This window comes from Amphiura filiformis, chromosome 13 (assembly GCF_039555335.1).
Source record: "Amphiura filiformis chromosome 13, Afil_fr2py, whole genome shotgun sequence".
Taxonomy (NCBI): Eukaryota; Metazoa; Echinodermata; class Ophiuroidea; order Amphilepidida; family Amphiuridae; genus Amphiura; species Amphiura filiformis.
This window is the reverse complement of record NC_092640.1, coordinates 29585907-29657995: the sequence shown is the minus strand read 5'-3', so window position 1 is coordinate 29657995 and position 72089 is coordinate 29585907. Positions and strand designations below refer to the sequence as shown.

The 72089-nt window shown below is 37.7% G+C and overlaps 3 protein-coding genes across 3 annotated transcripts; all 3 read left to right on the top strand.

The window, feature by feature from the left end:
* Positions 1-18160: 18160 nt before the first annotated feature.
* Positions 18161-51067, top strand: LOC140167562 (BLOC-2 complex member HPS3-like). Its single transcript, XM_072190863.1, has 11 exons — positions 18161-18222; positions 19509-19758; positions 20834-20982; positions 22002-22176; positions 24993-25091; positions 25480-25581; positions 26691-26783; positions 26922-26985; positions 27615-27778; positions 29884-30190; positions 50658-51067. Exons 1-11 carry the CDS (start codon positions 18161-18163, stop codon positions 50834-50836), a joined length of 1644 nt encoding a protein of 547 aa, XP_072046964.1. The 3' UTR covers positions 50837-51067.
* On the top strand, positions 37498-39275 carry LOC140168216 (uncharacterized). The gene is made up of 3 exons (XM_072191554.1): positions 37498-37754; positions 38004-38141; positions 38769-39275. Exons 1-3 carry the CDS (start codon positions 37527-37529, stop codon positions 39273-39275), a joined length of 873 nt encoding a protein of 290 aa, XP_072047655.1. The 5' UTR covers positions 37498-37526.
* Positions 40621-42793, top strand: LOC140168716 (uncharacterized). Its single transcript, XM_072192125.1, has 3 exons — positions 40621-40727; positions 40954-41052; positions 41581-42793. Exons 1-3 carry the CDS (start codon positions 40621-40623, stop codon positions 42170-42172), a joined length of 798 nt encoding a protein of 265 aa, XP_072048226.1. The 3' UTR covers positions 42173-42793.
* Positions 51068-72089: the final 21022 nt, after the last annotated feature.

Below are 72089 nucleotides of genomic sequence, written 5' to 3'. Positions count from 1 at the left end.
AACCAAGTAGGAGCTACATTATAACATACCACATCCAATAAGTTCTCCAACCCATTACCCGGGCCCATTACCCCCGCCACTTTACCTCTCATTAGGGGTGCCAGATTGTAAACCTACAAGACAAATGATGCAGACAATAGTAAACCAACAAGACAAGAAAGTATGCTTGGTAGTGAACATTGTACAGATATCCACCACAGTACACACTACCAACCCTATCCGGTTTACCACTCCTTAGGGGTGTTGGATTGTAAACCTACAAGACAGTTGATGACAGTAGTAAACCTACAAGACAAGATAAGGATGCTTGGTAGTGAACTTTATACAGATATCCACCACTGTACACACTACCAACCCTATTTGATTTGATTTGATTTGATTTGATACTATAAGAATCACATACAAATACAAATTAAAATACACTTACAGAACTATTTTTTACAAAATAAAATAAATTGCACATCAAGATTGCAGAATCAACACATCCGCAAAAGCCTTGGGGAAAGCTTATTTCCATTGGGGTCCTTTACAAGCAAGAGAAAACATAGGAACAAAATGCCATATAAAAACAAGAACAGAGACAACAATGCATGAAGGATGCACTTTACCCCTCCTTAGAAGTTTTGGATAGTAAACTTACAAGGCAATTGATGACAATAGTAAGACAAGACAAGGATGCTTGGTAGTGAACTTTGTAGAGAGATCTGTCACAGAACACACTACCAACCCTATCCCCTTTATCCTTCCTTATAGACATAGGATAGTGAACCTACAAGACAAGACAAGGGTACTTGTATTAATGAACTTTGTACAGAGATGGGCGTTCTTGCAAAATGTCACCAAACACAGTACTTTCTATATCAGTTTTGTTTTATTCAAAATGCCTTTCTATATCAGTTGTGTTTCATTCATTCTTTATTTCAGCACAGTAACAAACAAGCATCATGTTTGCATCATGATATTTACTTTTACTTTATTGAATTGTTTCATTTTGTAAATCAATGGAGGAAAGATGTGATTTTCTATACAAGGAAAGAATTGAAAGTGATGTGGTACATTGTCTTTAATACTTTGCAGGGAGGGGTAGCCCTGCATTTAGGCCAGGGTCCCGTGTATGAATGCAGGACTGCGTAAATGATTAAAAGTACAATCTCTTCATAACCTGTGGAAAGTTAAGAAATTGGGAATCTTTTTAACATCCTTAGATTGTATGTTGGGATTAATATACCCATTTTTATCCCAGTTACGGTCAATTTCAGCACCCCTTTTATAAGCATGGGAATCCAACCTCAGTAGTTACCTATTTTGTTTATATGGTTTATTGTTTTTAATGTTTGTTCCTGATAATTTTTTATCCATTATATTTTGATCTCATTACATTGTCTTATTTATATGTTTTTAATCTCATTGTAATTTGTACCATGGCACTATTGAAAACAACTTAGGTTGATATAATGTAGGTTTATATTTCTTAACCAAGTATAAAGTTCCCAGCAATATCAAGTGACTCCCCCGGGAATATTATTAAACACATTAACGTGATGAACTTTTCCGCCTACATAATTTGGATACTTTCTATATGCTGGGCGTTTGTACAAAAGTCTCCAACTTCCTCGATGTAGTGGTCATTTCATTTTAAAGAAGCTATGTGGAGAGACTAGTCGTGACTTGCTAGACCAGCCAGCCAAACAGAGAAGTTAGTTACAGAATCTTAAAACATACAGTGTTAATGAAGGTTTTTTTACTCTGTTTGACTTTATATTTTCTAAGGGTAAAATAGTTCATCATGCTGTCCTCCTGATTTGGATGCTTGTGGTTCTACCTTTCACTGTGGCAACATCATCTGTTAACTTTCATCTATCCTAAGGGTTTACAGTGTAAGGTATCAATAGTTAGACTGTAGCAACAGGAAACTTACTTTGTGTCACTCCATCGTCACTGATCTAGTGGTCATTTATTTAAAACAATATATGTAGAGGACTAGTCACATATGCATATAAGACTAGATGACTTGTAAGAGCATCCAGCCAAACAGGGAAGAAAATTACATACTCTTCAACATTCAGTGTTCTTGAAGCGTTTACTGTTTTTGCTTTGACTTAATTGAGTGCATCATGATATACTCTCTGATCTGGATGTGTGTGTTTCTTGGTTCCACTGCTGCATCATCTACTAACTTCACCTACCCAAAGGGCTTACCATGTAAGGTATATAACAACACTGAGTTAGACTATAGCAATCGGGAACTAACAAGTATTCCACCTATAGAAGATCCCCAAATCAAGAGTTTAGATTTGAGTTATAATCAACTTGAAACTGTCAGCAGAAAGAGTTTTATTCACCTCACTTCACTCCAGAAATTAGATCTCAGCTTCAACAAGAACCTCAATATCAGCAATGACACATTTACAGGACTGACCAAGCTGGAAACTCTAGATCTTAGCTATCAAAGCCACGGTCTTACACTCCCTGGAAGCCTGTTTTACTCTACTGTGTCCTTGAAGAAGTTGTATATTGGAGGGAGAGGGAAGTTCAGTCTATCGCCATTATTATTCAATGGATTACATGAGCTGCAAACACTTATAATGGTTGGTAATGGTCAGTTGGAACCATTTCCTTGTTCTGTTTTCCACGATCTGACTAATCTTATTCACATGAAAGCAGTACATCTAGGTAAATGGATTTCATCTGTTATGTTCAAATATCTCATCAGTCTGAAATACTTTGATATATCTTGGAATGACATATCAAGTTTACCAGAGACATTGTTTGCAAATCTTATCAATCTTGAATATTTAGATCTATCTTCCAATTATATATCAAGCTTACCAGAGACATTGTTTGTTAATCTTACACATCTATTCTATTTAGACATTTCCTATAATCAGCTCACCTCTACTCCTTGCAAAGCAATAGAAGGCCTACCAATTTTATCAACACTAGATATGACTATCAATAGGTTTGACTATGTAACTTGTTCTATTGAGAATATGACTAGTCTTAAGGAGTTGATTGCATCATACAATTTTGAAAATGATTTTGAAGATTATACTGAATATTGGAATGTCGCCAAATGGTCAGAACTAATCACAAAGTTACCAGCTTCGCTATCTACTCTAATCCTGGAACTACATAGAATTGGTAATAATGTATTTCAATCAGTAATGCCTGGATCATTATTTAATGTATCTCTGTCATCTTTGACAATTTCAGGTTGCAAGAGACTATCTTTTTTAACAATTGAAGATGATGCATTTCGTATTTTTCCACACTTGCATATTTTGATTATACATAAACGTTGTGTTAGTAGTGATATGAAAGGGGAGTCTGCATCTCTAGCGAGATATTTCTTTCGAGGGTTATTGCGGCTTAAATCGTTGCATATCATTGGAATGGGTCTTACTGAATTCCCTTATGAAGCACTGGGAGTGCTTCCAGACTCACTAGAACACTTGGATCTGACCAATAATAACATAAAAGACATATACAATGATGGGGAGTATATGAGCTATTTTTATGAACTACCAGGCATATCCAATGATGGGGAGTATATGAACTTAGGATTGAAATCCCTGGATATCTCACGGAATCCCATTGAAAAAGTGGACCTTGGATTATTTAGCAAACTCACCATGTGTATGCAAATTGTCTTAACACTTACAGTAGTATTAAGTTGTATGTTTCCCTCAATGTGGCCCTCAGATCTATTTACATTTCACAGGTCCAAATTAGATCAGTTTCATATGGATTTCCTTTACCGTTGTGTAATTTTGAATAACCTTCAGTAAACTTGCATTCATTAAGGGCTGGGGTATGAGCGTTTGGACAGTATTTATTGTGGGACATTAGAGCACATCAGACATATCAAATTGCATTCTGAATACGAAGAATGTCATTCTGATATCAAATAATTTTGATTTTTGAAATTCGCAATTTAATACACATTTTATGGCAAATCATTAAAATTGATATTTTTGATATTTAACAGTACTTGAAGTAAACTTTATAAATCTGATGATTTATACTTAAAGTGTATGTAGGTGGGATGAAAAGCCGACGATCAATTGAAAATTTTGACCTTTCAGTATTGAAGATATGGATTTTTTACCAAAACACCAAAAAAAATTAGGTCTTTTTGGGAAAAAATCCATATCTTCAATATGAAAGGTCAAAATTTTCAATTGACCGTCGGCTTTTCCTCCCTGCTACATACACTTTAAGAATATGTCATTAGATTTATATAATTTACTTCGAGGACTGTTATATATCAAAATTTGAAAAATATCAAATTTTTATAATTTGTCATAAAATTTGTATTATATTGTGATTTTCAAAAATGAAAATTATTTGATATCAGAAAGACATGCTTCAGATTCAGAATGCAATTCGATAGGTCTGAGGTGCTCTCATGTCCCACAAAAAATACTGTCTAAACGCATAATAAACGCTTCATTTTAGATCCCTTAAGGAAAGAAAGCCATTTAAATTGGGTAATTGTTCACATCTCAAGTCACTTTTCATATCTGATACGGAAGGAGTTGATTTGATTTTCGATAAAGAAATTGACAGTTTTCCTTACATAGAAAAACTATCGTTAACGAACTGCAAATTGTCATCAATTAATCAATTTCTTCTTGACATTCGTAGTCTACAATATTTAAATATAAGTTACAATAACATTGTCAATATTATTGATAATGACTTTTCTTCACTGGAAAACCTCAAACACTTGGATCTGAGACATAATGAAATAGAAAGGTTGCCTAAAAATCAGTTTCATTACATGTCAAACCTCACTTACCTTGACCTGACTGGAAACAAACTTGGCAATTTGCGATATACAACCTCTGCAACATTGGATACTGACAGATACAAAAACATACATAGATCCACAGCCTCCATACAAGTGCAAATCTCCTGCAATCAGAGAGAATCTTGGTATCACAGAATTTAGTTTAGACTGCAGTCTGCATCTAGAAAACTACCTTGTACCAAGTTTGTTATGCCTGCTCATAGTTTGTATAATAGCGCCTATCATTTACAAATATCGGTGGTGCATACATTATAAATTATGGATTTTATTTTATCAGAGAAGGTATCAGGGATATGCAGACAATAGGCGTGTTTCTATTGGGACCGTTTACCGGTAAAAAGACGGTAAAGGGATTATTTCTGCTCAATAAAAACTGACCTTCCCCGCTATTTACCGGTAAACAGAGGCGCTTTTTTTGACCGGTAACGTTTTCCTTCTTGAGGAAGGAAAATAGCAGGGACGCTTAACGGTAAACGTCAATAGATCCTCAGTCCGTTCCGATTTAATGCGCATACAGGGAAGAAAACGGAAGTTGAGTCGCGAAATTGACCTCTGCATCAATGAGTTATATCTTGTTTATGTATTATACCATTCCGTTCGCAAAAATTAGTAGGCCTAATCACATACAAATATTTGACTCACTTGCTATAAATAAAGTAAATGGAAGAAATATTCATAATGCATTATCCCTGCATTATATATATTATGCTAAATATTTAACATGAATTATGATTTATGACCCTAGTAAAAGCTAGTACAAGGAACTTATACGATGTCCTCATTCACAAACTGATACTATCTGTCCATCTGCGAGGGGTCCGAATTTTGAGCCATACAAGTTTACGTGGTGAACTAAGTAAAAGCCATGAAATAAAACAACACTTTCACAACAACAACAGCGGATGAATCCAGCTGTGCATGTGAAATAAATAGAAATCAACTCGGATCCGCGGCGGTGTGCTTCAGAAGATTAGAAAGATTTCGTGAATTTAATATTATGTTGTTGATGTTAAATTACTATTTGCTAAAAAGAATATTAACTGAAATTAAACTATGAAAGATTAAATTCTAAGACCTATTTTTTTTGCGCGCAACAATTATACTGAGTACTCACGTCGATATCAGTCACTGAGGGGATTCCCCAATGACGTAATTTGATGTACGAGAACGAATGAAAACGCTAATAAAAAACATTATTCTTCAGTCTTCTTTTCTCGTGTTTGCTACCTCATTTTTAGCCAAACAATTAAGAAAATACTACAATATTAAAATCCACAATGCTTTGCGATTGACCCCAGTGCACGACCTTTCGCCGCAAACTTTTAAGATGTGTCAATTGACGCTGTTCATCGAAAGTGTTTACCGGTAAACAACGTGCAATGGAAACTGACCGTTATCCGCCTTTCGCCGCTATTTGACGGCGAACAGTTTTACCGGTAAAATGCAGGGGACTCAATAGAAACACGCTAAATGATAATGATGATGATATCATGAATGGTGAGGAGGAGCATAATGTTGATGCCCCATATGAAGCGCCGATTATGAGGCGCAGATATCATGCTTATGTTGCCTACCACAGAGACAATGAAGAATGGGTAAATGATCAACTCATTGCAAACATTGAAGATGTACCAGAACAGTTTCAGCTGTGTCTTAAAGAAAGAGGTGACATTCCAGCAGGGCATTATATTCTCAATGCCATATGTCATGGTATTAAACAAAGCCGCAAAACTATCGCAGTCTTATCAGAGAATTTCATGGATGATGGATGGTGTCATTATCAGCTACATTTTGCACGAATGCGAATGGTAATGGACAATGTTGATGTACTCATTCTTGTGCAGATTGGGGAAATTGCTGATCGTAAAAAGACGTTATTGCTTCGTCAGTTATTATGTTACAAGGAAGTGTTGAAGTGGCCTGAAGATCCCAATGGACAAGAGTTGTTCTGGAATCAGTTGAAGATGAAACTACGTAAACCAGCAAGAGTTGATCATAGATTTCAACAAATTTGAAGCAAAATTGTTTGGAAACATATCTTACCACATTGGTTGCTTGAACCTTTTTAATATTAATAATAAGTCTATTTTGATATGGATTGAATAACTCAATGAAGCTTGGGCAAACTAATAAATTAGGATAGCAAACAAATCGGGACTCAGCGGAGACTGAACCCCTGTCACACTATTACCCGAGAACCAGATGTGATCTCAGGTGACACGGTGGTAAAACTCTTGACTAGTCATTGTGACAAGGGTTTCAATCCCCACTGAGTCCTGATATCAGTCTGTCCAAGCTTCATAGTCATTTAAATCATAATTTCTTAGCTATTTCTTGGGCTTGTATATATGTTTCTGATCCTTGTATATAATAATATTTAATAGTTTTATTGATATGGATTAGAGAAATTAATCCTGTACTGAAGTAAATATGCATTGCATCTAGATGTTATTAAACATGAACTAAAACATGGTTAACCCTTTATTTATTTTACTTGTCTGTGTGTGTGGGGGGGGGGGGTGTTTAATTTCATTATACAGAACGATATGCAAAAGATGTGATTGCAATGTTTCCTCTCCAATCATTATATCCTTTAGTTGGGTCTAACTGGCAGTAAAAGTGCAATTTTAAAATTTGACAACTTTTTGCATATTAGAATGTGGATGAGTCTTTATTTTCACAGTATACAAAAAACATCCTAAGAAGACATCACTCTTTTAAAATGACACAACACAATATTAAAATCTAGACTCTAATTGCCAGGTATTTATTGCTTAATTAACTTTTTTATCATTATAATAAATAGCTAGAGTTTAAAAATTAAACTTTATACTGTTTCTTGAGTGAAGGCCAATAATATAATTTTCCCCTCCTGATAAAAGTCATGCACATGGGATCTCCTTTATAGAACCCAAACTAATCATCTTGTGTGTCAGCTTTATTTGTCTCAATATTTGAGTGCAAACTCCACTAGAACATCACTGAACATGCTCCATTCCAACTAGCCGCAGTCTGTGGCCCTCAAGGACTTAGTAAGCGCGTAGCGTGAGAATCCGAGCGCGTATCGCGAGGCGTTCAACCAAAGCGCTTTAGCGCGAGGCCTCTCTGGATAGTATATAAAAGCAACAGAGCCCGAAAGTAGTGCTATATTCCAACCTGCCCTAAACCCAAGGATAAGATTTGGGGTCAAAATAAATGGCACTAATACGAAAGATGTAGGGTTGAACAATAAGATTACAAATCATTGAAACAAAATAACAATGCAGGAGACCAATGAAATATAAAAACTTTAAGCTTGAGATGGATACTATGGAGAGCACTAGAATGGTTTATGAGGGGCATTTCATATGGGGTAAGTGACAAGTATGCAGGGAGTATGTGTTTCCTGAGATCTTTTGTTAATATCCTGGGTAGTTAATGCATAATTTACCAAGATGGTAGAAACCCATTGATGGTTCCTAACCAAATCATAATGAAAGTGTTCTATACTGTTTTTAAACCTGATATGCACTTGATTTTTATGTAGATTTTTATTATTGTTATTTTAGTTTATTTGCCTTGTACTTAGCACTTACTGACTCTGTTTTAAGTCTCATTCTAGTGTCATTGTAATCAAAATAATGAAGATCAAATGCATAGGGCTATTGCAGTTGAAATTCATACACCTTCTATGGTAGACATGACCTTAATCTCCCATACAGGGGGTGTAGATTTAAATCACCTATTCAGGTATTCGCCTATTCAGTTCGCCTATTCAGGTAACCATGAGTTGCCAAGTCTTTCAAAAAATCAAAAAAACACCTTTGCAATGATTTTTCATTAATCCCTCTTTTCATGCAAAATTGAGGACAAAATTTGGCCCAAAATTAGTGGTTTTCAATGACTAGAATTTCAAACACCCCTCAATGACACTAAATATTAACATAAAATTACCAGATTTTCCCAAGTACCCCTTTTATTTAAATTTTGCAGACAGTGCAAATTAAATACCCCCTATTTTGCTGATTACACAGTCACATTTCGTGGACAGTGCAAATTAAATACCCTCTATTTTGCTGATTTCGCGGTCCTCGCCACTGGTAAAAAATTACCCCTTTTCTGCGCTATTTGGTAATTCCCATGGTTACCAACATTTTTGTTGAGTTGGGGGCCGGGAATTCACACTCTCTGTGCGGAATATTTAAGGGTATGTCTGCCATAGGGGTGTATGTATTTCAACTGGAATATCTCAATATAGGCTTATCTCAATATAACAGGATGCTTGGGAGATTGTGACGTTTGTACAGAAAATGAGTTTCATGCAAAATTGCTTTCCACTAGTTTCGTTTCATTCAAGATTACTTTCTATAACAGTTTTGTTTTACTCATTCTTTTATCTGATCAGCACTAAACAAGCACTATGTTTGCATCTTAAATATACTGTTACATTGAGTTTCATTTTCTTGTATTCATTAGAAGGAAGCTAGCACGCAAGAAAAGAAGTGAAAGTGATTGGACAATCTCTGAAGATATTGGTTGAAATATAATCACTAAATGGGTTGATCCATTTTATTGCAAGGGTTTCCTAAGGGAACAACCCAAAAGTTCGATGAAGCCCTATAAACGAAAGTCCTTTCGTTAGAAGGCTAACCCCCTCCCCCCTCCACTCTAACGTAAGTGTCAAATATCGAAAATTCCAACCTGTATATTCAAAGGATACAAGGCCGTCGCTATGGTGGATAGGGTTGTGGAGGGGGTGCAACAATACTAGGATATCAGTGGCGTATCTAGAAGGCCCTTACCCGGGGGGCTGAGATGGTTTGTGCCGCCCTGGAGAAAAGATACAGGATGGCGCCCTCCCCCCCCCCCCCGACACACACCACCCGATCATTTGGGAAGTCTGAGGGGAATGTTATCTCCTAAGAATTTGGGAAAAAATCGCAAAATGAAAGCCCGATTGAAGCCATTTGGTGGACGATTTTGACACTATTATAATGTAAAATTATACTTAGAAAAAGTGAAAATGAAGCAATTCGTGGACCAAAACTGATTTTGTGTTCAAAAGAGAAGAGAAAACGGGCACTTGTTTATCTATAAACCTTTTTCTCAGACGTCACCAATCAATCGATATTGGGGTCCAGCATTCGAGTCATCAGCACCCAAACGCAAATACCGCGCCGGCGCGTGCGATCAACTTTGCGCCCCGCTATGCGTCCTGCGCTGAATTGCAAGCTCGCAGTACACGTTTAGTTCTTCACGGTGTAAAAAGTAAACAAAAATGTGAAACAAAACAAAGATTAATTTTCAAATAGCATGGCGGTTTTTCCGTATCTTTTGTATTTTGTGGTATCAAAACAAGCTGAAACAAAGATAACCAGTATACAGTTCCATTTAAAAAATTATTTTAAGGAAGCTAATGTGAAACATGACAAAACAGAGGAGAAAATACGCAGTATTTGGTGTTTTCACATTGTGGGCATGTGGGAAACGCACATGTTGTTTGTTTACATCTGAGACCCCAATATCGATTAGGTGACGTCATCAGAAAAAGGTCTATACGTAGGAGGGTGTCTACTCAGAAGTTTGAAAGTTTTGGTAAATGATGGTCCAAATTGAAGCCATTTTGTGGATCATTTTTCACTTGTTTATCCATACGCATGGGGTATCTGAGAGATGCATGTCCGCCCCCCCCTCGTAAAATATTGCCAAATGAAGGTCTAAATTGAAACCGTTTGGTGCATCAATTTCTACTTGTTTCTCCATAAGCTGGAGGGGGTGTCTGAGGGGCATATTCTCCCTCCTCAGTTCCAAATCGTCCCACTGATTTCCTATGCCTACTAAAAGAACATCACCGGGACAACTGCGCGCGAAGCGTGCGAAAAATTGCAATTTCAATGCTAAAATGAACAATTGTGCTAAAGGAAGATGTATAGGCCTTTTACAACATATGGTTAATTTAGTCCCGGTACTTTGATCAAGCTCATGAGTTTTATGCTTATTCTAGGCACCAGAGGAGCTGCCTACAGCACTCATATTTATGATTTACATAATAGAAATGATGGAATTATGACTCTCGTTTTTGAGATTCGTGATTGTGTTCAAGTTTGAGATGAAAAAAAAATGGAATTTCCAATGGGGCGTCTCACAGATCTACTCACAGAATGGGTTTGCCGAGATAAATACGCGCGAAGCGCGCTGCAATCTGGCATTTTAATACTAATGTTCCAAAATGGGCTTAATTTGGGTTTAAAATAGACCAAAAGGATAATGCAAATCGTAAATTTCTCTCGACTAAACAGGGAGGGTTCTGACTTGCCACCCTGCCCTATGGACAGTGGCGTAGATTTCTTTTTAACATGGATGGGTTGGAAATTTTCTTGAAGTACAGTGAATCCAGAGCCTTTCAGTGATAAAATCAGTTTACGGTACAAATGCGCTCGAAGTGCCAGAAAAATTGACCATGATTGAAGCTAAACTGGCGAAGTATGGTATAAAAGTGGAATAAATTCGCGCGAAACGCGCACAAATTGGCACTCTATAAGGTTAATTTGGTCAGAAATCCACATACAGGTGTCAACATGGGGGGTGATTGTATGAATCACCCCCTATCAATATATGGGGATTTAACCCCATTCCCCCTGGGATTTACGCCTATAGATGCCCATGGCTAATCTCCATGATGAAGGCCGCGGTGCGGAAGGGTGATGGGATGCGCACATTATTTTGTCGATCTTGCAAAATCATTAGTTCTTCGTCCACATCTCGCCTTTGCGAAAATTTGCACAAATAGGACCTATCACTCATTAATTTTGGTTAGGCCTATATAATCATGATAATGAAGTTGAATATCGTAAATTGATCTTTCAAATGAATTTGAGCATAAATGCGCGCGAAGCGCGCGTAATTTTTGACTTTCATCGCTAGGAGGGGCGCAGAATCGATGTTGAATTGGTCAATTCGGCGCCCCAAGGGTGGCGCCCAGGGAACGTGCCCCTCTCTGCCCACGGTCGTTACACCACTGTTGAAAACCACCATATAAATATATGCGGTTTTCTCTCCTTCATCTGCTTTATTCCTGGTAATAAGCCATCTTCATTGTATGTGCCGTCCCATAAGCCGCCTTAGTTTTATGTAGTGCCGCCCACAAGCCACCTTCCTTCTATGTGTCACAATGTAGGCCCATAGTTACACAGCGTGATATACTGTTTCCACTCCCTCTTTTCACCTGGTTAAGAATCATGATGTGCCGCCATTTATATGTGACTGACAAGCGTTTTTCTCTCCTCCCTCCCTGTACCTTTGTCCTGGTTACAAGTCACCCTCCTTGTATGTGTCGCCTCACAAGCCGCCTCCTTCACCTATATTTATAACGCCTGTTTCTCTTGGTTACAAGCCAACAAGTGCGGCCCTTATACAAATGGGTGGCTGACAAGCGTTTTTCTCTCCATTTTACTTTTTTTTCTTGTTACAAGCCGCCTTCTTTGTATGTGCCGCCCCTAAATCCCCCATACTTCTGTGTGCTGCCTATAGCCACCTCTCCTTGCAGGCCCATATAGTAAAAAAGTGTGAAGTTCAACTAACTTTTCACCCTCTCTTTTCCCCTGGTTACAAGTCACGATGTGCCGCTGCCTCTACAGATGACCAACAAGCGTTTTCTCTCCTCCTCCCTCTACTTTTGTCCTGGTTTAAACCGCCTTCCTTGTATGTGCCGCCCGTCACAGGCCGCGCCCTTGTGATAGGTCACCCTGTAGGCATATTAGACTTGTTGTACATTTCCACCCCTCTTTTATCTTGGTTACAAGTTGACCATGTGCCGCCCTCGCAAGCCACCGCTCCCCTTGTATGTGTCGCCCCATAAGCCGCCCTCCTTGTATATGCCACCCTGTAGGCATCATTATAGTTCTCTCTCTCCCCCTAATTATTGCCTGATTACACGCCACCCTACTAAAATGTGCCGCCCTTTCTCTACTTTTGTCCCGGTTACAAACCGCCTTCCTTGTATATGCCGCCCGTCACAAGCCGCCCCCTTGTGATAGGCCTAGGTCACAAGCGTTTTTCTCTCCATTCTACCTTTTTTCCTTGTTACAAGCCGCCTTCCTTGTATGTGCCGCCCCAAATCCCCCATACTTCTGTGTGCTGCCCCACTAGCCACCCCTCCTTGCAGGCCCATATAGTCAAAAAGTGTGAACTAACTTTTCATCCTCTCTTTTCCCCTGGTTACAAGTCACGATGTGCCGCCCTAGCCTACAGATGACCAACAAGCGTTTTTCTCTCCTCCCTCCCTCTACTTTTGTCCTGGTTACAAACCGCCTTCCTCAGTGTATGTGCCGCCCGTCACAAGCCGCCCCCCCTTGTGATAGCTCACCCTGTAGGCATAGACTTGTTGTACATTTCCACCCCCTCTTTTATCTTGGTTACAAGTTGACCATGTGCAGCCCTCACAAGCCACCGCTCCCCTTGTATGTGTCGCCCCATAAGCCGCCCTCCTTGTGTGCACCATGTAGGCATAATAGTGCTCCCCCCTAATTATTGCCTGATTACACGCCACCCTACTAAAATGTGCCGCCCTTATAGGTGATAAGCGTAATTTTCTTTATCTATGCCCGTGGAACGGTGGCATAGATATTGTATTTGTTCTGTTTAGTCTTCTCCATCTCCTTCTTCTTCTTCTCAAGATCACTTTTTGCACTCCTCTAGCTCAAGAACCAAAGTAGCCTCGGGGCCCAAACTTGGTATAGTGATGGCCCGTGACCCCTAGCATCATCCTAGGGTACCCCGACCCCAGAGGTCAAAGGTCGTGGGCTACAGGGGGCAATATGTGTAAAATTTCAAACGGCTCTAGCTCAAGAACTATAGCGCCCTCAGGGTTCATACTTAGTATAATGATGGCCCATGACCCCTAAATGTAACGTAATGTAGCCTCGACCCCAGAGGTCAAAGGTCACAGGCTACAGGGGCAATATGTGTAAATTTTAAAACTGCTCTAGCTCAAGAACTATAGCGCCCTCAGGGTTCATGCTTGGTACAATGATGACCCATGACCCTTAGATATTTCCTGCGGTAACATCGACCCCAGAGGTCAAAGGTCATGGGCTACAGTGAGCAATATGTGTAAAATTTCAAACAGCTGTAGCTCAAGAACTACAGCGCCCTCAGGGTTCATATTTGGTACAATGATGACCCATGACCCTTGATGTATTCTATATTAGCCGCATCCCCCAGAGGTCAAAGTCTAAAGACTTTAAAAAGCAAAATTGGTACGACATATTAACACAGTGTTGCGCAATAGGTAGTATTTTGTTAGCTACCTGTGTTTGCAATGATAACGGTCTGAATCATACGTCAAGAAAACTGATCACTTGACAAAAACTCCCTTAAAAGGGAATGTGTAGGCATTTTGGTTTTGATTCCTTGGACCACTTCAAAAGGTTTTCATGATGGGACAAGGGGGGTGCTTGGTTAAGGGGTGGGGTCACGGGCATAGATATTCGTGTTTGGTTAAACACAACTGTGGTTTCTAGTTCTTCTTCTTCTCAAGATCACTTTTTGCACCCCTCTAGCTCAAGAACCAAAGCAGCCTCTGGGCCCAAACTTGGTATACTGATGGCCCATGGCCCTTAGCATCATCCTAGAGTACCTCGACCCCAGAGGTCAAAGGTCATGGGCTACAGGGGGCAATATGTAAAATTTCAAACAGCTCTAGCTCAAGAACTACAGCGCCCTCAGGGTTCATACTTAGTATAATGATGGCCCATGACCTCTAGAAGTAACTTATGGTAGCCACGACCCCAGAGGTCAAAGGTCACAGGCTACAGGGAGCAATATGTGTAATTTTTAAAACCGCTTTAGCTAAAGAACTATAGCACCCTCAGGGTTCATGCTTGGTACAATGATGGCCCATGACCCTTAGATATTTCCTGAATTAACATCGACCCCAGAGGTCAAATGTCATGGGCTACAGGGAGCAATATGTGTAAAATTTCAAACAGCTCTAGCTCAAGAACTACAGCGCCCTCAGGGTTCATACTTGGTACAATGATGGCCCATGACCCTAGATGTATTCTATGGTAGCCACAACCCCAGAGGTCAAAGTTCAAAGGCTTTAAAAAGCAAACTAGGTACAACCTATTAACACAGTGTAACGCAATAGGTAGCGTTTTGTTAGCTACCTGTGTTTGCAATGATAACGGCCCGAATCGCACGTCAAGGAAATTGATCACTTAACAAAATATCCTTAAAAGGGAATGTGTAGGCATTTTGATATTGGTGCCTTGGACCACCTCAAAAGGCTGTCATTGTGGGACATGGAGTATGGTTGGTTAATGGGTGTTAGGAGGGTTAAGGGTTGTCACGGTTTGTAAGGGGGTGACCAAGGGGGTGGTCACCAGTTTTTTTAGATTTGGCGACCAATTGGGCGCTTTTTAAAATATTTTAAGTGCTATGAGGATGATTCTTATATCAATTAAAGCTTACAAAAAGGGCTTCCATATAATGGTCACCAACTTTTGGATTTGGCGCCCAATTGGGCGCTTTTATATTTAAGGTGCTATGGGGATAATACTTATATCATTAAAGTTTATAACAAGGGCTTCCACATGGTGGTCACCAACTTTTGATTTGGCGCCCAATTGGGCGCTTTTTTAATTTTAGGTGCTATGAGGATGATTGATACTTATATCAATTAAAGTTTATAACAAGGGCTTTCACATGTTGGTCAGTAACTTTTGCATGGGGAGTGCTTGGTTAAGGGGTGGGGTCACGGGCATAGATATTCGTGTTTGCTCAAACACAAGTGGTTTCTAGTTCTTCTTTCTGTTTTTTTCTTTCCTTCTTTTTCTTTTTCTCTTTTTTTCTTTCCTTCTTTTTTCCTTTTCTCTTTTCTTTTCTTTTTTTTTTTTTTTTTTTTTTTTTTCTTTTCTTTTCTTTTTTTTTTTTTTTGCCGCCTTTTTTTTCGGGCTGGCGCCCAAAGCCCCCCCAAAATACGCGTTTATGGAGGAAATTCTAAAATGCTGGATTTTCAAATAAAAAAACAAAATGCGGTACAGCTGCTTTAAAAATGAACTTACAAGTTGCAGGTTGCGAGTACTGCACTCTATATTGATTTGAAATCATTTTGAAGCAACCACTGTGAAATGTCATCGTACTTCAGAAAAAAATGTAAAAAAAATGTATATATTAAATCCTTTAAAAAAGATAAACTTTGACCGATGTTTTAACTACTTTTTTACAAACGTAATCGGACTTTTTGACCCCCTCCCTCCTTAACGAAAGGACTTTCGTTTATAGGGCTTCATCGAACTTTTGGGTTGTTCCCTAAGATATTTGTATTTTCCTTAAAATTGTCATTGGACCCAAATCATTTCACCTAGAAATGGACATTAAAAGTTAAAAATTGTGACATTTTGTGTTTTTATCCAAGCTCACAGGACTCCCTCACATTTCATTGAGTAAATCCACAGCATGTTGAAAAGTTTGATCGAAATTCATTCAACTTGATATTTAAATCGACGAACGAACTTAGAAAAGCAAAACCTCACATTTTGTCAGCTAAAATAGAGGGATTCAACCACAAGATACCAGTGAATTATAGGTTGCGCCGCACATGCAGATAACCATCGCGTAGGCATAACATATAGCATGTCTGCACATTAAAAAATTGCACAACTACACAACACAATGTGTTTTGCGTGTGTGTACCCCACTAATTCAACAAAGATTTTAATTCCTTTTAAATTGCAAACATGAGTGAAATAGTGAAATAAAATCTATCAAAAAGCTGAATTCCTCACTAAGAAACAACTTAATAGAGTGCACAGCCATGTTAAGGTGGGTGGGGTTTCAACACCACAGTGGCTTTCCATAGGTTTCTGTCTTAAAGTCTGCTACTTCCAGTCCTATACCTTTCTTGAGGATGTGAGTGTAAGTAAGGGCGGGTATCCTTGGTTTCTTTCTCCTATGTTTCAGGATTCAGTGGATCAGTTTGGATGCTGGCTCTTCACTCCTGGAACAATGTCCTGTATATAGTATATATATCTGGCTCTTCTCTCCATAATATTAATAGTTGTGGGAGATTACCAAATTCAGCATTTATAATGTGCTGCTTGAGCCTGCTTGCAATGCTGCTTATTTGTAATGCTCCCATAGTACCACAAGCATTCGGCTATTTCAATTGAAATCCATACACCCTCTAGCCCCTATAGACATGACCTTAATCTCCCACATGGGAGGTGTAGATTTCCCATGGTGTCACCCATTCAGGTAAGCCCATTTGAAATTCATACTGCCTCTGCGGAAGATTAAAGAAGGTTGTCTTTCATAGGGGCAGTGTTGTAGGTCTCGAGACCAGGTCTCGGTCTCGAGACCATCTCGAGACCTGGTTTTGCAGTGTCTCGGTCTCGGATGTCAAGGTCTTGGTCTCGGAACTCAAAAGTCTCGGTCACGGACCTCAAAAGTGTCGGTCTCGAACGTTTTTTTGGTCGAGACCTGTCGAGACCTGAAGAAAAAGATATGATTTTCTATTGTTGTTCAATATTTTTATTCCTTACCCTAAATTTCAATGAATGTTGAAGAAATTGTTAAGAATAAAGATATAGAAATCATTTTATAAAGTTATAAAAAGTTATAAATGAATCATATAAGTGAGCATGTTCATATAGCTTCCAATTCATGATTAAACATAGGTGGGCAGATGGCGGAAGCGAGGATCCCACTAAGGGGAATATTCCCCACAAAAGTGTTTTGGGCCCAAATATGGTAAAATTGCTCAATTGCTTCACGCACTTGCCCTTTACACACTAGCCTAATTTTGCCTCCACTGTAGCCAACATTTATGAAATTTTCTCAAAATTTGGAGGAAAAATTGTAAAAATTAAGACAAATAGTGTTAAACTGAGGGTCCAAATTTCTTGAAAAGTTGGTACAATGATGGGTTCTCTTTCAAATTCTCAGCGGCACACCAGTACCCCTACCCAAACCAAACTTGAGTATCCCCCGGGATTAAACCAAGGTCTCGGTCTTGGTCTCGGAACTTAGAGGTCTCGGTCTCGGAAGGGGTGGTCTTGGTCTCGGAACGTTTGGTCTCGGTCTCGGTCTCGATCTCGGACGGGCAGGTCTTGGTCTCGGTCTCGGACATAGAGGTCTTGACTACAACACTGCATAGGGGTATAAGAATACTAACTAGAATAGCCCATTTGTTACATCATGTAGAAGAAGTTATATCCAAGGGCTTCATGTACTGCACCCATAATAAGTAGGCATTCCTATTCTTGAACATCGATAGGAGAAGCCTCACACTTTTCAAACTTGTTTCTTCTTTTTTTACTCCCAGATTTCTCAAGTCTGCTAGACCGTAACCATTTCAACTCAACCATGTCATCACTGCAGCAGTTGTTCTTGAAAACATGTGCATTACTAGCTCAGTACTACTCTAGGTAAGAGATCTTAAATGTTGTGTAGTTTCACTGGAAGTCATTGTCATCTATTATTTACAATTGTAATTGTCATCATCATCAGTTCTTCTCAACTTCACTTTCAAAGAGGTATAAAAGTGGTTTGATGAGACAGGTGTCCTGTTCAATTCTTAGCAAATCAATGCTGTATTGATTGCAGATTTATTTACTCCATTGCATTTACACCTACAAATCTCCTCTGCCTGGCTCTTCTGACACTGATTGGAATTTGTCCAGTGTGACGTCATGAGGTGTCACCTTATATCGGAAACATATTATTACTCCTATTATACCTGTAGACCAGTTTGCACCACCAGAAACGAACTCTGTGCAATATTTAGTCATAACTTTTTTAAAGAAACTATGTATTACATATTGGACACCAGTTTTGATATATGTTGTTACTCAGTTAATGAAAGGCACCAAAAGCTTGATCTGGAGTCAATTTGAATTTCATTCCACTGGGGTCTATCCTTGTTGTAAGCATACATGAAATGAGCCTATTGTCAAGACTTAATTGAGGGATAACAAAGCTTTATTACTGTTTATTTTGTATTAGTCGTGTTCACATTGTCGGACGTACGCCCGGCGGAACTTGGTCGGCGCAAGTTGCTAGGAGTAGTGGTAGGCGCTGCCAGGAGTAGGTGCAGTGTGAACGATGGTCAGCGTAAGTTCCGCCAGGCGTACGTCCGACGATTTACTCCTGACAAAAGTCAGAAGTAGGTGTAACCTCCGCCAGACGTAAGTTGCAATGTAAACGCAGATTACTCCTGGCACCCGGAGTAAGTTTGACCTTTAGTTGGTCGGAACTAAGAAATTACATATCGCGTGGTTGATAAAGGTCACAGAAACACCGGAAGTGGTAGCCAATGTTTACGCCAACCAGAAGTGAATGCTTGTTGGAACTAGTAGGCGTAGTGCTAGGAGTAGGCTAGGTGTGGACACGCGGTAGGAGTAAGGAAAATATTTGTGGAATTTTGATCAATGTTAGCGTAAGTTTACGCCGGGTGTAACTCAAAATGTGAACACGACTATTAGCAGTATAATCTGTCTTGATACTAGGCTAACCCTAAGCTTGCTTACATGAAAGTAATATCTGATTTACGGTTTAAGGTTCTTAATGTGCGATATATTAAACATAAGATCAACTATAAGTCCTTGTGAAATGGAGCTCCTCTACATCTACACTATAAGCAGACAATAATTTACCCCTTCAGCATTACTCACAAGTATCTAGCTCACACATCTGTCTATATTCCATTCAACAGACCCGATGTAGAAGATGGCCACCTTGCCACACCCTACTTCAAAATGTCTCAACTCTCCTTGCAACAAGTCCTACAAATGTTTACTCATGAAGATGATGCAATGACAACTGATCCAGCTCCTAGTCTGGATGTAGATGGTTTAGATGAGGATAACATTCCTGTTGTGGTACCCCCTGGTCCTGGACTTATCAGTTACCTAAATAGGGTGTTGTTTGGTGCAGAGAAGCCCCTAGATTTCGATGTTGATGAGGTAAGTGGTAAAGAAGCCAAATTTTTATCAGGTGTAGCACCCCCATGTTACAATGTTACCACTCCTATTCCAAGTCTGGATGTAGATGGTCGTTTAGATGAGGGTAACATTCATGTTGTGGTACCCCTTGTCCTGGACTTATCAATTACCAAAATGGAGTGTTCTTTGGTGCAGAGAAGCCCCTAGATTTGGATGTTGATGAGTTAGTGGTAAAGGAGCCAAACTTGTATAATGTTACCACTCCTGTTCCAACTTCAAGACTTCAACTTCTTGATTTTGTATTTGGTGAAACACCCTGACCAATACATATTTCTCATTTGTTACTACACTGCCGGGGGGTTTTGGTTGGAGGTGACCTTTGTGTTTCCCATGCCTGCACTGCTGAAGGGGAGGTATGCTAGTTTGTGGTATTGGTATTTACTGGTGTTAAGGTTAACAATACAACAAGTTTTGTCTTTACCCTGCACATGCATGACATATGCATACTGTGTCTGGATACAGCATGAAGGATCCAAACATATTGTGTGGCGACCCCGTGGGGTAACTTGGTATACTAGTCCAGTAACCATAATCCAAAAAATGTGAGACTAGCTGCAATCCCGAGACTCTCAATAGGTATCAAAAGCACAACATGACTTTAAAGGACTCTTATTGGGTCTCAAATTCAGCCAGCGAGTCTCAGATAGTGCTTCTGCAAAGATCGCAGGGTATCCTTGCAATTGTGGGGTACCCATTCAATACTGCAAGGTCTCACATGGGGTATCTTTTTTAAACAGAGGTGATCACATATAGGGTATTATTTTACCAGTTGCTGGTCTTGTTTGGGTCACCTTAGAGCCCTGAAACTCAGTCAATTACCAGGGCACTTGTACAAGTTACCCCTAAGCTTTGTTGTGATGAGAAAAACTTTTAAATGCTGATACTCTTTTTTTTCAATGGCATGATTCAGGGTATTAAATATTAAATGTCAGTCAACCAATAATGCTTATGTCTAATAAATGTAAGGATGTTATAATGTCCAATCTATTGTGCTAACTACATATCTCAATGGTCTGTTCTTTCTAATCCCATCCAGAAATTGTGCAATAGAATACTAGACATCTATAGGGAAGTGGCACCCAGTAAATTGTCTCAACTCATATTACTGTCAACGCTTAAAGACAGCCTGTCACCTGCCAAAGCTATGGAATCATTACAAAAGTTGAACTTATTAGCAGGATACAAGTAAGTAAATTTAAATTTAAAAAAACATTCTTAGTTAAAAGCTGTGTATTACTCGTTGAGAGAAAAGTTGGACGAATCATTGCATGCACTTAGTATAGATGTTGATGTGTCTAATGTACATGTCCCGATTAGGCAGCATCAACATTCAGAACAAGTATATAATTTCTTCATCAAGTAATATGCAGTTTAACTTTGTTAGTACATTGTACAATAAGCAAACAAAAAAGAAAATATTTCGCCATTTTTGCTATTTTTGGAGTAAAAATTGTCGCTACAAAAGGGGAATATACTAGCATTAGTTTGGTTATTACTTTTATTGTACTGAGGCTACAAACAATACACCAAAAAATAAACAACACATGTAAGCCCAAGAACCAGCTTAGGTGCCTGATTTTCTTATGACAATTGTGAACATGTGATATACATGTACAGTAGGGCTCTCTGTACACAGGACTGACAGTTTGACATCCCCTACAAAGGACAGAGCTCCCTCATGGTTCATTCACTCAATTCTAAATGCACCGTGGGGAAAGCAGACGTCTGAATTCATTTGCAGATGTTGCCAACTAAATTCAGATATATTTCCCAACCCAATACTCCAGCAAGTTGCCACCGGAAATTGATATGGGACCTTGAGCAACAGAGGCAGTATCATAACCACTGCACCACAATTTAACACAGTATAATTTTATTTCACCTAGTGAGAATCCATTTTGATTCTGTATAGCATTTTACAAGCGTCTTTAGATTCTCCCCCATTTACTTTGTGTGTACATGTAGATTCAAAAATAAATGCAGAAATCTCTTTAGATTCATGCAAATTGGTTTAGGAGAATCTCTGTAGAAAGGATTCTCGCTGAATTTCTAGATTTCTTGATAAATGTTCTCCAGAAATTTATGTTTGCTGTGAAAAAAATGGTAAAACATTTTAGGTAATAGGATGCAAAGACATATTTTGTTCATAATATTCAGTAATAACAAAATAAAACAATAACTCATTCTGTATGTGTCACTTCCAGGCAGAGCACTACTGATATCTTGACTTCCGTCTGGCTGTATATTCAACTAGGGGATCTAGAGCAAGCAAACAGTGTACTAGGGATGCTGAACATAGATGAAATATCACAACTGTTAGCTGATCACCCTGAACTATTGTATCAACAGGACAAATGTGAACTTACATTCCTTGCACAGGTAGGGATACCATTCATTTGCCTGGGTGGATCATTCAGTGTTCATTATAATGCCCAGGGCAGGATGAATGAACAGGCAGTCATTACCCTGATTGGAACTGGCTGCAAGACCTTTGTTATCCAGTAGCTGTATCTGATCCACATATCAAATGTGGTAAGGAAGCAAGCTATATTTTGGTTCATCTCAAGTTTGGTAGTAGCGTCAATGCTATTTCTGCGGTTGCGCCGTAAGTGTGCCAACAAACCGCTTCTCTGTATGCGTCGCGTGCACACTCAGCGTTTAATTTTTCGCGCAATTCGATACTGCGGCGAGCAAAATACGCTTTTATACGTCATTAAACAAACTTGAGGTGAACCAAATTATAGAGAACATAATTATTATTAATAAATTTTACCTCCAACTCCACCAGAGTCACAGACCTTCACCGATGTATTATGCTACTCTTCAAAGCTACTCATAAGTAAATTCTTTTTACTTGTGAGTCGTTCTTGGAGTAGCTTTTGAGTAGTTCAAGTTGAAGCTGATTTAAGGGCAGAGTAATGGGAGAGAACATGGACCTTTTCGAGCATCATTATTTCTGAATTGGTATGTCAAAAGTACATAAAACTATACATTTTTGGAAAGGAAATGAGTCAAAGAATCCCATGGTGACGTCAGATTTGTTCAAAAATCTCGAATTTTTGAAAAAATCACAAAAATTCACTTTTTTACCCCAATTTTTTTGTGACAACTTAGAAAAAATCCGTTCGGAGTAAAAAAGATTCAGTTAGCCTTTCATGAAGAAGAGACATGAACTTAGGGAAGGTTTTTTATTTTTTGAAATTCGTCTCTTTTTTTTGTATTTTGTGAAAAAAGCAATTTTGTCACTCTATTAAGCTAAAAATTGAACATAATGGTGTATATTTTTGTTGAAAACAAATATTTTGAAAAAATGAGAAAACCTTCCCTAGACTTTGATGTACTCTAAACGATAGTGCAAAAAGTTTACCTTTTGCTTGCATATTTTTTTTTTTTCTTGTCACAAAAATCGTGCAATATTGTCAAAAGTGAACTCTGAGAAATCGACGTTTTAGTAAAAAAATGTCAAAATTATGCACAAAACGTCCTTATATTTTAAAACGGTAAGACTTTCACGCTTGTAAAAACTGTATCTGGTGCATAGTCTAAATATGCATCTTTTTGCACCAATAAATCTATAATGTCTGCTTTCAGTGCGCCAAAATTCAAAATAATTAAAAAATCCAAGTGGCATTTTGACTGCAAATTTCTGTTTTGTTTACACCACATTTGCTGGCGTGAACAACAAACCGAATCGCGCCTAGACTGCGTTGGACATACGCGCAGAGTTGCGCCACGTCACGCTAAGTTTAATCGCTGGCGTAATCAAAATATTTCGCATTCGCAAGCATTTCTGACTCATTATTTCCGCCAATTTACTAAGCTGTCTTGAGCCATGTGACTTTTTAGAGTTGAAAAGAGTGAAACAAATCAAGCAAAAATACGAGTAAATATTAGCAAGTTGTATTTTATCAGTTTCAAGTGAAAGAATACATCTTAGTGTTGATAAATATCAAGAAATCTCAAATTCGGGTGTGAACGAATGTGTCTTCCATTACTCTGGCCTTAAGTGTCAAAATAGTTAACTGATCACTCTATATATTATATTGTATAAACATTACTTGTGCAGGTGTGGCTAGGCTTGACTTCCGGGAGTCGGTTATTAGCTGCTCTTTTACCTATTTTGTGCTTCCTTTTGATTTTTGCTTCTTGGTTTGTTTGTAATTTTGTATTATTGTAAGGCGCTGTGATCTCTGTAGAGCGCCGTATAAGTATTTGTTAATAATAATAATAATAATAATAATCAGTTTCTTGGAGTAGTTTAAGGGTAGACGAGGTATTGTTGATTTTCATTATCTAGATCAATATATTATTGAAAAACAACACCTTGATGTTTTGCAAAAGTTCATTCTACAAATCGTATACTTTGCAAACTTGCTTAATTTATTGTTGTAAATGAGTTATGTACGTTTAAAAAAAGTGTTGTTGTTTCAGCCCTCTTTACAACGTAACTAAAGAACCGCAGCACCTATAAAAGTATATCTGTGATATTTTCATTCTTCTACACACTCGCTATGAATTGAGCAATGCACTTTTTGCCAAAGCTCACTATCATTCGTAAGATGCTTTGAACTACCAAATCACAACAGTTTAAAATAATTAATAACCTTAAGTTGAAATAGATGAATTACCTGGCAGGCTTATTATTTCTCAGCATATCAGCCTCTCAGTCGCCCTTACCATTACCAATCATTTGTGAATCCTAGATCCAGTCCAGGGATCCAGCACTGTTGTGAAATTCCCCATTGAAGGATTATACAGCTTTATTCCGTAAGCTGCTAAATTCCACAATGGAGTCTTTACACTAGTCTAACTCATGAATATCTCACACCAAGGATACACCACTGATTCAATTCTTATTAAGGCAGCATTAAGCGCTCCACAGACTCAGTATTAGACGTACAATATTGTATGTAACATATATCGTTATTTATATATTGCCATTCTATTTCCAGTAATGTTTAAGTTCTAACGAATGTTTGATGACGAAAAATCGATAATATGTTACATGTAATATCTAGTAGAAATATATTATCGATTTTACGTCATCAAACATTCGTTAGAACTTAAACATTACTGGAAATAGAATGGCAATAGATTAAACAACGAGATATGTTGCATACAATATTGTAACGCATAATAAAAAGTCTGAATACTGCTTTACTTGATCTTTGGCATGTTTTATTATGTTTTTACAGTTAATAAGACAACAGGAACCTGAGAGTTTATTTGAAGCCATGTTACAACTCCTAGATCAACAGGAGCTTACTCTCTCAACATGTGCAAAACTTCTACAGGTAGGTTGGTTGGAAACTAGAATTTGCTCTTTTCATACTAACAGTTCCAGTATGATAAGGGCTGATGATGGAACGTCATGTTAACAAAATGTAGGGCTGTATTAATTAAATCCTTTGCCTCAAAGCTCTTCAGCTTCTGAAAACCTAATGCGGAATGCCATATAGAATTTTGAAATGCTTGTCAAGGTGACCCTTATGCATTTTGATACTGCAATATCCATATATACAATGTGCTGTATGGCTGTTTAAAGAAATAAATCACAAATACAGACCATATCTCGATCATGGCTAAAGAGTCGGTCGATCAATTGATTTGATTTATAGATTGATCGATCAATGCAATTAATTGGTAGGTCAATCAATTGATTAATAGATTTTGTTCTTTCAGACTGATGACCATCAACCTGCACATAGTAATTCTCACCAGAGGCAGTTTTTAGAGTTAGTGTTGGCCCAAAAGCACAGGCATGAAGTGTCTAAGGAAGCTACAGTAAGGATATTGCTTATTTTATATGAAGATGTTTTTTTATTAATATGCTCTGTATTTGTGTTTGTGTGTGTTAATGTGTGTGGGGGTGGGGGTGTGCTTTTGTAAACACCTGCAAAAGAAGATACCACATGTTGAGAAAGAACAGAATAATCGAGGACAACCAGTTCCCTCTACCTACCATCATATTGCATACAACATCAAAATTGCACATGAGACCATGTCTCATTTGGTAGTGAAAAGTCAGGTAACGGTTGGATAGTAAACGGTCAAGCAGTTCCATGGTTTAGAGCCTACACTGTAAATCTAAGTGTTTAGGATTTCTGTAACACTTTTTAAACACACCTAAACACCAAAGTAAACACAAAGTAAACAGAGTAACCATATGAGAGTATTTAGATTCTAAACATTCAACATGTTTACTTTCAAAATTGTTTAGAAAGTTAACACACCAAATGTTTACAAAGTGTGTTTATGTGTTTACTCTATGTTTACTTTGGTGTTTAGGTGTCCTATACCTTTACTGTGTAAATAAAAAATTAAACACCTTGCAGTGTTACAGAAACCGTAAACACTTGGATTTACAGTGTAGCTTCAGGTGTGGAAGGTCCTCGGCTGGGTAGGAAAAAGTTGTAGGTCCTTGTTTGCCAATCTTTTCAAGTTGAAGTAGGTTGTGTGTGGGGGTGAATGTGTGGGGGTTAGGTGGTGTGAACACATTGGTAAATACCAACAACTGAGGATGTTGATCAGAATACACTTCACATAACAGTGGACACTCCGCAACCACTAATGTCCTCGGTTCATTTAACCCACCAGCATATTGCAAGCAACATAATAATCTGTATAAGATTGTGTCTAGTTTGCTGGTGTAGGCTTAGGTCTTATTTGGAATATAGATTAAATGTAATAAAAAAATTGTGTATAATTTACGTAATGTGTCTGTAAATATTCCTGGTTAAGTGGTCAAGAGTCCCTGTTTGATGGTGAATACCTGTAAGGGGATGCATGTATGTGTGTGTGCAGAGTGTGGGAGTTGGATGTGAATGTGTAAGTGTTTGGGGAGATTTAACATACATATTTCTAATCTATATGATTCCCTGTGTTTTTAATAGGCACAGCTAGCCAGTATTTACATAGAGAGGCTCAAGTTATGGAAACCATCAGCATTGCCAGTACATCAGTCATCAAGAAGACATAGGCATGTTGTAAGTAAGCTTTGATATTGGTTTCTAAGAATATGAATTTATTGAATGAATTCATTGAAAAAAAAATGAAAAAATATGATATTTTTGTAGAAATTTATAAATTATATTTAACTTTCTTATTGTCCATATTGTTTACAGCCAAGAGGATCTGGTTGCTATGCTACCAGGCTATCATGGCTTGATAGTCTCCCACCATTCACAGGTAGGTGTCACAAAAAGTTCACATACCACAGTCCATCAGAAATTCAGAATGCAGTATCCCCTGCAAAACATCAAACTATGCACTTGTCTTCAGGCTTGTAGCCAGGATAAGTGCAACAAAAAGTCCACTTTTCAAAAAAATGTTAAAAATGTACCCAAGAAATTTTTTGTAGCCAATTTTTTGGATGTAAGTGTCCTGGAAAGTACTCCGTAGTAATATACCATATATTACGGGTTACTGCCATCCTCATGACCCCCTTTGTTAAGCTTTTTTTCATTCCAGAGACACCCCCATCAATTTCTTTTTAAAATTCTGTGCCCCCCCCCCCTCCATTTGAAGTACCCAGAACGTTTTGGTTAAATTTTCCTCCAGTTAGACTCAAATATGAGCTTCAATCACTTATTTCTGAGAAATGTATGAAATTAAATTTTTGTCAAAACGGTACTGAACAAAACCCCATTTTAGATTTTTAAAATCTGGGTGGCACTTACACCCCACTCCCTCTGGGGTAAGAGTTACCATAAAATATAATTTGTGCAACAGTTTTAAAACATACAATCTCTGAATGTCCACAGCAGCCAACTATAGAATTTCAATGCACTAATAAATACTTACCTTGATGTTAACAGGCACATCACCTCTGTCGCAAAGATGTCTAAGAACCACAGTTGTGCCAACACCACGTCTTCAGTCAGCTAGCATGCTGGGATTGCTACAAGTGAGCTCTCGGAAGATAGATGATGAGGTTGACTGTCCATGTTGCTGTTGCAATGAAGATCTTATTAAACTGCAGGTACATTATTAGAAATTGTATAAGATTTAGAGAATAAACGATAGGAGTTTTTGTTTTTACTATCCTACCAGGTCCCAATATTTTGAGTAATGATGCCGTTACAGCCTGTATAATATTGGACCTGCCTATCACACGATAGAGGATAGTAAAAACAAAAATTAATGTAGTTTATTCTCATTCTTAGTCAGTTAAGTATAATTTTAGTAATTATAAATATATTTATTTAGCAAAAATTTTAATAACTGTCATTAAAATGCTACAACACTCTACATGCACACCTCGACAAGCGTGTTACATGTTATCAATATTTGTGATGATGTAGGGTCATCTACGGCCTGATAGACGACACCTAAAATCATGCGATTGTCCAATCAGATTATTATCCCGTTTTACTACAAATAGGGCGAATTTGACAGTTTGCTCATAGATTTAAGTTGGAACATGTGTAAGTATTACAAATATGCCCAAAAAAAAATTGGTTTTGAAAAAAATAAAGGTATATTCTGAAGAAAAAAAAGATTTAGAGAATAAATGATAGGATTTTGTCTTTTGCCTATCCAATATCGTGTCATAATGGATGGGCTGGCCAATATTTTGAGTAGTGGATGCCGGCGATATTGGATAGGCAAAAGACAAAATCCTATCTTTTATTCTCATTCTTATTCAGTTTTAATGTAATTTTTGCGAGAAAAACTGCATTTTTTCAGAAAAAAATAAATTTACTTTTGTGAGGACATCCCCGTTGTTTTAAATGAACGAAACCATCACGAACATCTAAGCCGCCGAATCGCGTTCTTAGTTCTCGCACGTGTATTACGCGAACGCATTATCGCACGATCATTGAGGAGCAACAAGCGCGCCCTGACTAATATCACTATCAACTATTGTGAGATATTATACACCAGAAAACCAATCAAATTACGTGATTTATTTACAAGACGCACCCATTGAATAAGAATGTACATTAAGGCTTTAACCCTGGTGGTGTGGTTTGGGGGAGGGTGCTGTATGTATTATTCAGCCATTGCAGTACAGGCAACCATGTCAGGGTGTGGGATTTGCTGGCAATAGGATTTAAAAGTTTACAGTTCAAAAGGTCTTGCCCTTCTTGAACATAGACCAACTGGGCTGAAGTTGATTAACTTTTGAACATCATAATGTAGTCAGATCCTTGCCAGGTCACACTACTACACATACACACTTCCATCCACCAGCCCTTCCTCACACCAACACAGCGAACACACGTACCCCTACATGTGAGCGTAGCACCACTTTTGGGCTTTGTTACTTTATAGTATACTAATACTATCCAGAGAAGGGGCAAAGGACTTGTGCTAGTCTAATGTCAGTGCTGGCAAATAAGGACTCACACTTGCCATGTCTGTGAGGGCCACAGACTGTCTAATGTAAGCGCTGCCAAATAAGGATATCAAATTTGAACATGTAGTACTGTGCTTTTCAATTTCCAAAAAGAAAAGCGCAGTGATTTATAGTGCGCTACGCACAGGCACAACGCCTAGACGTTGATCCACAAGCCTCAGTACACTTTGCACGTTGTCGCTGACCACTACGGCCTCACATCATTCCATAAACCATTAAATAACAATTCAGGGACTTTGCTGCTTCAAGAGCGCGCACCCTAGACATTCCACAAGTAAGCATCGCAACCAGGATCAGCTCCCCAAGTTTTGTACGGGTTACAACAAGACAATTAGCAGTAAGCTCCTTGTCCAGGGGAATTTCAAGCTAACTCAATTTTCCACGAGAGCATACTGTAGGCACCGCCAGGGTTCGAACCTGCAACCTCTCGCACCATAGTCGAACGTCTTAACGATTGAGCTAACTTGACTGCTATACACATAAAACCACACTGTCTTGTCATATGACATGTCCTATACATGCACCTGTCAGGGAACCTTGGATCTCTTGATCAGTTGGTGTGTGTCCATGGTTGTGAATAAAATATCATATAAAATGTACTCAATTGAGGGCGCTTAAAGATACATGCGCACATCCCTGCACTACCCGCACACACATATGAAAAAACCTGAATAGTAAAGTATCTGTAACTAGTAATTTCAACATTCTATTTTAACATTATACAGAGTCTACTGTCTTCCAATTGCTGCGATGTATCTGTTGTCAAGCAGGTCCTCCAGTCTGCCAGTGAGTCCCAATTTCGTGGTTCCTCTTCCCTAAACATCCTCTGCCTCAACAAAGTCAACCCCAGTGTGGCACTGGGTCTCCTGGTTGACAACCACATGGGAGTAGTCTTAGACTACGCCATGACGACTTTCAATGGAGATGCGTGGTCTTGGACAAGACTACTACAGCTGGTACTTATGGTTGCCAAGGAAACATGGACAAATGGGAAAAAAGAAGAGCATCCTGTACTACTGGAGACTCTCAAAGGTGAGTTTAAGTATAAAGACATATTTGCGAGGACAAAATTAACAAATTGCAAGGATTCACATGGTTTTTTTTACTCACAATACCTTATTCATTAAGCACTGTTAGGCACTTATTTTTTCCCATTGTTCACAATACTTTGGCTCATCTCAAGTTCGGTAGTGACTTATGTGTGTATTTTGTTTGTGGCAGTATTGAATCAGGTTGTCGGCACAATTGCGACCAAACGCGGGAAAAAAACATTGATGTCACTTCCTAACTTGAGATGAACAAAAGTTTACTCTGTGCATCTGGACTTTGTATGAGGGTGCCACCAAGTGATAGGGTCCTTTTATGATTTTTTGTCGTTGATATAGATATGTTGAACATGACCCAAAATGGCTTGAAGAAACATAATGTGGAGGTCACAATTGCTTTGAAATTTGCATTTTGATGTGAACCTTTTGAGATTCAAAAAATAAAGAGTCCATTTATGAATGAAATCTCCTTTATAAGGTAGCATTGATAGGGGTATGTGGAGAGTTTTGGCATTTTTTAATGCCGAATGACCGTAACTGGGAAGGGAAGCTTTAAAGCACTGGGGCTTATTTAAATCACAGGGTGGGCACTTATAGGGACATTACCGGCCCGGGGGGGGGGGGTACTCAGTACAAATGGCTATACGGGGATGTGCCGCAAACATGGGTCGCATTTTCGGCTGCTTGGTATATCAATGACCCCTTATTTTTTCTGTTTTTGTGGTATACGCATGGGTAGTAAATTGAAATTGGTATTGAAATGGGGTCTAATCAGATTTTGGTATATCAATGGGTCGAAAATCTTTAAGCTTTAGTATACATATCGGTCACTTCAGATGAATCCCGTCGGATTCCTTTTCATTGATCGTCAAATTATTATCATCTCATGATTTGTTTACCACGCGCCACGATTGTTCGTTTCCGACCTCAGCTCGAAAATAAAACAGACTCTTTGAAATACACTGAGCTAACCATCGGTACAGATTCACTCAGAGAATTAGCGAAAGAAGTAGCATGTGATAAAGAGATTATGATAAGAAGCCAGAGTCCCTCATCCCCTCTATAGTAAAACTGTTGAACATGCTAGAAAAATTAATCCGTGCGTATAGTTTTAGTTCTAGTAGATTTGTCCTAAAGTGGTCAGCCGCGGAGATGATGAGTTATTGATTTTTTTATACCGATGATTTTTGACTTGCATAAATACAATGCAATAATGAGGGCATTGCCCTGGGTTGTAAAACTTTTCTGACAGACTGACACCCGGCGCTTTGAAGCTATTAGTGATGAATCAATTCATATTGAGGAATTGAAGTTCAGGGTATCAGCAAATTGTTATCTCAATCGATATCGACGCCAATTAGGCCTATTGATCCCATGGATACAACATAAACTTGCCAGTTGATCTTGAGAATTCGATAGGGGTATACCTGTACCAGAGTCCCGGACCAGAGTTCTATTGAAACTATGGCGAACAAGTTAGATGATTGGTCGTTAGATGATGTCCAACTGTGGTTGGAAGATGAAGGATTTGGTTCATTAAAACCAATATTTGAAGGTAAGATAATGAATTATTATTTTACTTATGATGAACACTATTTTTTTGTAATGAATGTAGGAGGCCCTGCTTAAGTAATGCGTTAGATTTAATAATCTTTGCTATTTCTTTACCGGATATAATACTATTATAATTTAAAAGTAGGCCTTTTGATAGGCCTAACTCGATGAATTTATACAAAAACCGGGACGAAAAATCAAAATAAAACTACCGGCCCGGGAGGATGCCTAAATAAGATAATAATGACAATGACACTGCATAATATTTGTACCAACGATTTCCCCCAAATCATACACTCAAGCCTAGTTTTGAAGTAGGCCTATGGTTTATCCCAGGCCTGAGAATAGATTTCCATGCCAAAACCGTCAAGAACACTTCTGAAAAAGCGCGTAACTTAAAATGTGGCAAAAATTCTCGAAAAAAAAATATATAAATACGGAATTCCTGCTTGTGCAGGAAAATTCTCATGCCTGATCTATATAGGCCTAGATAGATCATGTCGAGAAACCATAAATGTTTTAAGTCAGCGGCCTGCCTACTACAAAACAAGATTGCCCAAACTATACTGAGTATCCCATGATATCGGACCCCTGGGATCGGACCCTAATGTTTTTTGCCCGCTTTTTGTTAGCCAGTTTGGGACCCTGGTGCACGCCAATGACGTTATGCAGGCCCTGTTTGTGAATTTGATGTCCGCGCGGGCCGGCCGGCCACCGTCTATCTGAGACGATATTTTATTTAGGTAGGCTCCTTGCCGGGGCTCCTTGGCCTATATTCGTCTCAGCTGTCCATTCCATTTTTTAAAAAAAATTTAAAAAATAAGATTTTATTTTTTAAATTAAACATCAAAAAAGAAAAGAAAAAGTTCAGTTGAGTCTGATGCCCCGAGGGTCTGATTTTGTTTTGGAATCATGAGTATTTTATTTTAATCCGCCTACCCCTGCCTGTGAGTGCTGGGCCAGTGGTGCAATTAAAAAGAGGGATTAATGCCAATCGTTATGGCAGCGCCCATTCATGTCGTGTGTACTGTGTTGAAAACGTGTGTTGTTTTTGGTGCAAATTCCACCGCAATAGCTTAATGAGGTTATCAAAAGCTGAAGGCAGGATGCACCGCGGGGTTTGTTCTTCCTTTCTTCTAAAAGTTGTAATTTTGTATTTTTGATCGCAAAGATCGGATATTTTTATTCTGATTCGAATTCAGCACCTTTCGCAAGGGTGCAGAATTCGGCAGAACTTGACGATAATTTTGCTTTTTTGGACACTAAAATGCATTCGATCCTTAATTTCATTTTAACCGAGTCTTCAATTAGTAAGCACAATAGATTGGGTACCAATTTTATATATTACAATGAATCTGTTTGACGACATATAATTTTGCATCAACAAAAAAAACAATGCAAACATTGAAACAATGTATGTTTCATGACATGTTTTATTCTCTCGGTCGGGGCCACGCAACGTCACATCCATTCATGCATTGGCGTGAAAACAACTTATCGCATTTTTAGTTTTTATTTGCAGAGAATCGAACCTGGCACAATAGTGCACTTGAAGCTTGTGATACACTGCATGCAGTGAATGCGAATGTTGTTTTCACTCCAGACCGGACCAGTGCTATTGTCAGCTGGTCATGCCCGGATGTCCGACCGACAGAATTAAGAAATTTTGTTAAATTTAATATTACCATGTTACGAATACGACAAACAGAATCTGTGAATACGGAAAAGCCTGTACGGTTCCGTTGTTGACAGCTACAGTCCTTCCCATGCTTTTAATTTAATAAAGAACCAACAGTACCGGTATAGCCTACCCTAGCTGTTGCAGTTTGTGTATTGTTGCGAAGAACTGCAGTTGTTGTTTACAATTTTAGAACGTGCACATCGTTGCGCGTAAACACGGAAGTGGGGTTATTTTTGTAATTGGCCGATTCAATCATCTGACAATCACAACAACAAACCGATAATTTTGGCTGTTTACGTTGGTTGGTGCAGATCTAGTACCGGTACAACAAGTCATACCTAGAATATTTTTGAATTTTATCCTTTCTACCTGTATGACTGCTTTTACCGTAAAATTTACGTCAATGTGCGCCACGTTTTTTAGGCTCCGCGATTGCCGATTACATAGACGAGAGCAACTGGTAAACAGTGAACCTGTGCAGTACCGGGCTGCTATTTTTCAATGTAAAATGCCTATACGATGATCTACCCAAAATAAAATAAAAAATCACTGTATAGATCCCTGTACTAGTGCAGATCGGCGCACTTGAACTAAGCTCAGATCCGCATATTTCGCTCATTAACAGGGCGCTCGCGTCAATCTGAGCATGGGACTGCCATTCTTCTCTGAAACAGTGTATTCCCAGGTAATCCGGTCCATATCTCTTTATAACTTTCACTTATTTTTTTAAATATTTGTAGACGAAGAGATAGATGGACGCAGTCTGGTGCTCCTTGATGCAGCTGACATCAAGCATCTTGTCATCAAAATGGGGCCACGTAAGAGGTTCATTGCCTGCCTTCAAGAACTCAAGGTAAGATTTTGATTTTATTCCCATTTTTTTATGAATTTGCAGAGTAGTACATTTTTTAAAAGTCCATTATTAAATATGTTCAGAATAGTTTGCCAGAGATGATTTTATTTTGGCATTCTTCATTTCTTGTACATCTTGAAAAGCAATAATAAACCTACAAGTATTATAATTCTCTACAAGAAACTTATTATGTTATTGTATGTCAAGGTTTCCAAATTCAGAAACTCATTTACAATTGGCAAGTCTGTTTTATATTTTTGTGGCATTTTGCCGCGCGGGCATTTTGCAAGTCATTTTAAAAACCAATACTCAAAAATACTGTAACTTAAAAAAAGATAACTTTTAGAAATGTTCATGTTCACACATCACCGTTTCGAAATCTAACAACATTTGTAATATTTAAAGTTGTTTTTAATACCAGCTGTTAAACTGCAGAAATCACAAATTATTTTGTTTATCTTTGGGGGTGATGCCAGGGGTGATGTTGTTGTCCCGGGGTTGTTGTGCTGCAGGTGAAAAAATACAGAAACTGTAGAAATCACAGAAATTTAAAAGTTGCAATTTTGTGAGTTAGGTTATCATTGGAGTTGGAAAAAGCAGGATTCAAAAATGAATATGCTGATAATAAATTACATAACTGTAATTGTTTGTACTTTGAAGTGGGGTAATTCAGAGAGTTCAAATATGGTGAGTTATCCCCGGGGAGTTATCACCTTCATCATATTGGAAACTTGTATTATTTTTGGCAAAGAAAGAACTTTGGGATGTCACATGTTTTCGAACATGTACTAGGCAACTTAAGAAAGGGATGTTTGTAGCTTGAAGTGGGGCTGGTCATTTGAAGAGATCAAATATGGTGGGTTTGTTACATAAAGATAGTTGGGATGTGATGTTGATGTATTTAGGGAAGAGATGTTTGTACTTTGAAGTGGAGGGGTCATTTGGAGAGTTCAAATATGGTGAGTTATCACCTTCAACATAATGAATCTTTGTACATATGTTTGGCAAAATGTCGTGAAAGTGATATATGTTGATGTATTTAGGGATGTGTGCACTGAAGTGGGAGAGGTAATTCAGAGAGTTCAAATTTTGTGAGTTATCACCTTCATCGTATTGGAAGAGTTATGTTTGGCAAATAAAATTGGGATGTGATTTTAATATACGGTAACCATGTTTGTACCGTACTTTGAAATATTGGGGAGGGTCACTTTAAGAGGTCAAATTTGGTGAGTTATCACCCCAGGGTCATCACCATCATATTGGAAGTGTTATGTTTGGTAAAGATAGTTGGGGTGTTATGTGATGTTGATGTATTAGGGAAGAGATGTTGTACTTTGATGTGGGGAAGAGTCATTTGCAGAGTTCAAATTTGGTGAGTTATCAGCTTTATATTGGAAGACTTATGCTTGACAAAGAAAGTTGGGATGAAATTTTGATGTATTGTGGAAAGTATGTTTGTACTTTGAAATGGGGAGGGTCATTTTGAGAGATTAAATATGGTGAGTTATCACTTACCAGCTTTATATTGGAAGACTTATGTTTGGCAAAGAAAGTTGGGATGAAATTTTGATGTATCGTGGAAAGTATGTTTGTACTTTGATATGAGGAGGGTCATTTTGAGAGTTTAAATATGGTGAGTTATCAGCTTTATATTGGAAGACTTATGTTTGGCAAAGAAAGTTGGGATGAAATTTTGATGTACATTGTGGAAAGCATGTTTGTACTTTGAAATGGGGAGGGTCATTTTTGAGAGTTTAAATATGGGGAGTTATCAGCTTTATATGGAAGACTTATGTTTGGCAAAGAAAGTTGGGATGAAATTTTGATGTATTGTGGAAAGCATGTTTGTACTTTGATATGGGGAGGGTCATTTTGAGAGTTTAAATATGGTGAGTTATCAGCTTTATATTGGAAGACTTATGTTTGGCAAAGAAAGTTGGGATGAAAATTTGATGTATTGTGGAAGGCTTTGTTTGTACTTTGAAATGAGGAGGGTCATTTTAAGAGTTTAAATATGGCGAGTGATCACCGTTATATTGGAAAAGACATGTTTTTGCAAAGCTGGGTCGTGTCATGTTTTCCTGGGCATGTTAATTTGAAGTATTCTGGATGTTTATAACTTTTAAGAGCATACATTCCAATATGCTGCTGAAGGTGATAACTCCTGGGTGATAACTCACCATATTTGAACTTTCCAAGTTGGGATGTGACATGCTGGGGGTGATGTGATTTCGATGTTTTAGGGAAGGGATGTTTGTACTTTGAAGTGGGGAGGCTCATTTGGAGAGTTCAATTATGGTGAGTTATCACCTTCAACATAATTGGAATAGTAACTTATACACGGATATGTTATCACAGAATTTTGAGAGTTCAAATATGGTGAGTTATCACCTTCAACATATTGGAATTGTTTTATATTAATTTTGGTAAAGATAAGATAGTTGGGATGTGATGTGCCCGGGGTGATGTGATGTTGATGTATTTAGGGAAGAGATGTTTGTAATTTAAAGGGGGAGGCTCGTTTGGAGAGTTCAATTATGGTGAGTTATCACCTTCAACATAATTGGAATAGTAACTTATACACGAATATGTTATCACAGTATTTTGAGAGTTCAAATATGGTGAGTTATCACTTCAACATATTGAAAGAGTTATGTTTTGCAAAGCTGGGCTGTGTCATGTTTTCCTGGGCATGTTAATTTGATGTATTCTGGACGTTTGTAACTTTGTGGAGCATAAATTCTTATTTGCTGCTTGTGATGATAACCCTTGGGTGATAACTCACCTACATATGAACAATCCAAATTACCATTACATCAATTCCGCATCGATATACCACTCGCAGCAACATCAGTATCACACCTCCCCCAAATGTAACTGAAACTCCATTGTAACTGCTAACTCACCAAATGGCAACTTTCCAAATTTCTGTGATTTCTGTGTTTCACATCAATAATTTCACATCAATAATTTCACTGCCAATTGTAATGAAACAAATGTTTATTGTTCTCCTGTTACTGTATCAAGGTTTCAGAATTCAGCAACCTATTTCAGGTTCAAAAACAACTTTAAAAATATATTGAATTAAGATTAAGAAATGAAAGATGTTTTGAGATGTTTGCATAAATATGCCTTTCATGTTTCTTATCATAAGTATATTTTAACAATGTTTTTATATGTTGTACTTTTTATTAACTGCAGGTAACCCATGGCTATCTTACAAGTGGCCCAGAAATGAGTGCAAGTACACATGGAATGATGAGATGCACATCAAATCCTACACAGCCAGAACTAGCGCCTTCATTGGAAGTGGTATCTCAGGCTCAGATGTCAGTGAAGACCAATAAAGGTGGATCAGAGCTCTCAGGAATTCATCTCCCAAGTACTTCTCAATCATGTGGTGATCCCGGTGGTGATGGTCCTACCAGTGTATCATCTTTCGAGGGAGAAGATGAAATTGAGGTACACATTGTAAACTTAAGACATGCAATATTTTTGTATGCAACATTAAACTAAGTAGTATAATATCATAATTTACTTTGATATCTACAGGTACTGATACTTCTAGAACATATCCATTTCAGAGGTTCAAGAATGAAAGCTGCGTAACTAATCTTTTTAGATAATGGTATTACAACAATTCTTATATTTCACCATTTTAGGTAGTTCTTAATAAATTGTAGTAAATGTTTTGTTTCATTTTTTTTTAAGGATGCAACTGCAGACATAGCACCTGTAACCACACCAAAGTCAACACCCACTGAAGACTGTGACAACCTTGACACAGACCATGAAAACTCTGATGATCCAGATGCAGAGATATATGATGTTCATGCAGAAGTTACTGAGGTGAGTTACAGAAAGTGCTGTTCCTGTACAAATCAAAAACAATGTTTGCTTTCAACATGATCAAAAAATCTGTACAAATTATAAATTAACAAATCACAAAATTCTTCTTAGAACCACCCTAATTAATACTGAAATTTCCTCCAGGCTGGCATACGGTACTCAAATGAATTTAAGTGAAATTAAAGCCAGAAGTTTTAGACCCATTTTCTAGATGTTAATTTCATCAGACAATTGACAAAATTTAGCTGTACAAGTCCGTTTAAACGGGGTGCTTAGAAGGTGTCACTCGAAGACATGTAGGAGCGCTTATTTGTGTGGGGCACTAATTAGGTCAAATACGATAATATTGCAGAACCCTGCAGACACAACAGTGTAATATAGAATTGTTCTTACTTTCTTGGCTATAAAATGAATACATTATTGAGCACAAACAAACAGTTTCTATTAAGGATTTTTTCTTTGTGTTTATTTTCATTTTTTACAGATTAGTGACCCTCCAACAAGTCCAACCCCGAAGTGCGTCATGTTATTGATGTTATTACCAATATTGAATGAATACATTATTTAGCACAAACTAACAGTTTATATTAAGGATTTTTTCTTCGTGTTTCTTTTCATTTTTTACAGATTAGTGACCCTCCAACAAGTCCACCCCCCGAAGTGCGTCAAGTTATTGATGTTATTACCAATATTGAACAAGAGCATGCACGACGCGTTGGACTTGACATCAAGTTTGATATAACGTCACTGAAACCACTTACAGTCAGATGCGACCTTTGTGAAACGGAGGTTTTGACGGGACCAGCAACGAAAAAGTGTCCAGCTTTACGATCACATATGGAAACCCGTGCACACAGAATGAAGATCAGTTTTGCAGTTGGTGCAGACCCTGCAGGGATTTTGATGGCAGACATTGACAAGAGCTATCCTGGGGTGTTCTTGAGAAAAAACAATTTCGCAGTTTGCCGTGATGACAAGCATACCATAAACTTGCTTCCAGCCTGTGGGGATCCCTTGACAAGACTTGTTGAGCATCTGAAATCGCCCAAACACAAGGCAGCTGCAAAGAAGGTTAGAGCATCATCTACGAAGTCCATTGCCTCATTCTTTAAGCAGACAACACCAAACGCATGACTAGAACAGGAACCACTTTGTCGTAATGTATGTCAGGGTTACTACTTATCAACAGTACCATATGGTGAAGGTCTCAACCCCAAGGTATTACTAGATGATCTCAAACCAGGGCAAGATTATGGAAAGCCATCATATTACGCAATTAAAGACTACCAACCAGATGGCAGCAATGCACCACATGAAACTGGCACTTTCAGAGCCTACGATTGCCTAGGTATCACCCCAAAGTCAAACCGTATTTGCACCGCATGCCAGGAAATACCGAAGCTCCCTTCGTTTCAGAAGCGACTTACCCTGCGCTACAAGGTTACCCAAGACGGTCCACGAAATACTTGTAAAATCAGATTTGACTACATGGGCAGATCAGAAGTACTTGAAGTAATGAGAAACAAAAACAAAATCATAGCCAAAACAAAGTCAGAACTCTTCTTCATGCAATCCAAGAAATTACGTCTGCAAATACGCAACAGATCACTGAAAGAAAAACTCAAGGAGTATTCAACAAGGGGTGACTTTAAAGCAATCTCATACAAACTCACAAAGGCTGGACAGGAAGGGAAATTTGAAGACAAGAGAGTACTGCTGGATACCTTAGAAACTGTAGCAAACAATCTGAACGTCAAGGCAAGAGGTAAGCGGTTTAAGGCATCGGTGAGGCAATTTTACGAGACTATTATGATCCTTGGGGGCCCACGCCTTGCCCGATTTGTCTCGCAGAATCTGCATGGACCTGATGTTCACACCATATATGGATGGAGACAGCAAAACCTGAAGAAGGTACCGACCAATGCTAGCACTGAAACGTTCATGCAGTTGACGGAAATCTACAAGGAAGCGAAAACCAAAGCAAGCATCACAGCCCTCATTCCAGTCCTCACTGCTGAAGACGAGACTGCAATTAAAGCAGAAGTCAGCTACAGCCAGGAAACTGATGAGCTACTGGGCTTCTGTGGACAGGAAGAGGATCACCAGTGTCTTCTGCCAGTACGTGTAGTTATTGGTGATGATAGCGAATCATATTCACGTATGATTGAGGCCTTCAACACAATGCGGATTGGTACACAGGCGAGAGTCATACTGCTGAACCCACTCCACCCTCACTTGCCACGAATGGCAATTGTGATGTTGCCAACTTGCAACAAATTCAGCCATGCAGATGTAGCGGCGCAGTGGAAGCAGATAAACACAAACTACAAGGCCCATACGGAACCAGTCTTAGGGCCACTGATTGGTCATAGCTCCGATGGTGACAGCCGTAGACGGAAGCTCATGCTGAATCTGATGCGTCAGAATGCAGGTCAACGATACCAACCCATATAATCACCACAATTACAGCTTTGGGGAGATGGTCCGCAACATCAGACATATCAGCCGTCTTCATGAGATTCAGGTGGATGCTGATGGTCCAAAGTTTTCCAAGGCACACATCAAGCAGGATTACAATAAATTCAGGTGATTACAATAAATTCAGTAAGAAGATGTAACAGTGAGTGGGATTTTGACCAAGTAAAATCCTAAAAACATTCATAATGGATAGGCATGTGTCACATACAAAGTTAAATGCAATTACTTTACAGTTGCATTTCTTTTTCTGGTAAATCTATGCCACTATGCTGAACTTTTAAAATCTTATATTTTAGATGATAACACTGTGTTTATCTGGTATTTTATTATGCAGAGCTGCTTGTCCAACAGTGGATGTGCCAGGATATGGAAGACAGTACAAGCAAACCCTTGTCCGACTGTTAAATGATAATCCAAAGCTGTCCCATGACCGGTAAGTCAATGAAATAAAAAATTATTAAATTATTAAGAATGTCTTGCCTCCTTATTGCAGATTGTTAAGAATGAAAAGCTCTAATTGTCATGGATCATGTAATGACATTCTTTGCTTGTTATCGAGGTATAAAATGTCCCTTCACTTGTGGAGATCAAAATAGTGTACCTCTGGATTATTTCGCTATGCGTCTGGTAAAGTTTAAAATGTATTGTTTGCGTTCTGTGGCCAAAAACATGCTGGGTGCTTGTGCATACCTTTACAACCCTCAAGCTTAAAGATGCCAATTATTGTTCCATTTTGAGCTTTAGCTGATAAACACAGAGGGTACACCCTTTGCTTTCATTGAGCAACAAACCAAAAATGGCATTACACATTGGGCTATTTGAATTGTTTCAGGAAGAAGCTTTGGGACTAACCTTTTTACTACAGTAAATGTGAGCCATATAAAGCATTATAATTACATGAAAATTACCCAAGAAAGTACAACTGCTTTATATTATATATGCTCCTGTTATTTTCTTTCAGACTGGTGAGAGTACGGCAGACCTATATTTCAAAAAGGAATAGCGGAATTCCAGATGCCGAAGCAGATACCACAAAATTACCAGCTCATTCGGACATTTGCCTCTTCGATGACTATGTGGCTGTAACATCTTCAGGCACAATGTTGGTTCTTCGCATCTTGCGTATGAGAAAGAAGGGTGCAACAAGAGGCTTTGTGGAGTATAAGCTTCCAGTTAAATACTCTGCTGTTGACAGGAAAGACATTGTTGTTGTCGGACAATTGTATACCGACACAACAGGTGGGTTTGTGTTAGAAGGTTCCACTGTTGAAGTTAAGGCTTCAGAGATAGTATGCCACATCAACCTCAGCTATGATGCAGGCATTTACTCATGTGGGCATGAGGAATTTCAACTAATCTTGGAAGAAGTAAACAAGATGAAGACAACACCCGAGTCTTCAAAGAGACCACGCAGGAGTGCTCAACCGGCCCGCCAGCAGAGTGCCACTGATGATGGGACTGTCAGAACCACAGTGGTTGCTGCTCCTGAGTCGGATGATGGAGTAAGAAGGTCGCGGCGTCAGAGGACTGTTATTACTCACTTAACACACTGACATTTATTCCTGGGTATTAGTTATTTATAGTTTACTTGATGAAACACAAATGACTTCAGCAGTCTCCATGCTCTTAATGTTACATCCTGCAATTGCCATCATCTTGTTCAGTTTTAAGTTCCTCCTGCTCGCATGTGTAATGTGTTTATCACTATATAGGCACTCTGTACTAAAGACCGATCAGAGGCCTATTATGTTTTGATTCACTGAGAGATTTTGTCAAGTTACAAAGTACAGCTGAAAGCAGAATAAGAGCATTACTGATATGGATAGCAGGAGAGACTAAGAACTGGTAGATCTTGGAGGAGATTTTGATTAAATGCCCAAAATTATTTCTGTTCCAGCCTCATAGTTATGTTTTCATGCATGATTTCATCCATGAGCAGTTTGCTGCACAGTCCATTCCTTTGATGTGACTGGTCACAAATGGAAAATAATGTCTATTCAGATATTATACAGCCAATATTACTAGTTACCCCCTATTTGTTCACGAAATGCGGGAAAATATCTACGGTCTGACGCCGTATTCCATGAAGCCGAAGGCTGAGTAGACCGAAGATATTTTCCTGTATTTTTGAGAAAAAACAGGGGGTAACAATTTTATCCTTTAGTGAACATGAATTCTAGTACGGTATTATCTTTCAACTTGAAGTGAAGTGTGTGAGTCTTTAAGGTCCGTTCATACTACCACCGCATTTGAGATGCGTTGCTTTGCGATGCGGTGCGTTGCCGCACTGCAAACTACTGCACTGTGATATCGCAATAAAGTTCAATACATTTTAACTTGGAAATGCGGCTAGTTGCGGCAAAAAGTAATCGATATATCGGCATCGCAAAGCAACGCATCGCAAAGGTGGTGGTAGTATGAACAGACTTTTAGGATATACATGTATTATATTTGAGTAGTGTATACCAAAAAATACTTAATGTTCAGTGTCATGTTGATTGAACACACAGGATAGGTTGATGTAAAACAGTATGCAACTGTGTTATGTAGTAGTGTATGTCCCTGAATTATGCATTTGTGGTCTTAACATACAGCACAGCATAAAGCTTTCCCATCATGCAGTATTCCAGTGTTTATAAGCCAGTGCATGACAAAGAAATTTGAAAAATTAAGACAGTTGATTTGACTGAGGTTTCAGACAAGTGTTGCATTTTGACTCTGTCGATGTTCTACGAAGAATGACCATCCTTTGTACCCACCTTTGTACATGATATAGCAAGTCTCCATGTTAGATTAGCACAATTACACCAATGCATCATGGGAAGGTGTCATTTTCTGATGTGCTCTGAAACTATTCTTTTAAGGGATCTAAAATGAGCGTTTATTATGCTTCGACAGTATTTTTGTGGGACATGAGAGCACCTCAGACCTGTCGAATTGCATTCTGAATACGAAGCATGTCTTTCTGATATCAAATAATTTTCATTTTTGAAAATCACAATATAATACAAATTTTATGACAAATTATAAAAATTTGATATTTTTCAAATTTTGATATATATAATCCTCGAAGTAAATTATATAAATCTAATGATATATTCTTAAAGTGTATGTAGCAGGGAGGAAAAGCCGACGATCAATTGAAAATTTTGACCTTTCATTTTGAAGATATGGATTTTTCCCAAAAAGACCTTATTTTTGTTTGGTGTTTGGGGAAAAAATCCATATCTTCAATACGAAAGGTCAAAATTTTCAATTGATCGCCTGCTTTTTATCCCACCTACATACACTTTAAGTATAAATCATCAGATTTATAAAGTTTACTTCAAGTACTGTTAAATATCAAAAATATCAATTTTTAATGATTTGCCATAAAATGTGTATTAAATTGCTAATTTCAAAAATCAAAATATTTGATATCAGAATGACATTCTTCGTATTCAGAATGCAATTGATATGTCAGATGTGCTCTAATGTCCCAAAATAAATACTGTCCAAACGTTCATACCCCAGCCCTTAACAGTGTTGAACAGAAGAAAATCTGTTGGATATTGTTTATGCAATTCATAACTTACAACTTCATTGTAAATACATTATTTTATGGTCTTAACATGAACTGTTCTAGAGAAAATCTGTTGGCTATTGTGCACTGTAAATAGGTGAATAATATTTTATTTTGCATGTAAGTAGATTCCAAATAAAGTCTACTTCAAAGCCAAATTTCAACAACTTTTGCATGTTTTGTATACATACATGCTTTATTAAAAACATTCAGTACCAAGAAAGTAATCGTGTACTACACTTATGAACCAGGCAAGTGTAAGCTCACATTATCATGTATTTTTATAGACAGATTAATGAACTGGTCAAAAAAGTGTTAATGCACATGTAACTCATAAATTGGTTGCTCAGTGCCAGAAGTGGGTAAGTGCAATAGCTGCCATGTGTAGCTGTCATGTATAGATGAGTGCAATATACTTTATGTAAATTGCCCAATGTTCTCAGGGCAGCTATTGCACTTACCCACTTCTGGCATTGAGCAGTCCAAAATGTGCATTGTAAATACATGTATATATTTTATTTTGTATAAGTAGATTCTAGGCTTTGAGCACAAAAAGTCCAAGTTTGTCTAAGTTTTATACATGTTTTGTATAGATAAGTGCTTTATTAAAAACATTTTGTGCCAAGAAAGTAATCATGTTCTACACTTATGAACCAGGCAAGTGTAAGCTCACATTATCATGTATTTTTATAGACAGATTAATCTACTGGTCAAAAAAGTGTTAATGCACATGTAACTCATAAATTGGTTGCTCAGTGCCAGAAGTGGGTAAGTGCAATAGCTGCTATTGCACTTACCCACTTCAGGCATTGAGCAGTCCAAAATGTGCATTGTAAATACATGTATATATTTTATTTTGTATAAGTAGATTCTAGGCTTTGAGCACAAAAAGTCTAACCCTGTGGGCTGCTAGGAGGACAAATGGGTTAACCGCCCTTATTTAACCATCTTAACCCTTAACAATACATCTCAACCTTTTGAAGGTAATCTGATCAAAATCCTGCTGTTCAGTACATGTAATGCTAAGATAACTTGCTCTTATTGAGGAAACACATGACCAGTTAATAGATGATCCAGACCAATTTCAACATTATTTTACATGTTTTGTATAGATAAGTGCTTTATTAAAAACATTTTGTGCCAAGAAAGTAATCATGTTCTACACTTATGAACCAGGCAAGTGTAAGCTCACATTATCATGTATTTTTATAGACAGATTAATCTACTGGTCAAAAAAGTGTTAATGCACATGTAACTCATAAATTGACTGCTCAGTGCCAGAAGTGGGTAAGTGCAATAGCTGCCATGTGTAGCTGGCATGTATAGATGAGTGCAATATACTTTATGTAAATTGCTAAATGTTCTCAGGGCAGCTATTGCACTTACCCACTTCAGGCATTGAGCAGTCCAAAATGTGCATTGTAAATACATGTATATATTTTATTTTGTATAAGTAGATTCTAGGCTTTGAGCACAAAAAGTCTAACCCTGTTGGCTGCTAGGAGGACAAATGGGTTAACCGCCCTTATTTAACCATCTTAACCCTTAACAATACATCTCAACCTTTTGAAGGTAATCTGATCAAAATCCTGCTGATCAGTACATGTAATGCTAAGATAACTTGCTCATATTGAGGAAACACATGAATGACCAGTTCAACCATTTTTGCATGTTTTGTATCTAAAAGTGCTTTATGAAAAACCATTTTGTGCCAAGAAAGTAATCATGTACTCTACACTTATGAACCAGGCAAGTGTAAACTCATGTTATCATGTATTTTTAGACCATTAAACAATAATAATGTATCATTTATAGACATATTAATCAACTTGTTAAAAAAGTTATTTGTTGTTACGTAGTGTTTCCAACATAATAAAACAAGGTATTTTATGAACCAAAGCATTTGTTTTTCTTTTAAATCCTTTGTGTATGTGGTATATGGATGGGTCAATATCTGGGGTTGGTATATCAATGGGTGGTGTTTTGTTTTTTCAACTGGTATAGTCATGGGTGTCTATTCTATGTTGGTATATGCATCGGTAGTAAAAATTGGGTTTGAAGCGGTATAGCCATGGGTCCTACTAGACCAGGCTGTAGATGAGCTAGGTGTCACTTGGAGCGTAAACTTATCCCATATGGTTTTTCTAGATCAGAATTTCATGAGGAATAAGAATATCTTGGGTAACAAGCCCCTATCCTGAACAGGCTCCCACAAAGGGGGTTCTTTCCGGGGGTCCATTTTTAAGGATAAAATATCATAAGTTACGTTTAAACACAATAGTGTAGAGCAAACTCTTATAAATCTCATAATGTACACCCAATTAGTAAATTAAGCCCAACATATTTGATGTGGTAACAATCTGGAGGGTGGAAGAGTAGTAGGGGGTCTCTAAAGGACCCCTATTTCCGGGGGGGGGGGTCCATTTTAAAGAAAAACATACCCTAAGTTACGCTTAAACACAAAATAGTATCAAGTACACTCTTTTTAATGCCAATTGAACCCACTTATTTAAATAAGCCTTTTATATTTGATGTGGTAACAATATGGGGGGGGGGGTGGCGTGTAGAAGGGGGTTCTCTAAATGGCCCCCTATTTAAAAACAACACCAGTGAAATTTGCCTAAAGTTTATTCTTTGTTTGGTATGACCAGATTTTTATGAAGATTAAGTATATCTTGACCAAGAAAGTCAAACTCATTCATACAAACATCCAGCCACCAACTCCCCACCCCACCCCCAAACAGGGGGGGTGCCATTCAGGCGTTATGAGCATTTTGAGAATATAATGTGTAATGTATGATACTGTAATTTCAAATAATTATGATGCAACACATCTTACAACCTAAAACCAAAATTAATGTTAATTTGTTATTCCAAAACTCGATGGCAACAATACTGTGTGTGTGTGGGGGCTGGAAGAGGAAGTCTCTGAAGACCCCATATTTAATAGACGGGATGGGGTCTTTAGTCTTTAGGGGAATCTTATATTATACGGTTCCAAGCACTTGTTGGAAGTTACTTGAATGCAAGCCTACATTCCTGGATACCTTCTCCAATCTTGGGGTGTCTTCTGCTGAAACCCTGGAGGCAGACCTTGAAGAATATGTTGCCTTGCTGTATGGCATAAAGTGTAAAAGCTTCAACGAGGCCCGGTATATACTCTTTGATCGGAAATTTACCAAACAGAACAAGATCACTGATGTGTCATTGCTACCACCATGCCAGCATACACTGAGACTTCATATTTGGAGATCAAACTTTATCGCTAGAGAATGGCGCTCAGCAGTCCTTTGTAGAAGAGGCTGGAAACATTGCTGACAATGGATGGACAGAATCACTAGAACTGAGATGGCTCGAGAAGGTTATGCCTGATGATATGCAAGAACTGTTTATATATAGATCATGATTGTGAAGACTTTGTAGGCAACAGCGATGAAAGCGATACAGAGGATTAAGTAAGCATAATTGGTAGAACTTTAAAGCAAACTTTATAGTACAAACAAGTTTTTGTGCCCTATTTGAACCAAAGGGTATCATAATGGTATGAAGTATTTTCCTACAAATTACGGACCCAAATGCTTGGAACCGTATAATATAAGATTCCCTAAAGACTAAAGACCCCATCCGTCTATTAAATATGGGGTCTTCAGAGACTTCCTCTTCCAGCCCCCCCCCCCACACACACACAGTATTGTTGCCATCGAGTTTTGGAATAACAAATTAACATTAATTTTGGTTTTAGGTTGTAAGATGTGTTGCATCATAATTATTTGAAATTACAGTATCATACATTACACATTATATTCTCAAAATGCTCATAACGCCTGAATGGCACCCCCCTGTTTGGGGGTGGGGTGGGGAGTTGGTGGCTGGATGTTTGTATGAATGAGTTTGACTTTCTTGGTCAAGATATACTTAATCTTCATAAAAATCTGGTCATACCAAACAAAGAATAAACTTTAGGCAAATTTCACTGGTGTTGTTTTTAAATAGGGAGCCATTTACAGACCCCCTCATCTACACCCCACCCCCCATATTGTTACCACATCAAATATAAAAGGCTTATTTAAATAAGTGGGTTCAATTGGCATTAAAAAGAGTGTACTTGATACTATTTTGGGTTTAAGCGGAACTTAGGGTATGTTTTTCTTTAAAATGGACCCCCCCCCCGGAAGTAGGGGTCCTTTAGAGACCCCCCTACTACTCTTCCACCCTCCAGATTGTTACCACATCAAATATGTTGGGCTTAATTTACTAATTGGGTGTACATTATGAGATTTATAAGAGTTTGCTCTACACTATTGTGTTTAAACGTAACTTATGATATTTTATCCTTAAAAAATGGACCCCGGAAAGGACCCCCCTGTTGTGGGAGCCTGTTCAGGATAGGGGCTTGTTACCCAAGATATTCTTATTCCTCATGAAATTCTGATCTAGAAAAACCATATGGGATAAGTTTACGCTCCAAGTGACACCTAGCTCATCTACAGCCTGGTCTATACTTCAAAATCTTCAGAGGCACACCCCTACCCAAAAAAATGTGAGTACTTCCGGGATTACCGGTCAATGGAATGAATACGATACATATATATATAGTTTAATGTTCTTAAAAATAATAATGTTGCAAACATTGGAGCTTCTTACCAATCATGAAAATATGATGCCATAAAAATTATTACTTTATAGTACAACAGATAGAGATGCGATAAATGTGTAGAATACCTTTTGATACTGCTAGATGTGATACAAATCTTAGCATAAAACAATCTATTCAATTCATTTAATACAGGCGATTGTCACAAGGCACTATACATACATGTACACAATTGGGCTAGATTATAATATCCTGCTGTATCCGTGCACTTGTCTAAAAATTAGTGCGAATATTGGCTTTTGCTTTGGCTCCAATATTATGCCTGAAATTCCATTAATTTGCGCACAATAACATGTGAACTTGGTAGGGTGATAGAGAATAAGGACTTCTTGTGTTGAATAATTTGATGCCATGTTATTGGCACATTTGACATTATTTGCATATTCTTTTTATGTTCAAACCTTAACATTGTAGGGCCACCTTAATTACAAACCACGCAATGCCTACATTTTTTAATGTAAGACTTGGTGGCAGTCTAAGCTGGTGTTTATTGGTGTCAGGGGTATACAAGATCAGACATTGTAAAACAAGTGGGAGGACTTATTGCATATTAAGATGACTTAAGTATACCATATTGCACCCTGGGGCAGAGTTCTTAACAAACTTGTTGAGACTTGTTATGATGCAGAAATGATTATTTAACAAATGTCTATACTCAAATAAGTGCAAAATAATGTCATCATAAGTATATGCAAAAGAATACAACAATGATCTATGTGATATGGAAATTGATGGAATTGAAAAGAGTGAGATGAATAGTTCATTTACTTGGAATTGTTGTTGACCGTTGTTTAGTTTTAATACCTGTGTTGGTTTTTTATAATTCAAATATGAGGAAGAAAAATGCTGATCGAGTAGAAATTGAAAAAAAAAAGATAAAGAAGATAAAGTAATGATAAAGAGTATAACAAGAAACTAGAAAAAGAAAGAAAGGAGAGAGAATGAATGATTGAGAAAGAAAGAACATATATTTAAATGCAACAGACGTAATAGTACTGGCAGGCTCATTGGCTGCTTTACTATTCTAGGGTGTCACAATATCTGAGGTCACCTGTCAATCAGACTCAAAAATGATATGTTTATAAGTTATCAGTGTGCCTTATGGTTAGTTTTGCATCTTCATTCAAACATACAAACCATCTCAAAAGTTAGGTCTTAGTAATACAAATCACGCTTTCCTTAAGGCACAATGTCAACAATGCCTAGAAAAGTTGCCTTTTGCCTTGTAAAAGTACCATAATTTTTCGCCATTTTCTGCAAGTCATTTTCTCAAATGAAGGCACCAGATGAATCAATCTTTCTTTTACACATTACTAGCCAATCAAAGGCCGTGGGGAGTTTGATTGACAATGACGTCAGATGCATACTAGTCTTAGATTATAGTTCTTTATTTAAACCCCTGGACACCGTGTTGCGTTAATTGGCCAACATCCTTCCCCGCTCCCCTATTGCAATGTTGATTTGGACAAAATCATCATCATTTCTACTTTACAGTCTCCCAACATTGAAAAATGGGGGTGGGGAAGGGGCGAGTGTAATCTGAATGTGCATTTGCAACTATTATACAAAATAATACGGAACTATCACATATTTAACTTTGATTGCGTGCTTTTAACACCAGAACGTGCTGATGTGGCAACAAATTTCCGCCAAGGTTGTAGGCTTTAAACTATTTATGGTCAAACTTGCATTTGCAGGTGATCTTATTAATACCCTCCTTGATTGGTTCAAAAATGGACACAATATTCATTTTGGCCAATCGGCAGGTAGTTCTCAGGGGTTAAAGTAATACTAACCTCATTTTCTTTTGTACTATTTGCAGGCATCTTGGAGTACACATCCAACCACCTAGAGCCACAAGACTTCATACAGAGTCTACCCAATGATGGAATCCTGTCATTCTTCACGCCATATTTGGAGCAGAGTTGTCGTAGACACAAGGTCAAACTCCTGCAAAGCCAAGCTCTTACCATGGTAACAACTGACGATGCTACTAGTTAATGTTGATATTGTTTTGTTTTGTTCGTTGAATCACAATGTTGTTTATCTGAGTTCTTTTAACCACATTGATATGATGAAGACAGCTTTATTAAAACGAGGATTTGACAGCTTAGGCCAAAAAAAAAAAGTTGTTTGCTTGCCCTCAACCGACCGACCCTAATTTTGGAAATCAGAAAAAAGTTTTTTTTTCTATTTACTGTACAAAAGAATACCGACCCTAATTTTGGAAATTCCTGAAAAAGTTTTTTTTTTTCTTTTCAAATTTTGCATTCTGAAGATGTAAAAAAAAATGTATTTTGTTCAACATTTTAGTTGTTTTGTAATGTTAGTTGATTCATTTTGACACCAAAATTGTCTGATTTTTCATATTTTGAGCCTTAATTAATTACAAACAGTAGAGTTGGTTAGTAATTAAAAAAAAAAAAAAAAAAAGAAATCCCGACCGACCTACCCAATTGTTAAAATTCAATTGAGGGCAAGCAAACAATTTTTTTTCTTGGCCTTACTAAAACCAAGATTTGACAGTGTTCATACTAAAATCAGGATTAGAGGGCATGGTGGGGTAAAGGTAGAGGCTTCAACTCATAATCACTGGATAGCTTGAGGTTGTGGGTTTGAATCCCTGCAGCATCAACTTGTTGTTCACTTCGGTAAGGTGCTTTGTCTCGCCTGGGGGAAAATGTTAAAAACATCAAAATTTGCTCCTAATCAGACTCCATTCGGGGGAACTGAACAACCTGGCCCCCCACTTTCAATGTGCTGTGCACGCCACTGCTATGCAACAGTTGCACCGTTGTTGACGTGAAAGGATATTGATATCTCAGTGGCAGCGGAAAAAGTTGTAAGTTTGCTGGTATCTTACTTTGAAGTACACATTGAATCACAAACATTTATTTTAATGATTGACCCAATTGGGTGACTTATAAAGGTCATGTCTCAGGTGTCAATCACAATTATTGGAGGCACTTTAATTATGGAAAAAGTTGGTCAACTTTTGAATTCAGAATTGGGCAACTTGGTCTGATTTTTGAGCAGATGGCTATAGAATGCCATTTGTAAAATTTCACACTGATGTGGCAACAGCTAATAATAGGGTGTGTATTTAGTTTTGATTTACTTAAATCTCTTGGACATTCATAGTAATTGGCTTTACAATCAGCAAACTACACCATCAGCTGTCTATTGCTGATAACTCAGTACTTCAACAGGTGGCTAATGCTAGGAGCTCATAACTTATCAGCTATCTTCTGTAATTAACAAACTACACCTTCAGCTATCTACTGCTGATAACTTGCTAATTTATCAGTTATCAGCTATCTTCTGCTATTAGCAAACTACTCCATCTACTGCAAAGCTACTGCTGACAACTTAGTACTTTTACCACTATCTGATGCTGGGAGTTCATTACTTGTCAGCTATTTTCTGCTATTAGCAAACTACATCATCAGCTATCTACTGCTGATATACTTGCTACTTTATCAGTTATCTGATGCTGGGATCTCACGAAGTATCAGCTATCTTCTGATATTAGCAAACTACACAATCAGCTATACTGCTGATACCTCACTACTTCTACAACTATCTGATGCTGGGAGTTCATTACTTGTCAGCTATTGTCTGCTATTAGCAAACTACATCATCAGCTATCTACTACTGATAACTTGCTACGTTATCAGTTATCTGATGCTGGGATCTCACGAAGTATCAGCTATCTTCTGATATTAGCAAACTACACAATCAGCTATACTGCTGATACCTCACTACTTCTACAACTATCTGATGCTGGGAGTTCATTACTTGTCAGCTATTTTCTGCTATTAGCAAACTACATCATCAGCTATCTACTGCTGATAACTTGCTACTTTATCAGTTATCTGATGCTGGGAGCTCACGAAGTATCAGCTATCTTCTGATATTAGCAAACTACACAATCAGCTATATACTGCTGATACCTCACTACTTCTACAACTATCTGATGCTGGGAGTTCATTACTTGTCAGCTATTTTCTGCTATTAGAAAACTACATCATCAGCTATCTACTGCTGATATAATATCAGTTATCTGATGCTGGGATCTCATGAAGTATCAGCTATCTTCTGATATTAGCAAACTACACCATCAGCTATATACTGCTGATAGCTTCCTGCTTCTACAACTATCTGATGCTGGGAGTTCATTACTTGTCAGCTATTTTCTGCTATTAGAAAACTACATCATCAGCTATCTACTGCTGATATAATATCAGTTATCTGATGCTGGGATCTCATGAAGTATCAGCTATCTTCTGATATTAGCAAACTACACCATCAGCTATATACTGCTGATAGCTTCCTGCTTCTACAACTATCTGATGCTGGGAGTTCATTACTTGTCAGCTATTTTCTGCTATTAGAAAACTACATCATCAGCTATCTACTGCTGATATAATATCAGTTATCTGATGCTGGGATCTCATGAAGTATCAGCTATCTTCTGATATTAGCAAACTACACCATCAGCTATATACTGCTGATAGCTTCCTGCTTCTACAACTATCTGATGCTGGGAGTTCATTACTTGTCAGCTATTTTCTGCTATTAGAAAACTACATCATCAGCTATCTACTGCTGATATAATATCAGTTATCTGATGCTGGGATCTCATGAAGTATCAGCTATCTTCTGATATTAGCAAACTACACCATCAGCTATATACTGCTGATAGCTTCCTGCTTCTACAACTATCTGATGCTGGGAGTTCATTACTTGTCAGCTATTTTCTGCTATTAGAAAACTACATCATCAGCTATCTACTGCTGATATAATATCAGTTATCTGATGCTGGGATCTCATGAAGTATCAGCTATCTTCTGATATTAGCAAACTACACCATCAGCTATATACTGCTGATAGCTTCCTGCTTTCATTAGCTATCTGATACTAGAAACTCACAACTTTATCTTCTGCAATTAGCAAACTACACCATCAAATAGCTATCGACTGCTGATACTTAAATGACTTAAACAGTCTACTATTGATAGTTTATTACTCAAACTTAATAAATCCTAACTAGCAACCAAATTCTGTCTCTTGACAACCTTAATATACTGGAATATTTTTATACTATGACTTGTTGAAAGAATGTCACCATCTAAGTGCCATAGGAATTTGTCATTGCATCCTGCTACTACTACCTCAAGTGCTGAATTTGAATAAGTGAAATGAGTAAATAAACTATACAGATTAATCATTTATGAAAAATCAAATATATCGCTTATTCTACAAAATCCGGTGCCAATCCACTATAAAAATTGAAAAAAATAAAGTTGTTCAAAATGGCCTGCTTTTTGTGTTTTTTAAGAGTAAATGTATCACTACTTTCAGATGTAAAAAATTGCCAACACCACTTGCATATTTTTCTTTCAGGAAGTCATGATGTTTTTTAACACTAAAACTCAATGTAATGTGAGCTACGTTACCGACTATAAAATGGGCTGGTTTTACTCAATCCAAGGTCATAAAATGCAAACTAAAGATCACTTGAGTGAAATGTAAAACCGATTTCACCATTTCATCGAAGTTTTGAAGATGTGTAAATGAGTGTGTAACATAGCTCACAGTAACATAGTTCACAGGTTTTTAATATTTTTAATGTGATTTGCGAATGTTAGAACGTTATGTCGGTTAATTCTAATATAAATGGGGTTCGACCACTGGTAGCTTTCACATATTATTAGGAAGTACATGTAATACAAGTGCATACTATAGAATCCTAGTAACGTAGCTCACCAATCTTAACATGGTCTGTCAAAATTTCAAATGTTTACAACATTTCTATGCCAAAAATGCTACAGCATCATGAGTTTTAAAAACCTATGAGTTTTTCCTTTCAAAAACCGCAAATTACATTGATACCTTTGTTTTACTTCTTTCCAATAACGTGTGTTAAAAAAGGGTACCGTAGCTCACAGCGTTTTGGTGGAAAGTGCAATTTATTTTAGAATTACACAAAGACGTTTTAATCACTAAAAAATAATGTTGATAAACAATATGATGGTGCGTTATCTAATTAAAAAACAACAAATATGTAAAGAAATCGCATTTATTCAAAGAAAATATTCAGGGTCAGATATGACACTTGAGCAGTGGAAACGCATTTTTAGCGATTTTTGAGCCTTTGCAAGGGTTAATCAGGCTGAAGAAAGCATTTAAGGTACGGACAACTATATATGTCCGTGTGGATCTCGTTGAGTTCTACCAGAAAAACAACATATTTGATGCCCTAAATGCTCGACAAAGTGTTTGTGGACCAAAGAATGGAAAAAAGGCTATTGGCACCGGATTTCGTAGAATGAGCGATATGTATTATACAGTTTTAAGAATATATTTTAAAAGCACTTGCTGTTGTTGGTATTTTACTTTATTTGAATTTTATCATCAATTACCAAATTCTTTGCTCTTTAAATTTTGTTTTTCCTTGAAATTTGCTTGGTTATGGTTTGTTTATTGCCTAAAGTTTTGTGTAAAATTCATCTTGTAATCATCACTAACTCAGGTGGTATGCGCTGTGCATTCTCTAAATTCAGTAAATTTCCATCGTCAACCGTGTAATCGAATGGGATTTTTTTGAAATTTTAAAACGCTTGAAATATCACAAACAAATAGGCCTATGTTAGTAAATAATATAAATAAAAGCTAAAACTGTTGGGGTTCGATAATGAACCCCACAAAACAAACCAAGTATATGGGAAAATGCCATACGGCCGAGCGGTTTTGCCGGCTCTCTCCGACCATCATGCCACTCGCCGCCTGACTAACTTTCCATATGAACACCAACATAAAAGAAACTCACGAAAAAGGGACTCTGACTTCACACATTACTTGTGAAAGTAATTTATGACTGTTTTTTAAATAATTATTCTTTTGTTTTTGTCCAATTTTATTATCCATTTCTTATTTAGGTTTTTCTTGCTATAGTTTATATCTTGTTTGCTATTATACTTGGCTGAGGAACATTTAACAAATATTATTAATCTATGTTGGCAAGAATGAGAAGTAAATACATTCGTATATGATTTTCACTTCTGATATTAGCAAACTACACCATCAGCTATATACTGCTGATACCTCACTACTTGTACAACTATCTGATGCTGGGAGTTCATTACTTGTCAGCTATTGTCTGCTATTAGCAAACTACATCATCAGCTATCTACTACTGATAACTTGCTACGTTATCAGTTATCTGATGCTGGGATCTCACGAAGTATCAGCTATCTTCTGATATTAGCAAACTACACAATCAGCTATACTGCTGATACCTCACTACTTCTACAACTATCTGATGCTGGGAGTTCATTACTTGTCAGCTATTTTCTGCTATTAGCAAACTACATCATCAGCTATCTACTGCTGATAACTTGCTACTTTATCAGTTATCTGATGCTGGGAGCTCACGAAGTATCAGCTATCTTCTGATATTAGCAAACTACACAATCAGCTATATACTGCTGATACCTCACTACTTGTACAACTATCTGATGCTGGGAGTTCATTACTTGTCAGCTATTGTCTGCTATTAGCAAACTACATCATCAGCTATCTACTGCTGATATAATATCAGTTATCTGATGCTGGGATCTCATGAAGTATCAGCTATCTTCTGATATTAGCAAACTACACCATCAGCTATATACTGCTGATAACGCACTACTTCTACAACTATCTGATGCTGGGAGTTCATTACTTGTCAGCTATTTTCTGCTATTAGCAAACTACATCATCAGCTATCTACTGCTGATAACTTGCTACTTTATCAGTTATCTGATGCTGGGAGCTCACGAAGTATCAGCTATCTTAGGCTATTAGCAAACTACTCCATCGGCTATCTACTGCTGATAACTTCCTACTTCTACAACTATCACATGCTGGGAACTCATTACTTGTCAGCTATTTTCTGATATTAGCAAACTACTCCACCTATCTACCGCTGATAACTTCCTACTTTCATTAGCTATCTGATGCTGGGAGTTCATTATTTGTCAGCTATTTTCTGATATTAGCAAACTACACCATCAGCTATCTACTGCTAGTGCTAATAGCTTGCTACTTTCATTAGTTTGCAATTAATTAGCAAACTGTACCATCAAATAGCTATCGACTGCTGATACTGAAATGACTTCAACAGTCTACTATTGATAGTTTATTACTCAAACTTAGTTAATAAATCCTAACTAGCAACCAAATTCTGTCTCTTGACAACAGTAATCTACTGTAATAATTTTATACTATGACTTCTTGAAAGAATGTCACCATCTAAGTGCCATAGGAATTTGTCATTGCATCCTGCTACTACTACCTCAAGTGCTGAATTTGAATAAGTGAAATGAGTAAATAAACTATACAGATTAATCATTTATGAAAAATCAAATATGTATTATTCAGTTTTAAGAATATATTTTAAAAGCACTTGCTGTTGTTGGTATTTTACTTTATTTGAATTTTATCATCAATTACCAAATTCTTTGCTTTTTAAATTTTGTTTTCCTTGAAATTTGCTTGGTTATGGTTTGTTTATTGCCTAAAGTTTTGTGTAAAATTCATCTTGTAATCATCACTGACTCAGGTGGTATGCGCCGTGCATTCTCTAAATTCAGTAAATTTCCATCGTCAACCGTGTAATTGAATGGGATTTTTTTGAAATTTTAAAACGCTTGAAATATCACAAACAAATAGGCCTATGTTAGTAAATAATATAAATACAAGCTAAAACCGTTGGGGTTCGATAATGAACCCCACAAAACAAACCAAGTATATGGGAAAATGCCATACGGCCGAGTGGTTTTGCCGGCTCTCTCCGACCATCATGCCACTCGCCGCCTGACTAACTTTCTATATGAACACCAACATAAAAGAGACTCACGAAAAAGGGACTCTGACTTCACACATTACTTGTGAAAGTGATTTATGACTGTGTTTTTTAATTATTCTTTTAATTTTGTCCAATTTTATTATCCATTTCTTATTTAGGTTTTTCTTGCTATAGTTTATGTCTTTGGTTAGCAAATGTTCTCAGTACAGATCCAAATAAGTAAAATTAGGTACTCACTAGAAATATTTCGATTCCTATCAGGAATCTTGTTCACTCTGGTTTGGTGAGTGGTGGTGTTTCTAGTTGTTATCGGCAATCTTTGTGACTGATCTTGATGACGTTTACATGGGTTGCTTGCCGATAGATGATCTGATCAATCGAAATATTTCTAGTGAGTACCTAATTTTACTTATTTGGATCTGTACTGAGAACATTTGCTAACCAGTGATTTATGAACGATCCTGATGAATTTGTTCAGAGTTTATATCTTGTTTGCTATTATACTTGGGTGAGGAACATTTTAACAAATATTATTAATCTATGTTGGCAAGAATGAGCAGTAAATAAATTCGTATATGATTTTCACTGTAAATTAACTTTGGGCCACGAGTGAGAGGGATCAATTACTTCTGTAAATCAGTCTGGCAACTTGAAAATGGTGGAAATTTTATTGATGCAATAGAACATTGAATGCAATTTAATTTTAAATATTTATGTTTTCACACATATTGCTTTTGTTTATATAGGTAATTTGCTAATTTCTAAATATTGAACATTATAATTGCCGAAGACATTTGCAGAAGACATATGTTGGTAGTCAGTGTCCCTGCAATAACATAGTAAAAAATAGCAATGTTAATTAAAATGCACTTTGTTGAACTATGCACAGACATTCAAAGTCCAGAAAGTCTTAGACATTCAGGCAAAAGACTGAATAATTAAATAATGTTAAAGATTAAAATGTTCCAAATCAAAGATTTGTATTTATAGGAAGTTCAAATATAATTTTTATAAACATAATTATTGGTGCTTGTGAGTTGTATTTGTCACAAAATTTAATACCAAAGCTTTTGAAAGTAATACTACGTGATAATTTTTTAGACAAATATTAACCATAATTATATTCTGTGTCATATACATTTTCACTCTAATATGCTATCAATGGCATTCTGTCTGAATCTCTGTGTCTCATTTCTCAATCTCATTCATGTCAGAGACTATATAATTATTTGGGTTGCGCTCTCTCTCTTTCACATTTCTCTGTCCAAGTCTCACAGTCTCCTGTCGCCTCTTCTGCGTATGGCTGTCTCTATCTGTCTCTCTCTCTGTCTGTCTTTTTGTTAGTCTTTCATTTCTCTCTGTCCATCCCTGTCTTTCTGTCTGTCTGCCTGCCATAGTGTCTGCATGTATATCTCAGGTGATTATCATATAAATACAACACAAAAAGGAAGGCCTCACCCAAAGGCTGACAGTAAAATTGTTCACTTGATTGTTGGGAGTGGCCTTCTTGTCCTTGTTCTTTGTCTTCAAATCTGTTTCTCACTTCTCTTTTCATACAGGCCAGCATGCTTATATAGGCTTTTTAGCCTGGCTTGAGCATTTTGTTTGAGCCTGGTCCCATCAGGGCGACCTTTTAAACAAACAATGAAACAAACTTAAGTAACCCATCATGAATCTAAACCTGCTTAATTATTTGATTGATACGGTTGTGTGCAGAATCTTGTTAGCTTCAATTTTATACCACATTTGCTACCAAAATTGAAACAAAGGAAATTGACAAAGATTAATAAAAAGGTACATGAAATTTGGTGTATTTGTAAAAGTTGTCAAGGGCTGTAGAGGTAAATTGGATAGCGTGAACATGACATCGCCCAAAACGACCGCTAGGTATAGTATTGATCGCATAATGCCCTCGTATACAGCAGCCGCTGTTGCATAGTGTTATAACAATCCATGAGTTTCAAATTAACAAGTGAATAAACCGCGCACGTGGGATAGTTGACAGGGGCTCGTCGAGAGCAAGCGAGCGTGGCGATGTCTAGAATTCCAACTGAGTGATCGTTTTTGCAACTTTTGAAAATGTACGAAATTTCAAATACTGGTATCAATCTTTGTCAATTAAGATGTTTTGGTAGCAATTGCAGCATCAAATTAGAGCTAACAAGATGCTGCAGATAACCGTGACAATCAAATTGTCATAACACAAACAGGAAAGAAAAAGAGCAAGGTACACCAACTTGATGTGGGGAAACAAGTAAAATACAGACTAGACATACAGTATGTAGGGGGGAGGGACAAAAACAGCAAATGTAGGCATAAGAAGTAGGCAAAGTTCGATAGCAAATAATTACCAGTTCCACAGAGTGCTAAACCGGCAAAAACAACAAGGATCAATGGGAATACAAACGTGCACTAGAACGAGTGATGAAAATCACTGTGCACATAAACAGACACGGTAAACCAAACAATTAGTGTAGGCACAAAAACAGGCCACGTTCGATGGCCAAAAATGGCCAATTCCAGAGCCAAACAAACAAAACCAAACAGACAAAAAAATTACTGATGTTTCGAGCAGATAACCTGCTCTTCAGGGACAAACAACAAAATATAAAGCAAACAACAAGAACTACATGCTGTAGTTTAAACATGAACAGGTTTGGATTTATGACAGATTATGTAAGTGAGGACTTTCTTTTTATGTTGTGTTTATCTCTCTTGGACTAATTTCTTTCCTTTTCATTTTGACGCTCGGACGACATACCGGTGTATCAGCCATTTTTGACAAAATGAGATTAGATAAGTTTCATAATCCATGTATGAAGCTCTACCAATTCTGACAAACTTTCTAGACATACATGTCATTAATTAATAAAGTATTATCACTAATTAGGTTGGGCGTATCTCACTCAATGGAATTATTGTGTACAACATTCCCCGTGTTTTGGACGACATAGTGGCGTATCAGTGATATACGCCACTATGTCGTGAATATGTGACATACACCACTCTTTTGGTATATTGCGGCTGTGGCCAATATGGATATGAATTCAACTATTATTCGACATACTGGTGTATCACATGTCCTATGTCAATTTCGAATGGAGAATAATTTTTCAAAAAATTTGACATACTAACGTATAAGTTAATGACTAATTACAATTAATTGGTGAATGACAACAATGTATTTTATACATTAAATGTAACTTAACATATTTATATTTTCATGTCCATTCAAGAAAAGGGGACATTTTAATCGAGGCAATGTATGGCAAATGGTTAAAAGTTGCAAAAACTATATTCAGATGCACTATGACATCCAAGCGACGATTTGTCACCTACATTAATACACACCAAGTGATTAACACTGCAAAATTATAATGTGAAGCTAAATTTATTTAAGCACTATTTGATTACTTTACGTTAATGTATATTAAAGTGGTAATTTTTTCTTATATATTTATTTTATAAATGTATTAATATTGATACAATGTTATAGAAAACTATGCAAATCAAGATATATTTTCAATTACTCTTGTACTTAAGATGAATAAATTATAAACTAATTTCAAGAAAAATATAGATGCTAACATGTGTGTTTTATTGTGAGCAATGAAAAAGGTGGTACTATACTATGTTCAGATTATAATTGGCAAAAATTATTCAGTTTTTGTTACTGCATGCATCAATAAAGTCTCAATTTGCTTGAGTAAATTCACATAAGCGCCCGCCATGCAGTCACGTTATGCAAATCGCAACTAAGGTAGGTACTGCACCCAACTGTGTGCATGTCATTCTAATGATTCTATTTCAATTCATGATGTTTAGAGTCTTTGCTAATTATAAGCTGAACAAAAAATATGTAACTTCTGATATCACATAATAATGAAACCATGAATAGGGCTATTCCAATTGAAATCCAAACACCTCCAATCAAAGACATGACCTTAATCTTTCACAAAAGGAGTATGTATTTCAAATTGAGTTACTCAATGGATGAGGTACCCTTGTGGTTGTCTGATGGGAATGTTCTTCCCTAAGAAGTTGTATTAAAGATGTTGCAAAATGAAGGTCCAATTGAAGCCATTTGGTGCATCATTTTTACACTATTATCACAAACTCAATTTGCAAAATTTTCAATTTTACACTGGTCTACTGACACTTTACAAAACTTGAGACTCATAATTTCTAAAATACATGGATTGATGTTGAAGTCCATAATACTGACTTTGGTGACAAAATGTGACGGGCTCTGTATGTCGGCGGGCCTGCAGCAATTTCCACAGGCTTTTGGGCCGAGAACCCGCCTTCAAGCAATGCTTTTTTAATCACAGGCCTATATATTATACTTATGATCCAACTGTGCGTTTATTAGGCATGGGCCTACTCAATAATGTACATTGTACAATTTAAAAATCCCCTTTTCTCTTCTCTTTTTCTGCTTTCCTCCTTTTCTCTCTTTCTCTTCACTCCTTTCTTTTTTTTTTTTTTTGGGGGGAGGAGCAGGTCCCATATCCAGGGCCGTTCCGACCATTAGGCCAGGTAAGGCGGTCGCCTAGGGCGGCAAACGCAGAGGGCGCAAAGAAAGGGCGAAAAAAAGAAAAAACGAGAATGGAGAAAGAAAAGGGAAGAAAAAATGATGGCGGATAAAAAGAAAAAAATGGGAGGGAAAATAAAAAGGGTGCGAAAAGAGAAACAGGAAACAGGGCGGAAAGGAAAAGGGGGACCTGAGAAAAAGAAAAGAAACAGTTCGGAGAAAAGGAAAGAAGACACGGGGCGGAGAAAAAGAAAGAAGAAACCGTGTACCTCCAAAATACCAAGTGCGAAGAAGAACAAAAAGGCTACAAAAAGTGGGATAAAAAATACAAAAAAGAAGGAAAACAGTCGTGGGCACTGGGCAGTATACAAAATAAAGGTCAAAACTGATGCGTTTTCAAGGGGGTATTCCCTTTAACACTTTTTGGTATGCTTTGGTGGGGCGGCAGGGAGAGGCTTTGCCTAGGGCGGCAAAATCCCTAAGAACGGACCTGCCCATATCTGTGCCTGGCAGGGGATATATACACCAATCCGAGAAGCGTTTACTGTATTTGGCCCTCTATTGACGGCAACACAGATGTACCAGAGCGGGAGATTTAATTCGTAATTCAATACTCATTATTGTGTATTGAATATCACTGTTGTGTACAATTCCCGGTACAATTCTGTATAGCACACAATAAATAATGGTTAGAACCCCCGACCTCGGGACACCGCAGTTTTACATCGGGGACACCGCAGTAATGGCGAAGTCGGATAGGTGTATATATATATATATATATATATATCAGTCTGCATACAAAGTAAAAGGCACTATCAGCTGCTAATTAACAACGCATATATGTGTTTTTTCTTGTGAGGGCAGTATTGAAAAACATCACAGTTTCCTAAATGTGGTGATTATGATAAATCAACCAAAATGAGGCATATTTGCTTTAGCATTTGACACCTGTTAGGCTATTTATTATCCATACAAACTTTTATATCCAAATATGATTCTCAGGGCTGGATTTACCATAGGGCCAGATGGGCCCGGGCCCAGGGCCCCCAAAATTGCCTTGTGCAGTGTGCATCTTCCATTTTAGCCGAAAAACACCATGTTTTGGACCCGAGGGTACAAAAATTACAAAAAATTTGCGCTTCGCACGCACTGGCATGTTTATAGCAAATTTCAGATTCAATTTGTGCTAAAATAGTCATAAAATTGAATTTTTTCGCGCGCTTTGCGCTCAAATGTCCTAGTGAAATCTAGTGCATTTTGGGGCCTCCAAATTTTGGCCTGGTCCAGGGCCCCTAAAAAGATCAATCCGGCCCTGATGATTCTCCTAAAAAAAGTTGATATCTGTGTCAAGAACAACAAGGAAGAGAGATGAGATCAGATAAATAAACTTGTAAAATCATGTGATTTTTGTTTCATTTTTGTTTCATTTTGACTATGTAACCAAAGTTGGAATTTGACACATATTTCCTCAATATGGAGGAAGCTTTCTGTTATGACTGTATCCAATTTAGTTTTTTTGGCCATGATAACTGATGTTCTGTGATGTTCTGATAACTGATGTTCTGTGATAATACAGTGCTTATGTATTAATTCAAGCGTCCATGTTAAAGCGAAAGTTTATTTTAGCAAGTAATGCATCGTACATTTCAATTAATCAAAAACCTTTCTATATACTGTATAGCACCAGTTTCATTTTATAGCCATAATGTATTATCTATTTTACTATGTAATTGAAATTTGTGAACTTCTTTTGAACCTGATTTTTTGGTACATGTATATCTGTAATTCTTTGACATGTCCCAATTTACACCTAATGCGTGGATCTTGTGTTTGTCCTCTGTAAGTCAATTGACCAAAATAACTTCCCACAATACAATATGCATATGGCAATAAAAATGTGATTTCTTTGTTTTGATAATAAAATTACATGAAGATAAAAAAACAAAACAAAGGAGATGGATTAACCTCTAAGCTGTATTTATTGTTATGCAAAAATATGCCTTGACCCGGTATTATCATAGTAGTCCCCCTGCATTATGGATACGATCAAGCTCAAACAGACTTTTTCAGATTCCGTGCGCAGCTCGATTTCCTAAATCTGGGTATGGGAAAAGAGCTTTTTCCATCGCCGCATCATTGGAACAGTCTGCCTGAATCTGTAAAACATGCCAAATCTGTACAATGTTTCAAGAACTAATTGAAGACACATCTTTTCAATCTTCTTCTGTTTCTTAGTTTTTCTTATGTAAGTGTCTTGGGGTTGTGTTTTCAATGTAAGGCTATATAAATCCCACTTTAATATTATTATTATATTATTACTTTGTGGAAAGAAATTTCAGTACAAACTGACCTACGGTAGCGAAACCCTGGATCCACATATTGGAATCAGCCAAATTTGTTGTTTTTGTTGGACAACCGAGATATTTTGAATTAATGGCTTAAGGGCTGGGGTATGAACGTTTGGACAGTATTTATTTTGGGACATGAGAGCACATCAGACATATCGAATTGCATTCTGAATAAGAAGAATGTCCTGATGATATCAAATAATTTTGATTTTTGAAATTCGCAATGTAATACACATTTTATGGCTTAATCATTAAAATTGATATTTTTGATATTTAACAGTACTCGAAGTAAACTTTATAAATCTGATGATTTTCTACCTAAAGTGTATGTAGGTGGATGAAAAGCCGACGATCAATTGAAAATGTTGACCTTTCGTATTGAAGATATGGATTTTTTCCCCAAAACATCAAAAAAAATTAGGTCTTTTTGGGAAAAAATCCATATCTTCAATATAATGAGAGGTCAAAATTTTCAATTGATCGTCAGCTTTTCCTCACAGCTACATACACTTTAAGACTATATCATTAAATTTATAACATTTACTTCGAGGACTGTTATATCTCCAAAATGTGAAAAATATCAAATTTTAATAATTTGTCATAAAATTTGTATTATATCGTGAATTTCATAAAATGAAAATTATTTGATATCAGAAAGATATTCTGCGTATTCAGAATGCAATTCGATAGGTCTGATGTGCTCTCATGTCCCACAAAAAATGCTGTCAAAATGCTCATTCCAGTTCCCTTAAACCTCAGACTAAAATATCTTTAGTTCAAGTTAAACGTATAAGATAGTATTAGTGTGCTTTCTTGCATTTCACCTTATTATTTTGGCTTAAAATGAAAAAAAAAACCCTTGGTGACAGTTTATACTATTCCATCATGTTTGGTAAAGATAACAAAATTAATATTTGACAGAATTCATACGTTATGGCTGTTGTGGGCGATTTGATGACATTAATATGATAGAGAAAATAAGGCATTTCAGTTTTTAGTAACAAATGTATAGGCTAGTATATAAATTACAGCAGTGTTATAGATTTGAAAAAAATACTACACAATTTTGGGGTGTAATTCATCTAAATTGTTACCACCTCTTCAAAGCTTGTTATATGAAATGACATTAACCCTAACCCAACTAGGTCTCACTAAAGCTCACTATCAGACCTATCTTTTGCGCCCTCCAGTGGCTGCACCACGCTTTATACTTCGCTCCACAATTTCTGTGATATTTTAACTGTTTTCGCCTTGATTTACATTATTTAACTCTCTTTGATGTTATGTAAGTACTTTTGTGATCACGAAGGACACTCGTTTACCATGATTTGTTGCTGAGAATGTGACTTTTATCATATTTTATCGTCTTTGCATCGTGAATTGAACTGCTACTATATAAACTGTACTGTGTACTACTGTATGTATAATTATTGACTTTTTCGGACTTAGTATATTTTCTGCGTTCAATTATGTGTCGTATTACTTACACCAGAGATTTGCTCATCGATGTCGGAAAAGGTGTGATAAACACCCATTGTAATACAGAGACTTGGTCAAGACTAGTGGATCTGAACATTGCTAAACGAACTAAGCGTGGTTGCAGAGCTGGTATGAATAAGATTCGCTCAATAAAACCGATAATAACTCAAAGAAATCAGTCAACCAAACCTTTAACCAGTTCAAACCCCTCTAACTTGGTTAAATGTCAAAATAACCGCAGTTACTCTACTCAACTACACTGCCGTTTTGCCGTCTGGAATGCAAGATCAATAAAGAAAGATAACTGCACTACATCCGTAATTGACTTCATCATTTCCAATAAACTGGATATATTTGCCATCACTGAGTCTTGGTTGACTGGAAGTAACCGTGATAATTGTGCGCTGGCAGATCTGGAGAATGCTTTGCGTGACTTTGACATTCACCATATTCCACGCAAAGAGAGAACTGGTGGAGGTGTCTTTGTTATATTGCGCAAGGGGTTCGAGATCACAAAGAACGAGGAATGTACTTATGCATCCTTCGAGCACATGGACTTAACTGTCTCATCTGGTAGCAAAGCAGTGAGATTATTTGTCATCTATAGACCTCGTCCTACTAAGATAAATAAACTGAAAACATCTGATTTCTTCAATGACTTTTCAAACCTGATGGAACGTTTCCCTAATATCTCGACGAGCATTCTGGTAACTGGCGATTTCAACTTTCATCTTGATGTTGCTGATGATTACGACGCCCGGAAGTTCCTGAATATGCTTAACTCAGCTGATCTGCAACAATTTGTAGACGGGCCTACGCACATACATGGCCATATTCTGGATCTTGTGATCACTCGTGGTGTGGATGACATTGTGTCTGATGTTGATGTTGATCAAAGTATGCCGTCAGATCACTTCGCAGTTTTGTGTAAACTGAAGCTGTCCAAACCTAGTACTACAAGGGTGCAGGTTGTGTCTCGGAAGCTGCGCAGCATCAACATTGAGGCCTTTAAGCAAGATATACGATCTTCATCATTGCTTACTGAGGCTTGTAGCGATCTTGATGACTACATGAACCAGTACAACGAAGTCTTGGGCGATATTCTGGACAAGCATGCACCGGATGTTTCGCGAACTGTGATACTTAGACCCCACACCCCTTGGTACTCAGAAGATCTTCAGCAAGCTAAGCGTGCAAAGCGTCGCAGTGAGCGGCGATGGAGGAAGTCAAACCTCGAAGTTCATCGTCAGATTTTCTCTGAGGATTGCAAAGCATACAGGAAATTGCTTGGTAACGCTAAAACGAACTACTACAGAGCTGAAATTGCTGAATGCGATTCACGCCAACTTTTTCGCAAGGTAGCCAATATGTCGCATGGTTCATCCCGCCCTGTCCGTCCTTCTGGTGAAGACAACGATGTAGCGGACAATTTTGCTAACTTCTTCACTGGCAAGATTAAAAACATCAGGGAGGAGTTGGACTTAACATCTTCGGTTAGCCTGTCTGTTGACATTTGCAATTCGTGTGACAGCAAACTTGACTCTTTTGCTCCACTTTCCGAAGATGCTGTGCGGAAAGTTATTATGGATGCCCCTACAAAATACTGCATGCTCGACCCTATTCCTACTGCTCTTCTGAAGGACTGTATTGATGTGTTATTACCGGTTATTACCAGCATTATAAACCGCTCCCTCTCTGCTGGCATTGTACCTCGTGCACTAAAATCAGCAAGGATACGCCCTATTCTCAAGAAAAACAATGCCGATCCTGAGGACCTCAAGAACTATAGGCCCGTCTCAAACTTGTCTTTCATATCCAAGATTCTTGAGCGCGTGGTATCTGCCCAATTGCAGGAATATCTCGATAATAACAATCTTCATAACAATCTTCAGTCCGCATACAGACAACATCATTCTACAGAGACGGCCCTGTAATACGTGTGCAAAACGATCTTCTACGCGGTGGATGACAACAAGGAGGCTTTTCTTATTCTCTTGGACTTATCCGCCGCGTTCGACATTCATAGATCACACCATGCTACTAACTCGGCTGAGGGAAAGGTATGGTGTCACTGAAGTTGCCCTTGAATGGTTCAGATCTTACCTTTCTGAACGCGACCAATCAGTTGTCATTGGCAAGACTGTTTCTGAGAACCATCCTCTAATCTACGGTGTTCCGCAAGGATCTGTGGTCGGTCCAATACAGTTTATTTTGTACTCTGGTCCAATTCAAGATATTCTGAATGCTCATGGAATTAGCGGAATGGTGTATGCTGATGATACACAAGTGTATATCATGTTTGATCCGTCCGCTAGCACACAAGCCATCGCGTCAATAGAAGCCTGTGTTTCAGACATTCGGGCTTGGGCAACATCCAACAAGCTCAAGATAAACGACGCAAAGACAGAAATTGTGCATATATCGTCTCGATTTCGATCCAAAACGACGCGCCTTCTGTCCAGGTCGGTACTGCTGACATTAAACCTGTGGAAGGTGTACGAGACCTAGGAGTGTTCATCGATAACCAGCTTACCATGTCAAATCATGTCAGTAATGTGTGTCGGACAGCCCTTTACGCACTGCGGTCAATTAGCCAGCTGAGGAAGTACCTCGATAAGACTACTACAGAGCATCTCGTCCACGCTTTTATATCGTCGAGACTTGACAGTTGTAACTGTCTTCTTTATGGACTTCCAGACGCTGATATCGCAAAACTGCAGCGTGTGCAGAACTCGGCAGCTCGCCTGGTTGTGGGAGCTAGAAGACGCGACCACATACAACCAATCCTTCGAGATTTGCATTGGTTGCCAATCAGAAAGCGGATTCTTTTTAAGATGCTTTTGTTAGTTTACAAATCCCTTTCAAATCTGGCTCCTCTCTACATAAGTGAACTCCTCACTCCATACGCCCTCGCGTACTTTAAGATCGAGCTCCAAGGGACTTCTTCAGATTCCATGAGCGCCTCGATCCGCTAAATCTGGGTACGGGAAAAAGAGCTTTTTCCATCGCGGCGCCGTGTGAATGGAACAGTCTACCTGAGTCTGTCAGACGTGCCAAATCTGTGCAATGCTTCAAAAATTCATTGAAGACATATCTTTTTAATCTTTGAGTACATTCACTGTTTTCTTTAAATATTTGTTGCTGAACACTGTTGTATAGATTATGGTGTATTTCAAACATGTTTTATTATGAAGTGTCAGTAATTTTTTTGTTATTATATTTGCTGGACTACATATATATTTTCTTTAAACTGTATTATAATATGTAATGACTTTAATATGTAATTTATGGGTGTGTTCTTATATGCTTTTTATGTAGTTTAATATTTTAGTTATGTTCTTTTGTTTCTTATTTATTCATATGTAAGCGCCTTGGGGTTGTGTTTTCAATGTAAGGCGCGTTTTTATAAATCCCACTTATTATTATTATTATTATTATTAAAACCACTCTGCGTGCATGCATTCCACGGACTTTATGACGCTTAATCAGACCAAGTCATATATACCCAGGGAATCGCTTGGCCAACGCGTCACCTGTGTGGCTACATGCTGGGGATCTTCTGCGTGGCATGCGAGGGGTCCGAGGTTCGAATCCCGGGGGTGCCAAGTGACTTTTCTCCTCATCTTCTCTCCTTTTTTGTTCCTTCTTTCCCTTCCGATAGCAAAAAAACCACGGGTAGGGTTAGGGTTAATATGCATGTTTTTCCAAGGCATATGCCTCCTTAACCCTAACCCAACTAGGTCTCACTAAAGCTCACTATTAAAACCACTCTGCGTGCATGCATTCCACGGGACTTTATGACGCAATCAGACCAAGTCATATATACCCAGGGAATCGTTGGCCGGGCCAACGTCACCTGTGTGGCTACATGCTGGGGATCTTCTGTGTGGCATGCGAGGGGTCCGAGGTTCGCATCCCGGGGGTGCCAAGTGACTTTTCTCCTCATTTTCTCTCCTTTTTCGTTCCTTCTTTCCCTTCCGATAGCAGAAAAACCACGGTTAGGGTTAGGGTTAAACACTAACAGGCCCTACACTGGTCAGAAATCGAATGGGCATGGACCTGCCCTTAATGTCCATGTACTGCTGACATCCTACAGTTTATCAATGCCCATCTATTTTTGATATCAGGTAGTTTAACACTGCATATCTGATGCTGATAATATGCTGATATCAGGTGGTTTATCAATGCAAACGCCTACTGCTGATATCATTTAGTTTTTAGTTTTTCCTAATGCTGAAATCAGAGAGTTCATCAATACTCACAAATCTGTAGTGATTTTAATCACTTAAAAAAGCAATGTTATAGATTAGAAAAAATACTAAATTATTTTGGGGTGTAATTCATCCTATTTGTTATTATCTCTTCAAAGCTTGTTATATTAGTTAATATGTGGCAGATGCATGAACTAAATGAAATGAAATTAAACACTTACAGGTCCTGTACTGGTCAGAAATCGAACGGGCATGAACCGCTGCTGACATCCTATAGTTTATCAATGCCCATATACTACTGATATCAGTTAGTTTATCAATACCCATTTATTCTTGATATTAGGTAGTTTTACACTGCACATCTGATGCTAATATGCCTCCTAATGCTGATATCAAGTGGTTTATCAATGCCCTCCTAATGCTGATATCAATCAATGCAAACATCTACTGCTGGTATCATTTAGTATTTAGTGCTGATATCAGATAGTTTATCAATGCTTACATCTAATGCTGATATCAGGTAGTTTATCAATGCTCACATCTAGTGCTGATATCAGGTAGTTTATCAATGCTCACATCTAGTGCTGATATCAGGTAGTTTATCAATGCTCACATCTAGTGCTGATATCAGGTAGTTTATCAATGCTCACATCTAGTGATGATATCAGGTATAGTTTATCAATGCTCACATCTGGTGCTGATATCAGATAGTTTATTAATGCTCACATCTAGTGCTGATATCAGGTAGTTTATCAATGCTCACATCTAGTGCTGATATCAAGTAGTTTATCAATGCTCACATCTAGTGCTGATATCAGGTAGTTTATCAATGCTCACATCTAGTGCTGATATCAGGTATAGTTTATCAATGCTCACATCTAGTGATGATCATGTAGTTTATCAATGCTCACATCTGGTGCTGATATCAGATAGTCCCGGGGGGGTCACTCCCATTGTGTCCTGTACACCATCCGCGATAATCAACTTTTGAAAAGCACCCTAAACAAGGATTTAACCCTTGGCTAAAACGACACCCTAAACAAGGATTTCATTCCTAACATCAAATTTCATACCCTAAATTTCATTTCCGCGAGGTAGAACTTGCAATTTTGCTACCTTTTTTGACACCCTAAACGCGATACGCGATCGTGCCTACCCACCTAAAAGACGCACCCTTTTACGCGTTTTCATTATCGCGGATGGTGTACAGGCCACAATGGGAGTGACCTCCGGCAGATAGTTTATTAATGCTCACATCTAGTGCTGATATCAGGTAGTTTATCAATGCTCACATCTAGTGCTGATCAGATAGTTTATCAATGCTCACATCTATAGTGCTGATATCAGGTAGTTTATTAATGCTCACATCTAGTGCTGATATCAGGTAGTGTATCAATGCTCACATCTAGTGCTGATATCAGGTAGTTTATCAATGCTCACATCTAGTGCTGATATCAGGTAGTTTATCAATGCTCGCATCTAGTGCTGATCAAGTAGTTTATCAATGCTCACATCTAATGCTGATATCAGGTAGTTTATCAATGCTCACATCTAGTGCTGATATCAGGTAGTTTATAAATGTTCACATCTAGTGCTGATATCAGGTAGTTTATCAATGCTCACATCTAGTGATGATATCAGGTAGTTTATCAATGCTCACATCTAGTGATGATCATGTAGTTTATCAATGCTCACATCTAGTGCTGATATCAGATAGTTTATTAATGCTCACATCTAGTGCTGATATCAGGTGGTTTATCAATGCTCACATCTAGTGCTGATATCAGGTAGTTTATCAATGCTCTCATTTAGTGCTGATATCAGGGAGTTT

Bases quoted from the DNA above. Each gene is read 5' to 3' on its own strand.
- LOC140167562 (XM_072190863.1), top strand. From the start codon at position 18,161: ATGTCATCACTGCAGCAGTTGTTCTTGAAAACATGTGCATTACTAGCT. The intron at 19,759-20,833 runs GTAAGTGGTAAA...AATCCCATCCAG, and splicing joins TAGATTTCGATGTTGATGAG to AAATTGTGCAATAGAATACT. The intron at 26,986-27,614 runs GTAGGTGTCACA...TGATGTTAACAG, and splicing joins TAGTCTCCCACCATTCACAG to GCACATCACCTCTGTCGCAA.
- LOC140168216 (XM_072191554.1), top strand. From the start codon at position 37,527: ATGAGTGCAAGTACACATGGAATGATGAGATGCACATCAAATCCTACA. The intron at 37,755-38,003 runs GTACACATTGTA...TTTTTTTTTAAG, and splicing joins AGGGAGAAGATGAAATTGAG to GATGCAACTGCAGACATAGC. The intron at 38,142-38,768 runs GTGAGTTACAGA...CATTTTTTACAG, and splicing joins TTCATGCAGAAGTTACTGAG to ATTAGTGACCCTCCAACAAG.
- LOC140168716 (XM_072192125.1), top strand. From the start codon at position 40,621: ATGGTCCGCAACATCAGACATATCAGCCGTCTTCATGAGATTCAGGTG. The intron at 40,728-40,953 runs GTGATTACAATA...TTTATTATGCAG, and splicing joins CAGGATTACAATAAATTCAG to AGCTGCTTGTCCAACAGTGG. The intron at 41,053-41,580 runs GTAAGTCAATGA...ATTTTCTTTCAG, and splicing joins CCAAAGCTGTCCCATGACCG to ACTGGTGAGAGTACGGCAGA.